Here is a 72,089-nt window from a genome sequence, read left to right on the forward strand (position 1 = left end):
GGAATACCTGAGCCAGGTAACAATTGGGAACCAGCTCAGAGAGGAAGGTAGTCCGACAGCTGCTGAGAGTCTCCATGGTCACAGCAGGAGATGGGGCCACAAAGGCATAGAGGACTGGCCAGTTATTTCCAGCTGAAGCGGAGAGAGAGGGAGAGGGAGAGAGAGATTGATTAAGCAAAGCCACAAGCAGGGTTTTTTACAGATTTGTCACAATCAAATAAATAAAATATACTTTGCCACCACTGGGCCACCAAATCTTTAGGACCTTTACAAAGCAAAAATGCATTAATTTGGACCCCACTAGTTTAGTATCTGGATTAGGGAAGATCACAGTTTATCCTGGGTACCAAAAAAGGCTTTGATTCTTATTTAAATGCAAATATACTTGAGAAGGACATAACTTAAAGCTATTATTATCATATTTTGATAACTGAGTAAATACATTAAAAGAAAAGCCAAAAATTAAAAAAAGCTGAAAGGTACTTCAAAGGCCATCACTTCGAGCCTCTCATTTTACAGAGAGGCTCTAGACATCCAGAGAAAATACTTATCTTGCCTAAGCTACAAAACAAAGGGAGCAGCAGGGAGAGATTCAGACCATGCTTCCCTCTCTCATTTGCTTATCCATTCACTCAGGAAACCAGCAGGTAGTGAGTTCACCAGCCAAACACCCGCTCACCACTCATCCCTCTGCTAAGTGCTGGATACCACTAAGATGATGGACACACACAGTTAGTCCTCTGAGTTCACAGGCTACTGGGAGAGGCTGATAGACATAAACAATTACAATACAGCCTGATAAGTGCTCTAATAGAGATATGTACAAGGGCAGCAGAAGCTTAAAGGGAAGTAGGGAGGGGACAGTAGAGGGAGTGGGGGCTGGGAAGAGGAAAGAAAAAGAGATTAGGGCCCCCAAGAATGCTTCCTAGAACAGCTGGAACTAGAACTAGAAGCTCACTCATGATGCAGTCTTTCTCCATTCAGTGCTTTTTGTCCCTGTGCCCTGCACAACCTAGAGCAGGATTTGCTGAGAGGGAGAGAGGCAACAATGTAGGTTAATATTCAGAGGCTGAAGGGAAAGGAAGGGAAGAGAGGAGAAAATGAACAGAGCCCAGAGCCCTAAAGACAGTTTCTGCCTTTTTGGTGGTTTTGCCAGGGGTCAGGTTACTAGCTCAGGGTCTGTTTGTTCCTCTTTCTCTGGTCTGGTCTTCAGGATTAACTTCACCTGACCTGGATCATGCCTTTAATCTGTGTGCTTCCTATACTATGTGCACAGCCTGTACAGAATCTGTTTGACTCAGAAAATGTTCATTTGATCAGAAAGATTATCTATTTTGGGGAAAAGAGACCAAAAAGAGGAAGAGACTTGACTTAGGGCACACACCAAGCCAGTGGCAGGCCAAAAATAGAAGCCTAGTCCTCCTGCCTCCCAGGCCAGGAAGTGCCCTTACCTCTGTCCCACACTTCTACCCTTATCCATGAATTCTGTTTCTCTAAGTAAGCTATCTGTATAACTAAAGATGATAATAATAACTAACATTTATGAGGTGCTACATTAAATTCTTCTTTATTTACTTAGATCTCACAACAACCCTATGAGGTGGGTACTATTGTCAACCACATTTTAAAGATAGTTCAACTGAGGTGCAGAAAGGTTAAGTGATTTACCTAGTTCTCCATAGCCACTACTAATAGATTTGGGATTTGAATTCAGGCAGTGTGACACCAGAGGCCATACCCTTAACCATTATACTATAGAACAGGGCTTTGCACACAGAGGATGATGGTTCATATACAAGTCTGCCTGCCTGCCTGCCTGTCTCCTGATTTCCTTTGGCAGCATCAGAACAGAATAAGCTTCTTAAAAGGCGTCTGGATACATGGCTCAGAGAGGGGCAAGTTTGGGGAGGGCAGTTGGTGGGAGATAACCACTACATCTGATAACCCTCCTACAGAAAGCCTTCACAAATTAGGCAGGTGAACTCAGGACTCTCACTTTCCCCAGTTTTCCATCTAGCCATAGCCCTTCCCCTTGGGATTTGCTCCAAGTGTATCCCAAAAGAGAATATGCCCAGAAAAGACTCAGTCTTAGCCTTTAAGTATAACTAAAATCAAAGAAAACTTTGAGATTCCCTAGTCCACCCACCCATCATTTCACAGGGTGAAACTGAGGTACAGAAAATTCAAGTGAACATGTTCATTGCAGCACTATTTATAATAGCAGGACATGGAAGCAACCTAAATGTCCATCAGCAGAGGAATGGATAAAGAAGATGTGGTACATATATACAATGGAATATTACTCAGCCATAAAAAGAATGAAATAATGCCATTTGCAGCGACACAGATGGACCAAGGGATTGTCATACTGAGTGAAGTAAGTTAGACAAAGACAAATATATGATATCGCTTATATGTGTAATCTAAGAAAATGGTACAAATGAACTTATTTACAAAACAGAAATAGAGTCACAGATGTAGAAAACAAACTTACGGTTACCAAGGGGGAAATGGGGGGAGGGATAAATTGGGAGATTGGTATTGACATATACACACTGCTATATATATAATAGATAACTAATAAGGACCTACTGTATAGCACAGGGAACTCTACTCAATACTCTGTAATGACCTATATGGGAAAAGAATCTTTAAAAAAGTGGATATATGTATATGAATAATACAACTAATTCACTATGCTGCACAGCAGAAGCTAACACAACATTACAAACCAACTATGCTCCAATAAAAATTAATTTATTATTTTTTTTAAAAAAAGAAGAAGGGCTTCCCTGGTGGTGCAGTGGTTGAGAGTCTGCCTGCCAATGCAGGGGACACAGGTTCGTACCCCGGTCTGGGAAGATCCCACATGCTGCGGAGCGGCTGGGCCTGTGAGCCATGGCCGCTGAGCCTGCGCGTCCGGAGACTGTGCTCTGCAACGGGAGAGGCCACAGCAGTGAGAGGCCCGCATATTGCAAAAAAATAAAATAAAATAAAATAAAATAAAGAAAAAGAAAAGCATGCTAGGTACACATTACATATTTATGCACCAACCACGGCTGCAGAGCTGGAAGGGATATTGGAAACCATTTAGCTGGGCCCCTCAGGCTGCAGCAGAGTAACTGAAAATGACAAAGGCCAGGGACCTACACCCAGCACATAGGTAGTAAATGAAAGAGTAGGGTCAGTCTTCCCAGAATGCAGACCAGGCCACTGTGCCTCTCTGCTTCTTTCATTGCTCTAGTGTTTGGAGGAAATCCACTGACAAAAGCGAAGGCTACAAAGCTGTATTCCCCTATGGGGTGGGGGAGGACTTAAGACTGTACACAAGAAAAATGTATTTTAAAACAACCCCATTTGTTCTGGGCATTATTTTATGAGTCTCATAAAATATGTATAATTATGTATATGTAAAATATGTAAAAATATATAAAATATGTATAATTAACAAAAGGGATATATGAGGTGAAACCTTTGTCAATGGATTTGATAAGATTCATTGGACCAAAATGACTCTTACTAAGGCAGAAGTAGAGCCATCATCATAGCACACAACAACAGGAGCCTCCTTTGCCACAAAGCAAACATGCTCCATTCATGCCATTATGGAGCACTTACCCTGCATTTTGATTATCTATTTATGTGCCTGATTACCTCATAAGATCGGGAACTTTTCCAGGATAAATACTGGGTCTTGTTAACCTTGCTATCCTGGGTACTTACTAGGTGCCTGGCATACTGCTGGTGCTCAATGAGGATCTAAATCAGGCTGTCAGCAAACCAAGGCCCACCACCTGCTCTTGTAAATAAAGTATTATTGGAATACAGTCACATTCATTAATTTACATATTTTCTATGGAGGATTTTGTGCTATGAGAGCAGAATGAGTAGTTTCAATTGAGACTGTATGGCCCTTAAAAGCCTAAAATATTTAATATTGGACCCTTTACAAAGAAAGGTTGTTGACCCCTGCTGTAAGTAATATTTTATGTGTATAGTCTTCTATATAGTTCACTTTTACATTCCTCTAGAGTGGGTATCTATGGCTCGATTTTCAGATAGTCACAATGGGACTCAGGGGAGTGAACTGATTTATATCACTCAGAAGGATTCCACACATCTGGGTAAGATTTAGCAATAGAAACGTTTTTTCATTTGCCTAGTCAAAGGCTCCTGGCCCCACAGGCAATGAGTAGCAGAGATAGGACAAGAACACTAGGCATCTGGTGTCAAGTCCAATGCCTACTCTCCTGCACCTGACTACTTCCTTAGAAGTCTTAATAGTATAATGAAAGATGATCCATCGCTAATTCTTATGTAGGTGCCATTGAATGATACAAGAATTGCTTAGGTTCACAGTTACTTATTCCCAAGCTCACTTGGAATCTGAACACAGTTCTTCTAATATCAAGCAATCTTGTAATCAGCTTTCGGCCCCATATAAGTTTTGTGAGTGTTAAGTGAGATAACGGCTAACATAATGAGAGTGATAATAACTAATGTCTTTAACACTTACTCTGAATCAAGCACTGGGCTAAGCACTTTCTTTATATGTATCATCTCATCAGTCCTCATCACACAGCTAATAAGTATTATGATCCTCATTTTATTTTATTATTTTTAAAATAAATTTATTTATTTATTTATTTTTGGCTGCTTTGGGTCTTCATTGCTGCCCACGGGCTTCCTCTACTTGCGGCGAGCGGGGGCTACTGTTCGTTGCAGTTCATGGGCTTCTTATTGCGGTGGCTTCTCTTGTTGTGGAGCATGGGCTCTAGGCGTGTGGGCTTCAGTAGTTGTGGCTCGCAGGCTCAGTAGCTGTGGCGCACAGGCTTTGCTGCTCCACGGCATGTGGGATCTTCCTGGACCAGGGCTCGAACCTGTCCCCTGCATTGGCAGGCGGATTCTTAACCACTGCACCACCAGGTAAGTCCCATGACCCCCAGTTTAAAGGCAGAAAAGAAGACTCAGAGTAGAGAGGTGGTTTGCGCAAGGCTACACTTAGAGTCAGGATTTGAACCGAGTCTGTTTGATGTCAGAGTCTGTGTTCTTTAATCATCACCCACTCTGCTCCTTTAAGTATAACACAGTGTCGGGCACATCATATCACTCAATTAGCAATTACTAGGATTATATTTTATATCAGCAGCTACCATTTATTGAATTCTTGCTATATAGCAGACATTGTACTATGCATTTTAAGTATTAACTAGTTGAACGTTCACAACCACACAGTGAGGTCGGTACTATATTATTTCCATTTTGAAATCGCGGAAGCTGAGGTGCAGGGTGACTAAGAAGCTAACAGATAGTTGGAACTACCAATGTACTTTGTACTCTAGGGGAGGGAGGGATTGAGATTCAGGCCTGGAAGAAACCTGTAAAACCACCTAGTAGTTCATGACCCCCCCCCCCCGCCACCTGCCACTCCAGACAGAGTGGTATAAAGGAAAGTGAGTGGCCTTTGGGGTTAGTGAGACCTGAGGAAATAATGCCCACTTTACTCCAAATGGTTCTGATCAGGGATGAACTGCATTCTAGATGTTTCACTTTCTGTAGAAAGACAAATAGGGCAGTTCGCTACATGGGGATGAGCCACAGGTGCTTTAAAGTCTCGTTAAGAAGAAGGAAATAATAGTGGTGATGGATTTCTTCCTTGGGACTCAACTTAGAATGCTTTTGCTCAGGAGAAGGGAACAACAGATTCCTCTACTTCTTATATTTCATTTAAAATTTTTAGCATTACAGGCACAAGACAGGTTAGAACACAGCCCTATCACTTCTTCACTGGGCATGACCTTGGGCATGTCACTTTCTCTCTCCAAGCCTCAGTTTCTACATCTGTGAAATGGGGAGAAAGGCATCCCCCTCATGAAGATGGTATGAAGATTCAAGCTGATAACACACCAAAAGTCCCCAGCATAATGTCTTATATTCAAAAGATATCAGGATGGAAACTCCACCTCTCATAAACTGGAAGTGAATTGAGAACATGGGCCATTTTCAGAAATGCCAACAGCACTTTGATACACAATCTCTGAGGTATTTCCCTGGTAAATGGCATCTTCAGCAGCTGAATTATCTTATCTTAAGGAGAAGAGACAACTGGAGTCTGAAACCATGGGAACACAAACAGCCTGACCCCTCAGCCTGAAGAATGGCTGAAAACATAAACCTACTGGGAAAACCAGAGGAAATATGGCCAAAGGTCTCCAACAGATCCATCCCTAGAAGGGAGGCAAAATTAAAAGTTTCTAGTTGCAGACGGCTGGATTGCCCATCATTTTTCAAATTCACTTAATTTAAGCAAACAAACAAAAACCCCAAAACAGTTCACCTATTTCTGCCACTCACCACCCCTTACCTCTGGCAACCACCAATATGTTCCCTGTATATAGGAGGATATATATATACATATATATCAATGTTTTCTTCTATCATCAATGTTTTCTTCTAGTATTTTTATGATTTCAGGTTTTATAGTCTTTAATGCATTTTGAATTAATTTTTCTATATGGCATAAGATAGTGGTCCAGTTTCATTATTTTGCATGTGACTGCCCAATTTCCCCAACATCATTTCTTGAAGAGACTGTCCTTTCCCCATTGTATACTCTTGGGTCTTTTGTCAAAAATTAATTGACTATATATGCACAAGTTTATTTGTGGGCTCTCTATTCTGTTCTGTCGATCCATGTATCTGTTTTTATACCAAACCATACTGTTTTAATTACTATATCTTTGTAATGAAGATTGAAATCAGGGAGTGTGATGTCTCCAGCCATTTTCTTCTTTCTCAAGAATTCTTTGACTATTCAGGATCTTTTACAGTTTCACACAAATTTTAGACTTTTTGTTCTATTTCTGTGAAATAGGACAATGGAATTTTTTATTGACGTATAATTGATTTACAATGTTGTTTCAGGTGTACAGCAAAGTGATTCAGCTATATATATATGTATGTATATATACACACACACACACACACACACACACACACACACACACACACACATATATATATTCTGTTTCAGATTCTTTTCCCTTATAGGTTATTGCAAAATATTAAGTATAGCTCTCTGTGCTATACAATAGATCCTTGTTTGTTTTCTATTTTATATATAGTAGTATGTATATGCTAATCCTAAATTCCTAATTTATTCCTCCTCCATTTCCCCTCTGGTAACCATAAGTTTGTTTTCTATGTCTATGGATCTATTTCTATTTTGTATGTAAGTTCATTTGTATCACTTCTTTTAGATTCCACATATAAGTAATATCATATGATATTTGTCTTTGGCTTAGTTGACTTAGTATGGTAATCTCTAAATCTATCCATCTTGCTGCAAATGGCATCATTTCATTCTTTTTATAGCTGAGTAATATTCCAGTGTGTATATATATATATATATATATATATATATATATATATATATATACCATCTCTTCTTTATCAATTCATCTGTAATGGAATTTTGATAAGGATTGCATTGAATTTGTATATTGCTTTGGATAGTATGGACTTTTTCACACTATTATTTCTTTGAATCCACGAGCATGAATTATCTGTCCATTTATTTCTGTCTTCTTCATTTTTCTCATTAATATCTTATAGTTTTCAATATACAGGTCTCTCACTTCCTTGGTTAAATTTATCACTAGGTGTTTTATTCTTTTTGATGCAATTGTAAATGGGATTGTTTTCTCAATTTCCCTTTTTTTTTTTTTTTTGTGGTACATGGACCTTTCACTGTTGTGGCCTCTCCCATTGCAGAGCACAGGCTCCGGACGCACAGGCTCAGTGGCCATGGCTCATGGGCCTAGCTGCTCCACGGCATGTGGGATCTTCCCGGACCGGGGCACGAACCCTTGTCACTTGCATCAGCAGGTGGACTCTCAACCACTGCACCACCAGGGAAGCCCTCATTTCCCTTTTTTGATAGTTCATTAGTAGTGTATGGAAACACACAAGATTTTTGCATATTGATATTGTATTCTGCATCTTTACTGAATTCAGTTTCTAACAGCTTTTTGATGACGTCTTTAGGATTTTTGATATATAATATCATGTTACATACAAACAGTGACAGTTTTACTTCTTCCTTTCCAATCTGGATTCCTTTTATTTGTTTTTCATATCTAATTGCTCTGCTAGGCTTTCAATACTATATTAAATAAAAGTGGTGAGAGCAGGCATACTTGTTCCTTATCATAAAGAAAAGATTACAGCTTTTCCATATTGAGTATGATATTAGCTGTGGGCTTGTCAAATATGATAAATTATGTCACTGTCAAATTATGTTGAAGTACATTCCCTCTATATCTAGTTTGTTGAGAGTTTTTTCATAAATAGATGTTGAATTTTGTCAGATGCTTTTTCTGCATATATTGAGATGATCATAGGATTTTTATCATTAATTTTGTTAATGTGGTATATCACATTGTCTTATTTGTGGATGTTGAAACATCACTGATGGAGAGGTCAGACAAGATGGCAGGATAGAAAGACTCTGAGCTCAATTCCTCTCATGAGCACACTAAAATCACAACAATCTGCAGAACAACTCTTGGTTGAAAAGACCAGAACCTACCAGAAAAGATCTTCTAGAATAAAAGACATAAAGAAGGAACCATCGTAAGATAGGTAGGAGGCAGACTCACGATATAATCAAGACTGATACCCTCAGGTAGGTCACACACAAACTGGAGAATATTGCAGAGGTTCTTGCTGAGGAGTGAGAGTTTCATTTCCCACACCAGGTTCCTCAGCCTGGAGTCCTGCACCAGGAAGGAAAAAGATAAACCCCAGAACAAGAACTAAGTGAAGTGGAGGTAGGTAATCTACCTGACAAGGAATTCAGGGTAATGACTGTAAAGGTGATTTAAAATCTAGGGAGATGGATGATGCCTAAAGCAAGAAATTAGAACTTTTTTTTAACATCTTTATTGGAGTATATCTGCTTTACAATGGTGTGTTAGTTTCTGATTTATAACAAAGTGAATCAGTTATACATATACATATATCCCCATATCTCTTCCCTCTAGTGCCTCCCTCCCTCCCACTCTCCCTATCTCACCCTTCCAGGTGGTCACAAATCACCAAGCTGATCTCCCTGTGCTATGCGGCTGCTTCCCACTAGCTATCTATTTTACGTTTGGTAGTTTACACATGTCCATGCTACTCTCTACTTTGTCCCATTTTACCCTTCACCCTCTCCATATCTTCAAGTCCATTCTCGACTAGGTCTGCGTCTTTATTCCTGTCTTGCCCCTAGGTACTTCATGAACTTTTTTGTTTGTTTTTTTACACTCCATATATATATATATATATATATATATATGTGTGTGTGTGTGTGTGTGTGTGTGTGTGTGTGTGTGTGTGTGTGTGTTAGCATATGGTATTTGTTTTTCTCTTTCTGACTTACTTCACTCTGTATGACACACTCTAGGTCCATCCACATCACTACAAATAACTCAGTCTCGTTTCTTTTCATGGCTGAGTAATATTACATTGTATATATTTGCCACATCTTCTTTCTCCATTCATCTGTTGATGAACATGTAGGTTGCTTCCATGTCCTGGCTATTGTAAACAGAGCTGCAATGAACATTGTGGTGCATGACTCTTTTTGAATTATGGTTTTCTCAGGGTATATGCCCAGTAGTTGGATTGCTGGATCGTATGGTAGTTCTATTTTTAGTTTTTTAAGGAACCTCCATAATGTTCTCCATAGTGGCTGTGTCAATTTACATTTCTGCCAACAGTGGAAGAGGGTTCCTTTTTCTCCACATCCTCTCAATTTGTATGGAAACACAAAAAACCTTGAATAGCCAAAACAATCTTGAGAAAGAAAAACAGAGTTGGAGGAATCAGGTTCCCTGACTTCAGACTATACTATAAAGCTACATTAATCAAGACAGTATGGTACTGGCACAAAAACAGAAATATAGATCAATGGAACAAGATAGAAAACCCAGAGATAAAACCATGCACAGGGCTTTCCTGGTGGCACAGTGGTTGGGTGTCTGCCTGCCAATGCAGGAGACATGGGTTCGTGCCCCAGTCCGGGAAGATCCCACATGCTGTGGAGTGGCTGGGCCCGTGAGCCATGGCCGCTGAGTCTGCGCATCTGAAGCCTGTGCTCTGCAATGGGAGAGACCACAACAGTGAGAGGCCTGTGTACCGTAAAAAAAAAAAAGAAACAACCATGCACATATGGTCACCTTATCTTTGATAAAGGAGGCAAGAATATACAGTGGAGAAAAGACAGCCTCTTCAATAAATGGTGCTGGGAAAACTGGACAGATACACGTAAAAGAATTAAATTAGAACACTCCCTAACACCATACACAAAAATAAACTCAAAAAGGATTAAAGTCCTAAATGTAAGGCCAGAAACTACCAAACTCTTACAGGAAAACATAGGCAGAACACTTATGACATAAATCACAGCAAGATTCTTTTTGACCCATCTCCTACAGAAATGGAAATAAAAACAAAAATAAGCAAATAGGACCTAATGAAACTTAAAAGCTTTTGCACAGCAAAGGAAACCATAAACAAGACCAAAAGACAAACCTCAGAATGGGAGAATAGATTTGCAAATGAAGCAACTGACAGAGGATTAACCTCCAAAATGTACAAGCAGTTCATGCAGCTCAATACAAAAAAACAAACAACCCAATCCAAAAATAGGCAGAAGACCTAAATAGACATTTCTCCAAAGAAGATATACAGATTGCCAACAAACACATGAAAGAATGCTCAACATCATTAATCATTATAGAAATGCAAATCAAAACTACAATGAGATATCCTCTCACACCAGTCAGAATGGACATCATCAAACAATCTACAAAATTAGAACTTTTTAACAAAGAGTTAAGAAGTATAAAGAACAAACAGAGATGAAGACTACAATAAGTGAAATTAAAAATACACTAAAATGAATCTATAGTAGACTACAGTCTACTAAATGGTACAGAGGAATGGATCAGTGAGCTGGAATACAGAGTAGTAGATATCAATGGTGCTGAACAGGAAAAAGAAAAAAGAATGTAAAGAAATGAGGACAGTTTAAGAGACTTCTCACACAACATCAAGCTCAATAATAGTCACATTATATGGGTCCCAGAAGGAGGAGAAATAAATGTGCTGAGAACATATTTGAAGGCACAGTAGATGAAAATGTCCATAGCCTGGGAAAGGAAACAGTCAAGTCCAGGAAGTGTAGAGAGTTCCATACAGGATTAACCCAAAGAGGAACACATCAAAATACATTGTAATTAAAATGAAAAATTTGAAGATAGAGAATATATAAAAGCAACAAGGGAAAAGCAACAAATAACATACAAGGGAACTGTCATAAATCTGTCGGCTGATTTTGCAGCAGTAACTCTGCAGGTCAGAAGTGAGTGGCACAATATATTTAAAGCAATGAAAGGGAAAAAACCTATAACCAACAATTCTCTACCCAGTAAGGCTCTCCTTCAGATTTCATGGAGAAACCAAAATCTTTACAGACAAAAGGTAAAAGCTTATAATACCATCAAACCAGCTTTACAACAAATGCTAAGGACCTTTTCTAGGTGAAAAACAAAAGGCCACAACTAGAAACAAGAAAATTACAAAAAAAGTTTTACTGTAAAAGCCAACATACAGTAAAGGTAGGAAAGCATCCACACACAAAGCTACTAGGAAGTTTAAAAGACAAAAGTGGTAAAATATTCTATATCCATAATAAGCAGTTAAGGGATACAGAAAACAATTGTATGTAAAATATGGTATCAAAAACAGTAATCATGAAAGGAGGAGAGTACAAATGCAAGGGTTTTAAAGTGCATTTGAAATTAAGAGATCTGCAACTGAAAACAATCATGTGTATATATATATATATATATACTACTACATAATACCTCATGGTAAAAACAAACCAAAAATTTAAAATAAATATACACACAAAGAAGAAATAGGAAAAGGAATTCAAGCATACCACTAAAGATTGTCATCAAATCACAAGAGAAGAGAACAAAAGAAGAGAATAAAGGACCTACAAAAACAATACAAAAACAATTAACAAAATGGTAATAAGAACATACATATCAGTAATTACCTTAAATGTAAATGTACTAAATGTTCCAATCCAAAGACACATAATGGCTTAATGGATATACAAAAATAAGACCTGTATATATGCTGCCTGCAAGACACTCACTTCAGTTCTAAAGACACAGACCAAAAATGAGGGGATGCAAAAAGTTATTCCATGTAAATGAAATAAGAAGAAAGTTGGAGTAGTCACACTTATATCAGACAAAATAAACTTCAGGATAAAGACTGTCACGAGACAAAGGACAATACACAATGATCAAGGGAACAATACAGGAAGATATAACAATTGGAAAAATATATGCACAAAACAAAGGAGCACCTAAATACATAAGGCACATATTAACGGACATAAAGGGAGAAATCAAAAGTAACACAATAAAGGGGACTTTAACACCCCACTTGTATCAATGGACAGATCATTCCAGACAGAAAATTGAAGGGGAAACACTGGCCTTAAACGACACATTAGACCAGATGGACTTAATTGATATTAATAGAGCATTCCATCTGAAAGCAGAAGAATACACATTCTTTTCAAGTTCACCTGGAACATTCTCCAAGATTGATCACATGCTGGGCCACAAAGCAAGCCTTGGTAAATTTAAGAAACCTGAAATCACATCAAGCATCTTTTCCAACCACAATGCTATGAGACTAAAAGTCAACTAAAGAAAAGAAACTGCAAAAAACACAAAACACAGAGGCTAAACAATATGCTACTAAGCAACCAATGGATCACTGAAGAAACCAAAAGGAAGCCAAAAAATACTTAGAAACAAATGAAAAAGAAAACATGATGATCTAAAAGGTACAGGACAGAAGATGGCGGAAGAGTAAGACATGGAGATCACCTTCCTCCCCACAAATACATCAGAAATACATCTACACGTGGAACAACTCCTACAGAACACCTACTGAAGGCTGGCAGAAGACCTCAGAACTCCCAAAAGGCAAGAAACTCCCCACATACCTGGGTAGGGCAAAAGAAAAAAAGAAAAAACAGAGACAAAAGAATAGGGAAGGCACCTGCATCAGTGGGAGGGAGCTGTGAAGGAGGAAAAGTTTCCACACACTAGGAAGCCCCTTCACGGGTGGAGACTGTGGGAGGCAGAGGGGGGAGCTTTGGTGCTGCAGAGGAGTGCACAGCAACAGGGGTGCAGAGGGCAAAGCGGGGAGATTCTCGCACAGAGGATCGGTGCCAACTAGCACTCACCAGCCCGAGAGGCTTGTATGCTCACCCGCTGGGGTGGGCGGGGCTGCTAGCTGAGGCTCGGGTTTCTGTTGGAGTGCAGGGAGAGGACTGGGGTTGGCAACTTGAACATAGCCTGAAAGGGTTAGTGCACCACGGCTAGCTGGGAGGGAGTCCGGGGAAAAGTCTGCACCTGCCGAAGAGGCAAGAGACTTTTTCTTCCCTCTTTGTTTCCTGGTGTGTGAGGAGAGGGGTTTAAGAGCGCTGCTTAAAGGAACTCCAGAGACGGGTGCGAGCCACAGCTAAAAGCACAGACACCAGGGACGGGGGGTGGAGGAGACACTAAGGCTGCTGTTGCCGCCACGAAGGGACCTGTGTGCGAGCACAGGTCACTATCCACACCCCTCTTCTGGGGAGCCTGTGCACCCCGCCAGTGCCAGGTTCCCAGGATCCAGGGACAACTTCCCCAAGAGACCGCACGGCGGGCCTCAGGCTGGTGCAACGTCACGCTGGCCCCTGCCACTGCAGGCCCACCCCACACACAGTGCCCCTCCTTCTCCCCCCCCAGCCTGAGTGTGCCGGAGACCCCGAATCAGCGGCTCCTTTAACCCCGTCCTGTCTGAGCAAAAAACAGATGCCCTCCAGTGATCTACATGCAGAGGCAGGGCCAAATCCAAAGCTGAGCCCCTGTGAGCTGTGAGAACAAAGAAGAGAAAGGGAAATCTCTCCCAGCAGCCTCAGAAACAGCAGATTAAAGCTCCACAATCAACTTGATGTACCCTGCATCTGTGGAATACATGAATAGACAACAAATCATCCCAAATTGAGGAGGTGGGCTTCGAGAGCAAGATCTATGATTTTTTCCCCTTTTCCTCTTTTTGTGAATATGTATGTGTATGCTTCTGTGTGAGATCTTGTCTGTATAGCTTTGCTTCCACCATATCTCCTAGGGTTCTATCCGTTCATGGTTTGTTTTTTAATTTTTTTCTTAATAATTAATTTTAATAACTTTATTATACTTTACCTTCTTTCTTTTTTCTTTCTTTCTTTTTCTTTCTTTCTTTCTTTCTTTCTTTCTTTCTTTCTTTCTTTCTTTCTTTCTTTCTTTCCTTCCTTCCTTCCTTCCTTCCTTCCTTCCTTCCTTCCTTCCTTCCTTCCCTCCTTTAGACAACGAATCATCCCAAATTGAGTAGATGGTCTCTGAGAGCAAGATATATGATTTATCCCCTTTACCTCTTTTTGTGAGGGTGTATGTGTATGCTTCTGTGTAAGATTTTTTCTGTATAGCTTTGCTTCCAACATCTGTCCTAAGGTTCTATCCGTCCCTTTATTTATTTTCCCTAAATAATTATTTTTTAATTCAATAACTTTATTATACTTTATTTTACTTTACTGTATATTCTTTCTTTCTGTCTTTTTACCTTTCTTCCCTCCTTCCTTCCTCCCTCCCTCCCTCCCTCCTGTCTTTTCTTCTTTCCTTCTTTGCTTCTTTCTTTCTTTCTTTCTTCATACTTCTACTAATTCTCTCTACATTTCTCCCTTTTATTCTGAGCTGTGTGGATGAAAGTCTCTTGGTGCTCCAGCCAGGAGTCAGGGCTCTGCCTCTGAGGTGGGAGAGCCAACTTCAGGACACTGGTCAACAAGGAACCTCCCAGCTCCACATAATATCAAATGGCAAAAATCTCCCAGAGACCTCCATCTTAACACCAGCACCCAGCTTCACTCAACGACCCGCAAACTACAGTGCTGGACACCCTATGCCAAACAACTAGCAAAACAGGAACACAACCCCACCCAATAGCAGAGAGGTTGCCTAAAATCATAATAAGGCCACACACACCCCAAAACACACCACCAGACGTGAACTGCCCACTAGAGAGACAAGATCCAGCCTCATCCACCACAACACAGGCACTAGTCCCCTCCACCAGGAAGCTTGCACAACCCACTGAACGAACCTTAGCCACTGGAGACAGACATCAAAAACAGCAGGAACTATAAACCTGCAGCCTGCAAAAAGGAGACCCCAAACACAATAAGATAAGTAAAATGAAAAGACAGAAAAACTCACAGCAGATGAAGGAGCAAGATAAAAATGCACCAGACCTAACAAATGAAGAGGAAATAGGCAGTCTACCTGAAAAAGCATTCAGAATAATGATAGTAAGGATGATCCAAAATCTTGGAAATAGAATGGACAAAATGCAAGAAACAGTTAACAAGGACCTAGAAGAAATAAAGATGAAACAAGCAATGATGAACAACACAATAAATGAAATTAAAAGTACTCTAGATGGGATCAATAGCAGAATAACTGAGGCAGAAGAACAGATAAGTGACCTGGAAGATAAAATAGTGGAAATAACTACTGCAGAGCAGAATAAAGAAAAAAGAATGAAAAGAACTGAGGATAGTCTCAATGACCTCTGGGACAACATGAAACGCACCAACATTCGAATTATAGGGGTTCCAGAGGAAGAAGAGAAAAAGAAAGGGACTGAGAAAATATTTGAAGAGATTATACTTGAAAACTTCCCTAATATGGGAAAGGAAATAATTAATCAAGTCCAGGAAGCACAGAGAGTCCCATACAGGATAAATCCACAGAGAAATATGCCAAGACACATATTAATTAAACTGTCAAAAATTAAATACAAAGAAAGTATATTAAAAGCAGCAAGGGAAAAACAACAAATAACACACAAGGGAATCCACATAAGGTTAAGAGCTGATCTCTCAGCAGAAACCCTACAAGCCAGAAGGGAGTGGCAGGACATACTGAAAGTGATGAAGGAGAAAAACCTGCAACCAAGACTACTCTACCCAGCAAGGATCTTATTCCGATTTGATGGAGAAATTAAAACCTTTACAGACAAGCAAAAGCTGAGAGAGTTCAGCACCACCAAACCAGCTTTACAACAAATGCTAAAGGAACTTCTCTAGACAAGAAACACAAGGGAAGGAAAAGACCTATAATAACAAACCCAAAACAATTTAGAAAATGGGAATAGGAATATACATATCAATAATTACCTTCAATGTAAATGGACTAAATGCTCCCACCAAAAGACAGAGATTGGCTAAATGGATGCAAAAATAAGACCCTTATATATGCTGTCTACAAGAGACCCACTTCAGACCTAGAGACACATACAGATTGAAAGTAAGGGGATGGAAAAAGATATTCCATGCAAATGGAAACCAAAAGAAAGCTGGAGTAGGAATTCTAATATCAGACAAAATAGCCTTCAAAATAAAGACTATTACAAGAGACAAAGAAGGACACTACATAATGATCAAGGGATCGATCCAAGAAGAATATATAAAAATTGTAAATGTTTATGCACCCAACATAGGAGCACCTCAATACATAAGGCAAATACTAACAGTCATAAAAGGGGAAATCGACAGTAACACATTCATAGTAGGGGACTTTAACACCCCACTTTCACCCATGGACCGATCATCCAAAATGAAAATAAATAAGGAAACACAAGCTTTAAATGATACATTAAACAAGATGGACTTAATTGATATTTATAGGACACTCCATCCAAAAAGAACAGAATACAAATTTTTCTCAAATTTACATGGAACAATCTCCAGGACAGATTATATCTTGGGTCACAAATCAAGCCTTGGTAAATTTAAGAAAATTGAACTTGTATCAAGTATCTTTACTGACCACAATGCCGTGAGACTAGATATCAATTACAGGAAAAGATCTGTAAAAATTACAATCACATGGAGGCTAAACAATACACTACTTAATAATGAAGTGATCACTGAAGATTTCAAAGAGGAAATAAAAAAATACCTAGAAACAAATGACAATGGAGACACGACGACCCAAAACCTATGGGATGCAGCAAAAGCAGTTCTAACAGGGAAGTTTATAGCAATACAAGCCCACCTTAAGAAGCAGGAAACATCTCGAATAAACAACCTAACCTTTCACCTCAAGCAGTTAGAGAAAGAAGAACAAAAATAACCCAAAGCTAGCAGAAGGAAAGAAATCATAAAAATCAGATCAGAAATAAATGAAAAAGAAATGAAGGAAACAATAGCAAAGATCAATAAAACTAAAAGCTGGTTCCTTGAAAAGATAAACAAAATAGATAAACCACTAGCCAGACTCATCAAGAAAAAAAGGGAGAAGACTCAAATCAATAGAATTAGAAATGAAAAAGAAGAAGTAACAACTGACACTGCAGAAATAAAAAAGATCATGAGAGATTACTACAAGCAACTCTATGCCAATAAAATGGACAATCTGGAAGAAATGGACAAATTCTTAGAAATGCACAACCTGCCAAGACTGAATCAGGAATAAATAGAAAATATGAACAGACCAATCACAAGTACTGAAATTGAAACTGTGATTAAACATCTTCCAACAAACAAAAGCCCAGGACCAAATGGCTTCATAGACGAATTCTATCAATCATTTAGAGAAGAGCTAACACCTATCCTTCTCAAACTCTTCCAAAATATAGCAGAGGGAGGAACACTCCCAAATTCCTTCTACGAGGCCACCATCACCTTGATACCAAAACCAGACAAGGACGTCACAAAGAAAGAAAGCTAGAAGCCAATATCACTGATGAACATAGATGCAAAAAGTCTCAACAAAATACTAGCAAACGGAATCCAACAGCACATTAAAAGGATCATACACCATGATCAAGTGAGGCTTATTCCAGGAATGCAAGGATTCTTCAATATACACAAATCTATCAATATGATAAACCATATTAAAAAATTGAAAGGGAAAAACCATATGATCATCACAATAGATGCAGAGAAAGCTTTTGACAAAATTCAACCCCATTTATCATAAAAACCCTGCAGAAAGTAGGCATAGAGGGAACTTTCCTCAACATAATGTAGGCCATATATGACAAGCCCACAGCCAACATCATCCTCAATGGTGAGAAACTGAAAGCATTTCCACTAAGATCAGGAACAACACAAGGTTGCCCACTCTCACCACTCTTATTCAACATAGTTTTGGAAGTTTTAGCCACAGCAATCAGAGAAGAAAAGGAAATAAAAGTAATCCAATTTGGAAAAGAAGAAGTAAAGCTGTCACTGTTTGCAGATGACATGATACTATACATAGAGAATCCTAAAGATGCTACCAGAAAACTACTAGATGTAATCAATGTATTTGGTAAAGTAGCAGGATACAAAAATAATGCACAGAAATCTCTGGCATTCCTATATACTAATGATGAAATATCTGAAAGTGAAATTAAGAAAACACTCCCATTTACCACTGCAAGAATAAGAATAAAATATCTAGGAATAAACCTACCTAAGGAGACAAAAGATCTGTATGCAGAAAATTATAAGACACTGATGAAAGAAATTAAAGATGATACAAATAGATGGAGAGATATACCATGTTCTTGGATTGGAAGAATCAACATTGTGAAAATGACTCTACTACTCAAAGCAATCTATAGATTCAATGCAATCCCTATCAAACTACCACTGGCATTTTTCACAGAACTAGAACAAAAAATTTCACAATTTGTATGGAAACACAAAAGACCCCGAATACCCAAAGCAATCTTGAGAAGGAAAAAAGGAGCTGGAGGAATCAGGCTCCCAGACTTCAGACTATACTACAAAACTACAGTAATCAAGACAGTATAGTACTGGCACAGAAACATAAAGATACATCAATGGAACAGGATAGAAAGCCCAGAGATAAACCCATGCACATATGGTCCCCTTATATTTGATAATTGTGGCAGGAATATACAATGGAGAAAGGACAGCCTCTTCAATAAGTGGTGCTGGGAAAACTGGACAGGTACATGTAAAATATGAGATTAGAACACTCCCTAACACCATACACAAAAATAAGCTCAAAATGGATTAAAGACCTAAATGTAAGTCCAGGAACTATCAAACTCTTAGAGGAAAACATAGGCAGAACACTCTATGACATAAATCCCAGTAAGATCCTTTCTGACCCACCTCCAAGAATAATGGAAATAAAAACAAAAATAAACAAATGGGACCTAATGAAGCTTCAAAGTTTTTGCACAGCAAAGGAGACCATAAACAAGACCAAAAGACAACCCTCAGAATGGGAGAAAATATTTGCAAATGAAGCAACTGACAAAGGATTAATCTCCAAAATTTTCAAACAGCTCATGCAACTCAATAACAAAAAAACAAACAACCCAACACAAAAATGGGCAGAAGACTTAAATAGACATTTCTCCAAAGAAGATATACAGACTGCCAACAAACACATGAAAGAATGCTCAACATCATTAATCATTATAGAAATGCAAATCAAAACTACAATGAGATATCATCTCACACCAGGCAGAATGGCCATCATCAAAAAATCTAGGTACAATAAATGCTGGAGAAGGTGTGGAGGAAAGGGAACACTCTTGCACTGCTGGTGGGAATGTGAATTGGTTCAGCCACTACAGAGAACAGTATGGAGGTTCCTTAAAAAACTACAAATAGAATTACCATATGACCCAGCAATCCCACTACTGGGATTATGCCCTGAGAAAACCAAAATTCTAAAAGAGTCATGTAACAAAATATTCATTGCAGCTCTATTTACAATAGCCCAGAGATGGAAACAGCCTAAGTGCCCATCATCAGATGAATGGATAAAGAAGATGTGGCACATATATACAATGGAATATTACTCAGCCATAAAACGAAATGAAATTGAGCTATTTGTAATGAGGTGGATAGACCTAGAGTCTGTCATACAGAGTGAAGTAAGTCATAAAGAAAAAGACAAATACCATATGCTAACACATATATATGGAATTTAAGAGAAAAATGTCATGAAGAACCTAGGGATAAGACAGGAATAAAGATGCAGACCTACTGGAAAATGGACTTGAGGATATGGGGAGGGTGAAGGGTGAGCTGTGACAGAGCGAGAGAGAGTCATGGACATATACACACTAACAAACGTAAGGTAGATAGCTAATGGGAAGCAGTTGCATGGCACAGGGAAATTGGCTCGGTGCTTTGTGACAGCCTGGAGGGGTGGGATAGGAGGGTGGGAGGGAGGGAGATGCAAGAGGGAAGAGATATGGGAATATATGTATATGTATAACTGATTCACTTTGTTATAAAGCAGAAACTAACACACCATTGTAAAGCAATTATACCCCAATAAAGATGTTAAAAAATCAAAGAGGAAATCAAAAATACCTAGAAACAAATGACAATGGAGACATGACAACCCAAAACGTATGGGATGCAGCAAAAGCAGTTCTAACAGGGCAGTTTATAGCAATACAAGCCTACCTTAAAAAACAGGAAACACCTCGACTAAACAAACTAATCTTGCACCTAAAGCAATTAGAGAAATAAGAACAAAAAAAACCCAAAGTTAGCAGAAGGAAAGAAATCATAATAATCAGATTAGAAATAAATGAAAAAGAAATGAAAGAAACGATTGCAAAGATCAATAAAACTAAAAGCTGGTTCTTTGAGAAGATAAAGAATACAGATAAACCATTAGCCAGACTCTTCAAGAAAAAATGGAAGAAGACAAAAATCAATAGAATTAGAAATGAAGAAGTAACAACTGACACTGCAGAAATACAAAAGATCTTGAGAGATTAATACAAGCAACACTATGCCAATAAAATGGACAAAGTGGAAGAAATGGACAAATTCTTAGAAATGCACAACCTGCCAAGACTGAATCAGGAAGAAATAGAAACTATGAACAGAACAATCACAAGCACTGAAATTGAAACTGTGATTAAAAATTTTCCAACAAACAAAAGTCCAGGACCAGATGGTTTCACAGACGTATTCTATGAAACATTTAGAGAAGAGTTAACACCTATATTTCTCAAACCCTTCCAAAATATAGCAGAGGTAGGACCACTCCCAAATTCACACTGTGAGGCCTCCATCACCTTGATACCAAAACCAGACAAGGATGCCACAAAGAAAGAAAACTACACGCCAGTATCACTGATGAACATAGATGCAAAAATCCTCAACAAAATACTAGCAAACAGAATCCAACAGCACATTGAAAGGATCATACACCATGATCAAGTAGGGTTTATCCCTGGAATGCATGGATTCTTCAATATATGCAAATGAATCAATGTTATGCACCATATTAACAAATTGAAGGAGAAAAACCATATGATCATCACAATAGATGCAGAGAAAGCTTTCGACAAAATTCAACACCCATTTACGATAAAAACACTGCAGAAAGTAGTCATAGACGGAACTTTGCTCAACATAATAAAGTCCATATATGACAAACCCACAGCAAACATCATCCTCAATGCTGAAAACTGAAAGCATTTCCACTAAGATCAGGAATAACACAAGGTTGCCCACTCTCACCACTCTTATTCAACATAGTTTTGGAAGTTTTAGCCACAGCAATCAGAGAAGAAAAGGAAATAAAAGGAATCCAAACAGGAAAAGAAAATTAAAACTGTCACTGTTTGCAGATGACATGATACTATACATAGAGAATCCTAAAGATGCTACCAGAAAACTACTAGAACTAATCAATGAATTTGGTAAAGTTGCAGGATACAAAATTAATGCACAGAACTCTCTGGCATTCCTACATACTAATGATGAAAAATCTGAAAGTGAAATCAAGAAAACACTCCCATTTACCATTTAAAAAAAAAGAATAAAATATCTAGGAATAAACCTACCTAAGGAGAAAAAAGACCTGTATGCAGAAAATTATAAGACACTGATGACCGAAATTAAATATGATACAAATAGATGGAGAGATATACCATGTTCTTGGATTGGAAGAATCAACATTGTGAAAACAACTCTACAACCCAAAGCAATCTATAGATTCAATGCAATCCCTATCAAACTACCAACGGCATTTTACACAGAACTCACACAAACAATTTCACAATTTGTATGGAAACACAAAAGACCCCAAATAGCAAAAGCAATCTTGAGAACGAAAAATGGATCTGGAGGAATCAGGCTCCCTGACTTCAGACTATACTACAAAGCTACAGCAATCAAGACAGTAAGGTACTGGCACAAAAACAGAAAGATAGATCAACGGAACAGGATAGAAAGCCCAGAGATATACCCATGAACATATGGTCACCTTATCTTTGATAAAGGAGGCAGGAATATACAATGGAGAAAGGACAGCCTCTTCAATAAGTGGTGCTGGGAAAAATGGACAGGTACATGTAAAAGTATGAGATTAGATCAGTCTCTAACACCATACACAAAAATAAGCTCAAAATGGATTGAAGACCTTAATGTAAGGCCAGGAACTATCAAACTCTTAGAGGAAAACATAGGCAGAACACTCTATGACATAAATCACAGCAAGATCCTTTTTGACCCACCTCCTAGAGAAACGGAAATAAAAACAAAAACAAACAAATGGGACCTAATGAAAGTTCAAAGCTTTTGCACAGCAAAGGAAACCATAAACAAGACCAAAAGACAACCCTCAGAATGGGAGAAAATATTTGCCAATGAAGCAACTGACAAAGGATTAATTTCCAAAATTTACAAGTAGCTCATGCAGCTCAATAACAAAAAAACAAATAACCCAACCCAAAATGGGCAGAAGACCTAAATAGACATTTCTTCAAAGAAGATATACAGACTGCCGACAAACACATGAAAGAATGCTCAACATCATTAATCATTAGAGAAATGCAAATCACAACTATAATGAGATATCATCTCACACCAGTCAGAATGGCCATCATCAAAAAATCTGGAAACAATAAATGCTGGAGAGGGTGTGGAGAAAAGGGAACACTCTTGCACTGCTGGTGGGAATGTGAATTGGTACAGCCACTATGGAGAACAGTATGGAGGTTCCTTAAAAACTACAAATAGAACTACCATGTGACCCAGCAATCCTACTACTGCACATATACCTTGAGAAAACCATAATTCAAAAAGAGTCATGTACTGAAATATTCATTGCAGCTCTATTTACAATAGCCCGGAGATGGAAACAACCTAAGTGCCCAACATCAGATGAATGGGTAAAGAAGATGTGGCACATATATACAATGCAATATTACTCAGCCATTAAAAGAAATGAAATTGAGCTATTTGTAATGAGGTGGATAGATCTAGAGTCTGTCATACAGAGTGAAGTAAGTCTGAAAGAGAAAGACTAACACCATATGCTAATACATATATATGGAATTTAAGAAAAAAAATGTCATGAAGTATCTAGGTGTCACACAGGAAAAAAGACACAGACCTACTAGAGACCGGACTTGAGGATATGGGGAGGGGAAGGGTCAGCTGTGACAACGTGAGAGAGGCATGGACATATATACACTACCAAACTTAAGGTAGATAGCTAGTGGGAAGCAGCCGCATAGCACAGGGAGATCAGCTCTGTGCTTTGTGACCGCCTGGAGGGGTGGGATAGGGAGAGTGGGAGGGAGGGAGATGCAAGAGGGAAGAGGTATGGGAACATAGGTATATGTATAACTGATTCACTTTGTTATAAAGCAGAAACTAACACACCACTGGAAAGCAATTATACCCCAATAAAGATGTTTAAAAAAAAAAAGGAAAAGTACTGACATATATCTCTCATGAACTTAAATACAAAAACCCTTAAAAATTTTACCAAATTAAATCCAAAAATGTATAAAAAGGAAAATACACCAGAACCAAGTGGAATTTATTCAAAATATGTAAGGCTAGTTCAACATTTGAAAATCAATTAATGTAATCCATAAATTCAACAGGCTAAAAAACAGAAATCATATGATCATATCAATATGTAGAAAAAGCATTTGACGAAATCCAACCCTTAATCATGAAAAAATATTCTTAGTAAACTGGGAATAGAGGGGAATTTCCTCAACTTGATAAAGAAAAACTACCAAAAACCTGCAGCAAACATCATACTTAATGGTGAGAATCCAGATGCTTTCTCAATAAGATAAAGAACAAGACAAGGATATCCACTCTCACAACTCCTATTCAACATCACAATGTAAGTCCTAGCTAATTCAATAAGATGACAAAAAAGTTAATCAGATTCACAAGTATAATTAATTTTTGTTTTCAGAGAACATGATTATCAGTGTAGAAAGTCCCAAAGAATTGGGAAAAAAAGTCTGAAACTTAAAAAGAGAATACATCAATGGTGCAAGTTAAAAGGTTAATATAAAAATGCAATTGCTGTCTTATATACCATCAATGAACAATTGGAATTTGAAATAAAAAACACAATACCATTTAGATAAAAACAAATAAATATATAAATCTAAGCAAATAGGCATGAGGTCTACATGAGAAAAACTATAAATATCTAATTAAAGAAGAGATATTCCATTCACATGGGTAGAAAGACTCAAAACTGAGAAGGTGTTACTTCCTCCCAAATTTGTGTATAGATTCAAAAACATCCCACTCAAAATCTCAGCAAGTTATTTCATGAATACTGACAAACTGATTCTCAAGTTTATATACAACAACAAAAGACCCTGTAGATTTAACTCAAATTTGAAGAACAAAGTTGGAGAACTGACACTATCTGACCTCAAGAATTACTATAAAGACACAGAAAGTAAGACCATGTGGTACCAGTGAAAGAACAGATGATTAAATCAATGGAACAGGATAAAGATGCTAGAGATAGACCCATACAAGCATAGTCAATTTAACTTTGACAAAGAAGCAAGGCAATTAAATGGAAAAGGGACACTTTTTTTTACTTTTTCAAAAATGGTGCTGGAACAACTAAACATTCACATGCAGAAAAAAATGAATTTACACACAGATCTTGTACTTTCACAAAAATTAACATACAATAGATCACAGGCATAAAGATGAAAGGCAAAACTATAAAACTCCTAGAAGATATAATCAGAAATATTATGTGATCATGAGTTGTCAATGACTTTTTAGATAGAAAACTAAAAACACAATCCATGAAAAAAGTAATTCATAAGTAGGACTTTATTAAAATAAATAAACATCTGCTCAGTGAAAGACACTGTTAACAGAATTAAAAGACAAGACACAGACTGGAAGGAAATATGCATTTTTCTCAACAAAAACATAAAAAATACACCTACATGTGGAACGATTCTCACTGATAACTAAATGAAACCTGAACAGGCTCTAACTGCTATATCTCCAGCCCTACCTCCTAACTAGGTAATAGGTGCCAGCACACCTTAAGGATAGATGTGACTGGTGTCCACACAAATTCAGCACAGCCACAAAAGGCCTTGGACACATGAAGTCTGCATAAGGATACTCCCACATAAAAACACCCTATTAAGACCATAATAGATAGCTGTTTCACATATATTCATAGAGCAGAGAAAGTCAAGTTGAATGAAAAGGCAGAGGAAAGATACTCAATTGAAAAAGCAAGAGAAAACACTTGAAAATAAATAATAAAATAAGAATAAACAATTTACCAGATAAATAATATAAAAGAGTGGTAATAAAAATGTCAACTGAATTGGGGGAAATATTGATCATTTTAACAAGAAACTAGAAAATATGAAAATGACCAAATCCAAAATAAATAATTAAGTATCTGAAATAAAAAACACACTAGAAGGGATGAATACTAGACTAAGTGATACAGTAGAACACATAGGTATTCTGGAAGATAGAATAATGGAAGTCATCCAATGAGAAAAGCAGAAAGAAATCAAAAGAAAAATGAAAGCAATCTATGAAATCTCTGGGAGAATAATAAGTGTGCCAACATTAGCATCACAGGTGTTCCAGAAGGAAAAGAGGGAGAGAAGGGGATCAAAAAATATTTGAAGAAATTATGGCCAAAAAGTTCCCAAACTTGAAGAATGAAAGAGATATCAAGGTACAAGAAGCATAGAGGGTCCCAAACAAGATGAACCCAAATATACCCACACCAATAAATAGAATATTTTAATGGCAAAAGTAAAATATGAAGAAAGAATTCTAAATGGGGTAAGAAAAAAACCAAAGAGTCATATACAAGAGAATCTCCATAAGGGTATCAACTGACTTCTCTGTAGAAACTCTTCAGGAGAGAAGGGAGTGACATGATATATTGAAGATATTGAAAGGGAAAAACCTGAAATTTAGGATACTCTACCCAACTAGATTATCATTTAGAATAGAAGGAAGAAGAAAGTTTCAGACAAACAGAAACTAAAAGAGTACATCAATAATAAGCTTACCCTAAAAGAAATGTTGAAGAGCCTTCTCTAAATGGAAAAATAGTAAGGATTTATAGGAAATGGAAAATCATACGAAGAAATGCAAATTTATAGTAAGGAATGAAGATTATTTAAATAAGCTAGTATGCGTATGAACAGACAAAAATGTAAAAGCAACTATAACTAGAATAAACAGTTAAGTGTGAAGATGTAAAATATGATATTACAAAACAAAATGTGGGGAAGGGGAGTAAAAAATGTAAATCTTTTAGACTGTGTTTAAACTTAAATGAATAACAGTTTAAAACAAGTAGATATAATTACAGGTCAACATTTATACCACATAGTAACAACAAATCAAAAACGTACAATATATACACACACAAAAAGTCACTCAAACATACTACAAAACAAAATCTTCAAACAACAATGGTGGAAACAAAAAGAAAAAGAAATGAACAGATAAGAACTACAAAAACAACCAGAAAACAAGTAAGAAAATGGCAGTAGATAGATAACTATCAATAATTACCATAAAAAAATGAGGCCACAACTAGAAAAAAGAAAGTCACAAATGGGAAAGCTCACTGGTAAAAGCAAACATACAGTCAAAGTAGGAAATCATCCACAAACACATATGATACCAAAACCAGCAACAATGAGGAGAGGAGAGTACCAATGCAGAAAATGGGATTTGCATCTGAAATTAAGAGACCAGCAAATTAAAGCAACATTGTGTATATATATATATATATATATATATATATATATATATATATATAGAGAGAGAGAGAGAGAGAGAGAGAGAGAGAGAGAGAGAGAGAGAGAGAGAGAGAGAAGAGAGAGAGACTGCTATATCAAAATCTCAAAGAGTAAGACACAGAGATCACCTTCCTCCTCACAGATACATCAGAAATACACGTGGAACTGCTCCTATAGAATACCCACTGAATGCTGGCAGGAGACCTCAGACCTCCCAAAAGGCAAGAAACTCCCCACAAACCTGGGTAGGGCAAAAGAAAAAATAAAAAACAGAGACAAAAGAATACGGTCGGGGCCTGCATCAGAGGGAGGGAGCCGTGAAGGAGGAAAGGTTCCACACACTAGGAAGCCCCTTCCTGGGCAGAGACTGTGGGTGGGGGAGGGGGGAAGCTTCAGAGCCACAGAGGAGAGTGCAGCAACAGGGGTGCAGAGGGCAAAGTGGAGACATTCCTGCACAGAGGATCAGTGCCAACCCGCACTCACCAGCCCAGGAGGCTTGTCTGCTCACCCGCTGGGGCAGGCGGAGGCTTGGAGCTGAGGCTCTGGCTTCAGTAGAAGCACAGGGAGAGGACTGGAGTTGGTGACGTGAACACAGCCTGAAGGAGTTAGTGCACCATGGCTAGCTGGGAGGGAGTCTGGGGAAAAGTCTGGACCTGCAGAAGAGGCAAAAGACTTTTTCTTTCCTCTTTGTTTCCTAGTGCGCAAGGAGAGGGCATTAAGAGCGCTGCTTAAAGGAGCTCCAGAAATGGGCACGAGACATGGTTAACAGCACGGACCCCAGAAATGGGCATGTGACGCTAAGGCTGCTGCTGCCACCACCAAGAAGCCTGTGTGCAAGAACAGGTCACTATCCACACTGTCCCTCTCCAGATCCTGTGCAGCCTGCCACTGCCAGGGTCCTGTGATCGAGGGACAACTTTCCCGGGAGAACGCATGGCATGCTTCAGGCATGGCAACGTCATGCTGGCCTCTGCTGCCGCAGGCTCACCCTGCATCCGTACCCCTCCCTCCCACCCAGCCTGAGTGAGCCAGAACCCCCGAATCAGCTGCTCCTTTAACCCTGTCCTGTCTGAGGGAAGAACAGATGCCCTCAGGTGACCTACACGCAGAGGCAGGGAAAAATCCAAAGCTGAACCCCGGGAGTTCTGCAAACAAAGAAGAGAAAGGGAAATTTCTCCCAGCAGCTTCAGGAGCAGCGGATTAAATCTCCACAATCAACTTGATGTACCCTGCATCTGTGGAATACCTGAATAGACAACGAATCATCCCAAATTGAGGAGGTGGACTTTGAGAGCAAGATATATTATATTTTCGCCTTTTCCTCTTTTAGTGAGTGTGTAGTATGTGTATGCTTCTGTGTGAGGTTTTGTCTGTAAAGCTTTGCTTTCACCATTTGTCCTAGTGTTCTGTCCGTCAGGTTTTTTTTTCTACTTTTTAAAATAAATTTTTTCTTAATAATTATTTTTTATTTTAATAAATTTATTTTATTTTATCCTACTTTATTTTATTTTATCCCCTTTCTTTCTTTCTTTCTTCCTTCCTTCCTTCCTTCCTTCCTTTCTTCCTTCCTTCCTTCCTTTCTTTCTTTCTTTCTTTCTTTCTTTCTTTCTTTCTTTCTTTCTTTCTTTCTTTCTTTCTTTCTTTCTTTCTTTCTTTCTTTCTTTCTTTCTTCTTTCTTTCTTTCTTTCTTTCTACTTTTCTCCCTTTTATTCCATGCCATGGGGATGATGGGCTCCTGGTGCTCGAGTGAGGCTTCAGGGTTGTGCCTCTGAGGTGGGAGAGCCAACTTCAGGACACTGTTCCACAAGAGACCTCCCAGTTTGACATAATATCAAACAGCAAAAATCACCAGGAGATCTCCATCTCAACACCAAGATCCAGATTCACTCAGCGTCCAGCAAGCTACAGTGCTGGAAACCCTATGCTAAACAACTAGCAAGACAGGATCACAATCCCACCCATTAGCAGAGAGGCTGCCTAAAATCATAATAAGGCCACACACACCCCAAAACACACCACCAGACGTGGACCTGCCCAGCAGAATGACAAGATCTAGCCTCATCCACCAGAACACAGGCACTAGTCCCCTCCAGCAGGAAACCTACACAACCCACTGACCCAACTTTAGCCACTGGGGACAGACACCAAAAACAACAGGAACTACAAACCGACAGCCTGCAAAAAGGAGACCCCAAACACAGCAAGATAAGCAAAATGAGAAGACAGAAAATCACACAGCAGATGAAGGAGCAAGGTAAAAACCCACCAGACCTAACAAATGAAGAGGAAATAGGCAGTCTACCTGAAAAAGAATTCAGAATAATGATAGAAAAGATGATCCAAAATCGTGGAAATAGAATAGAGAAAATGAAAGAAACATTTAACAAGCAATGAAAAGAACTAAAGAGGAAACCAGCAACAATGAACAACACAATAAATGAAATTAAAAATACTGTAGAAAGGATCAATGGCAGAATAACTGAAGCAGAAGAACAGATAAGTGATCTGGAAGATAAAAGGTTGGAAATAACTACTGCAGAGCAGAATAAAGAAAAAAGATGGAAAAAAACTGAGGACAGTCTCAGAAACGCCTGGGACTACATGAAACGCACCAACATTTGAATTATAGGGGTGCCAGAAGAAGCAGAGAAAAAGAAAGGGACTGAGTAAATATTTGAAGAGATTATAGTTGAAAACTTCACTAATATGGGAAAGAAAATAGTTAATCAACTCCAGGAAGCACAGAGAGTCCCATACAGAAGAAATCCAAGGAGAAACATGTCAAGACACATGTTAATCAGACTATCAAAAATTAGATACAAAGAAAACATATTAAAAGCAGCAAGTGAAAAATAACACACAAAGGAATCCCCATAAGATTAACAGCTGATCTTTCAGCAGAAACTCTTCATGCCAGAAGGGAATTTGCAGGACATATTTAAAGTGATGAAGGAGAAAAATCTACAACCAAGATTACTCTACCCAGTAAGGATCTCATTCAGATTTGATGGAGAACTTAAAACCTTTACTGACAAGCAAAAGCTGAGAGAGTTCAGCACCACCAAACCAGCTTTACAACAGATGCTAAAGGAACTTCTCTAGGCAAGAAACACAAGAGAAGGTAAAGATCTACAATAACAAACCCGAAACAATTAAGAAAATGGGAATAGGAACACACATATCGATAATTACCTTAAATGTAAATGGATTAAATGCTCCCACCAAAAGACAAAGACTGGCTGAATGGATACAAAAACAAGACCTGTATATATGCTGTCTACAAGAGGCCCACAGAAGACCTAGGGACACATACAGACTGAAAGTGAGGGCATGGAAAAAGATACTCCATGGAAATCCAAAGAAAGTTGGAGCAGCAATTCCCATATCAGACAAAATAGACTTTAAAATAAAGACTATTACAAGAGACAAAGAAGTACACTACAAAATGCTCAAGGGATAGATGCAAGAAGAAGATATAACAATTGTAAATATTTATGAAACCAACATAGGAGCACCTCAATACATAACGGCAAATATTAACAGCCATAAAAGGGGAAATCGACAGCAACACATTCATAGTAGGGGACTTTAAAACCCCACTTTCACCAATGGACAGATCATCCAAAATGAAAATAAATAAGGAAACACAAGCTTTAAATGATACATTAAAGAAGATGGACTTAATTGATATTTATAGGACACTCCATCCAAAAACAACGGAATACACATTTTTCTCAAGTGCTCATGGAGCATTCTCCAGGTTAGATCATATCTTGGGTCACAAGTCAAGCCTTGGTAAATTTAAGAAAATTGAAATCATATCAAGTATCTTTTCTGACCACAATGCTATGAGACTAGATATCAATTACAGGAAAAGATCTGTAAAAAATAAAAACACTGGGAGGCTAAACAATAAACTACTTAATAACCAAATTATAACTGAAGAAATCAAAGATGAAAAAAAAATTACCTAGAAACAAATGACAATGGAGACAGGATGATGCAAAATCTATGGGAGGCAGCAAAAGCAGTTCTAAGAGGGAAGTTCACAGCAATTTAACCCTACCTCAAGTAACAAGAAACATCTCAGATAAACAACCTAAATTATACCTAAAGCAATTAGAGAAAGAAGAGCAAAGAATCCCCAAAGTTAGCAGAAGGAAAGAAATCATAAATATTAAATCAGAAATAAATGGAAAAGAAATGAAGAAAACAATAGAAAAGATCTATAAAACTAAAAGCTGGTTCTTTGAGAAGATAAACAAAATAGATAAACAATTAACAAGACTCATCAAGAAGAAAAGAGAGAAGACTCAGTTCAACAGAATTAGAAGTGAAAAAGCAGAAGTAACAAGTGACACTGCATAAATGCAAACAATCATGAGAGATTACTACAAGAAACTATATGCCAATAAAATGGAAAACCTGGAAGAAATGGACAAATTCTTAGAAATGCACTACTTTCTGTGACTGAAGCAGGAAGAAATAGAAAATATAAACAGACCATTCAGAAGCACTGAAATTGAAACTGTGATTAAACGTCTTCCAACAAACAAAAGTCCAGGACCAGAAGGTTTCACAGGCAAATTCTATTCAACATTTAGAGAAGAGCTAACACCTATCCTTCTCAAACTCTTCCAAAATATAACAGAGGGAGGAACACTCCCAAAATCATTCTACGAGGCTACCATCACCCTTATACCGAAACCAGTTAAATATGTCACAAAGAAAGAAAACTACAGGCCAGTATCACTGATGAAGAGAGATGCAAAAATCCTCAACAAACACTAGCAAACAGAATCCAACAACACATTAAAAGGAACATACATGATCAAGTGGGGTTTAGCCCAGGAATGCAAAGATTTTCCAAAATACACATATCATTCAATGTGATACACCATATTAATAAATTGAAGGAGAAAAACCATATGATCATCTCAATGGATGCAGGAAGAGCTTTTGACAAAATTCAAAACCGATTTATGATAAAAACCTTCCAGAACATTGGCATAGAGGGAACCTACCTCAACATAATAAAGGACATATTTGACAAACCCACAGCCAACATCGTTCTTAGTGGTGAAAAACTGAAACCATTTCCTCTAAGATCAGGAACAAGACAAGGTTGTCCACTCTTACCACTATTATTCAACATAGTTTTGGAAGTTTTAGCCACAGCAACCAGAGAAGTAAAAGAAATAAAAGGAATGCACATTAAAAAAGAAGTAAAGCTGTCACTGTTTGCAGATGCCATGATACTATACATAGAGAATACTAAAGATGCTACCAGAAAACTACTAGAACTAATCAATGAAGTTGGTAAAGTAGCGGCATGCAAAATTACTGTGCAGAAATCTCTTGCATTCTTCTACACTAATGATGTATCTTCTGAAATAGAAATTAAGGAAACACTCCCATTTACCACTGCAACAAAAATAATAAAATACTTAGGAATAAATCTACCCAAAGTGACAAAAGACCTGTATGAAGAAAACTATAAGACAGTGATGAAAGAAATTAAAAATGATACAAGCACATGGAGAGATATACCATGTTCTTGGATTAGAAGAATCAACATTGTGAAAATGACTATACTGCCGATAGCAATCTGCAGATTCAATGCAATCCCTATTAAGCTACCAATGGCTTTTTACAAAGACCTAGAACAAGAAATTTCACAATTTGTATGTTAACCCAAAAGTATAGCCAAGGCAATCTTGAGAAATAAAAACAGAGCTGGACGAGTCAGGCTCCCAGACTTCAGACTACACTACAAAGCCACAGTAATCAAGACAGTATGGTACTGGCACAGAAACAGAAATATAGATCAATGAAACAGGATAGAAAGCCCAGAGATAAACCCACACACACATGGTCACCTTATCTTTGATAAAGGAGGCAAGAATATACAATGGAGAAAAGGCCGCCTGTTCAATAAGTGCTGCTGGGAAACCTGGACAGCTACATGTAGAAGAATTAAATTAGAACATTCCCTAACACCATACACAAAAATAAACTCAAAATGGATTAAAGACCTAAATATAAGGCCAGACACTCTAAAACTCTTAGAGAAACACATAGGCAGAACACTGTACAGTATAAATCACAGCAAGATCCTTTTTGACCCACGTCCTAGAGAAGTGGAAATAAAAACCAAAATAAACAAATGGGACCTAATGAAACTTAAAACTTTTTCACAGCAAAGGAAACCATAAACCAGATGAAAAGACAACCCTCACAATGGGAGAAAATATTTGCAAATGAAGCAACTGAAAAAGGATTGATCTCCAAAATATACAAGCAGCTCATGCAGCTCAATATCAGAAAAACTAACAACTCAATCCAAAATGGGTGGAAGACCTAGAGACATTTCTCCAAAGAAGATATACAGATTGCCAACTAACACATGAAGGGATGCTCAACATCACTAATCATTAGAGAAATGTAAATCAAACTACAGTGAAATATCACCTCTCACCAGTCAAAATGGCCATCATCAAAAAATCTACAAACAGTAAATGCTGGAGAGGGTTTGGAGAAAAGTGTACCCTCTTGCGCTGTTGGTGGGAATGTAAATTGATACAGCCACTATGGAGAATATTATGGAGGTCCCTTAAAGAACTATAAATAGAACTACCATATAACCCAGCAATCTCACTACTGGGACTATACCCTGAGAAAACCATAATTCAAAAAGAAACATGTACCACAGTGTTCATTGCAGCACTATTTACAATAGCCAGGACATAGAAGCAACCTAAGTGTCCATTGACAGATGAATGGATAGAGAAGATGTGGCACATATATAAAATGGATTATTACTCAGCCCTAAGAAGAAATGAAATTGCATTATTTGTAGTGACATGAATGGACATAGAGTCTGTCATAAAGAGTAAAGTAAGTCAGAAAGAGAAAAACAAATACCATATGCTAACACATATATATGGAATCTTAAAAAAAATTGGTTATGAAAAACTTAGGAGCAGGACAAGAATAAAGGCAAAGATGTAGAGAATGGACTTGAGGACATGGGGAGGGTGAAGTGTAAGCTGGGTTGAAGTGGGAGAGAGGCACTGACATATATACACTACCAAATATAAAATAGATAGCTAGTGGGAAACAGCCCAAAGCACAGCAAGATCAGCTCAGTGCTTTGTGACAACCTAGAGGGGTGGGATAGGGATGGTGGGAGGGACACGCAAGAGGTATGGATATGGGGATATACGTATACGTATAGCTGATTCACTTTGATACACAGCCGAAATTAACACAACATTTTAAAGCAATTATACTCCAATAAAGATGTCAAAAAAATAAAAAAAGAGAGAGCCTTTGATTGTTGCTCCTAAATATGTCCTCTGCCTTAACTTTCTGGTTTCATTTATCTCTGGACTTATAGCTACAGAAATAATCTTCAACTTCTGGAATGTGAAAGCTCAAAAGCCTTTGGAGATCCTGTACTTTGTAATCCTTATCTTACAGGTATGGAAGGTGAGGCCACCGTCCAGAGAAGCCCCCCTCAGTGCCTTGCCTGAGTACCCATGGTAAGTTCTCCTTAGGAGAACAGTAAGTGTTTTTGACTGAGTTCATTTAAGGGAATAGAAACACTACCATTCCCAGTGGTCCACAGCAGCAGTGCATTCAAAGCTAAAAAAAAAAAAAAAAAAAGATTAACAAAAGTCCCAAAAACATAGTTCAGATTTTTCCACACAGCAAATGTATAGCCAAGTCCTTTCAGATTAGAGTGTTATGTTATTTCTACCTTAATCTCCACCTCTCCACTCCTATGACATTGAAAATTAGCCATGCACACTTAGCCACTTAGAAAGTGATGCACATGCCCAGGCAAGATATATGTTCAGAAAAGTCCCAGGAAACCCTACACTTTCACTTTGGGTTGATCCATAGGCTCAGAGCAAACCTAGCTAAGAGGTATAGGAATACCCCAGCAGAGAGCCAACTGCAAAGACCAGAGCAGGTGATTGTTCTCTTCTTTTTGTTTAGGGTGAAGAGTTATTTGTTTCTTTCAGCTTCTGGTACTAAGGGAAATCTGTGAAAACATTAGCTGAACATGACTTATACAAGAGGTGAACTCATTGATCACACATGACAAAGAATAGTCTTTACAGAGAATAACAAAATTAATTTGGAAAAGTCTCAAAACAAATGGCCTACTATAACCTTCAAGAATAAAAAAAAAGGAAGCTCTGGGAAAGAGAAGAATCTGATTTCCATAATTACCACATTATAATGGTCAAATGTCCAGTTTTCAACAGCAGAAGAAAATCACAAGTCACACAGGGAAACAGGAAAACATGGTTAATTGAGAGGAACAAAATAACTTGACAGAAATCATGCCTGAGGAAGCCCATACATCAGATTTAGTAGAAAAAATACTTTAAAACTATTGTCTTAAATATACTCAAAGAGCTAAAGGAAAACATAAATAAAGAACTGCAGGAAATCAGGAAAATGATAAATTAACAAAATAATAATATGAAAAAAGATAAAAATTATAAAAAGAAATTAAATTCTGGAACTGAAAAGTACAATAACTGAAATGAAAAATTCACCAAAGGGGATCAAGAGAAAGTTTGTCCACGAAGAAGAAAGAATCAGCAAACGTAAAGATATGATAAGACAAATAATCTAATCTGAGGAGCAGAAAGAAAAACAAATGAAAAAAGTAAACACAGACTAAAGGACTTGTGGGACACCATCAATCAAGCCAACATATACCTTATGGGAATCCTAGAAGAAGAAAGAGGGAAAGGGGAAGAAGGAATATTTGAAATAATGTGTGCATGAAAAGTGCCAAATTTGATGAAAGACATGAATCTACAAGAAGCTCAACAAACTCCAGAGAGACACAAAGAGCCACAAAGAGACTGTTGAAAACCAAGACAAAGGAGAAGCAACTTGTCATGAACAAAGGATCCTCAATACAAATATCAATCAATTTCTCAAAAGAAATATTGCAGGAAAAAGGCAATGGTTGATATATTCAAAGCACTGGCAGACAAAAAATACCTGTCAAACTAAAATTCTATTTCCAGCAAAACTGTCCTTTAAAATGAAGAAATTAAGACATTCTCAGATAAACAAAATCTGAGGGATATCATAAGCACCAGACTTCCCTTACAAGAAATGCTTAAGAGAATGAATCTTTTAGGCTGAAATGAAAGAACACTAAACCATATTAATCCAAAGTCATATGAAAGATATAACAATCTCTGGTAAAGGTAAATAGGCAAATATAAAAACTAATATCGTAGTAATTTGGTTTGTAACTCCATTTTATATCTTCTACAGAATTAAAGACACAATTGTATAAAATAATTTTAGATCTATGTTTTTGGGAACATACTTATAAAGACACGATTAATCACATTGATAGCATAAAAGATGCAGAGCTGTAAAAGAGTAGAGTTTTTGTGATTGAAAATATGTTGGTGACAATTCATATTAGATTATTATAACTTTAGGATATTATATATAATCCCAATGATAACCACAAGGAAAATACCTATAGAATACACACAAAAGGAAATGAGAAGGAATCAGGGCATGTCACTACAAAATTCATTTAAACACAAAATCATACAGCAATGAGGGTCAAAAAGCTACAAGAAAATCAGAGAACAAATAACAAATTGCAGAAGTAAGTCTTTCCTTTTCAGTAGTTACATCAAATGTAAATGGATTAAACTCTCCAATCAAAGGCAAAGATTGGCAGAATAGATTTAAAAACATGGCACAACTACATGCTATCTAAAAGAAACTCATTCTAGAATTTAAAGACACAAATGAACTGAAAGGAAGAGAATGGTAAAAGATACTCCATACAAATAATAACCAAAACAGAGATGGACTGGCCATACTAATATCAGACAAAATATACTTTGTTATAGACTGAATTGTGCCCTTTCCAACCAAATTCATGTGTTGAAACCCTAAACCCCGATATTTGGAGACAGGGCCTGTAAGAATATTAAAAAGTTTAAGTGAGGTCATAGGGTGGAGCCTTAATATGGCAGGGCTAGTGTCCTCATAAGAAGAGGAAGAAACAGCAGAGACCACACTCTCTCTTGATGTGCAGACAGACTAAAGGCCATGGAGGACGCAACAAGAGGGCAGTCATCTACAAGCCAGAAAAAGAGTTCTCACCAGAATCCAATCCTAATGACTTCTTGACCTTGGACTTCTAGACTCAAGAACTGTGAGAAAATTAATTTTTCTTCCTTAAGAACACCAGCCTATGGTATTTTGTTATGGTAGCCCGAGCTGAATAATAGAGACTTTAACTAAAAAACTGCTACAAGAGAAAAAGAAGAACATTTCATATTAATTAAAAGGGTCAATTTCCCACAAGTATGTAACTATAAATGCATATGTGTCAAACATCAAAGCTCCCAAAATATATGAAGCAAATCATTAACAGAAATAAAGAGAGAAAAAAGTTTTACATTAAGAGTTAGAGTTCAATACTTCAGTTTTATTAATGGATAGAGCAACCAGACAGATGATCAAAAGCAAGTAGATGATTGAACAACACTTGAAATCAACTAGACATAGTAGACATATAGATAATATTCTACCCAATGACAGCAGAATACGTACTCAACTGGACATTCTCCAAGACAGACAATGATAGTAGTCCACAAAACAAATCTTAAAGGGACTAAAAAGTTTTAAAATATTGAAACTATACAAATTGTCTCTTCCGATCACAATAGAAGGAAACTAGAAAACAATAACAGAATAAAACTGGAAATTAACAAATATGTGGAAATTAAGCAATACACACAAGCAATCAGTTGGTCAAAGAGGAAATCACAAAGGAAATTAGAAAATACCTTGAGACAAATGAAAAAGAAAACACAACATACCAAAATTTATGGGAAACAGAAAGTACTAAGAGAGAAATTTATAGCTGTAATGCATATACTAAAAAAGATGTCAAATCAATAATCAAACTATACACATAAAGGAACTGGAAAAAGGAAAGCAAAATGAAATCAAAGCTAGCAGGAGAAAGGAAATAATAAAGACTAGAGCAGAGATGAACAAAAGAGAAAATAGAAAATATGGAAAATCAAAAAAGTTAGTTCTTTGAAAAATCAACAAAATTGACAAATATTTAGCTATATTGACTAATAAAAATAGGAGAGGAGGAGGAGATCAAGATGACAGAGCAGAAGGATGCAGAGGTCACCTCCCCCCATGAACATATCAAAAACTCATCAATATATGCAGCAATTCTCACTGAAATTAAACTGGAGACTGGCAGACTCTTATACAACAAAGGCTGTAAGAAAGACCCACACAAAGTCATGTAGGAAGAAAACAGAAGTAATGATGTCAGGACCTGCACCACTGAGATGGGCACAGAAGAGAAAGGGGATTACATGAACTTGGAGATCCTCCCTGGGGAGTTAACAGTTTGAACCACATATTGGGCACCCCAAACCTGGGGTCCACATTGGGTGGATGAGTCCCCTTAGCTGTTTTGAAAACCAGTGAGCCTGACAGAAGAGATGTAAGAAACCTAGATTCTGCTCATGAAGAGTGTGTACACACTTGCTTACTCCAGAAACAAGGCAGAGTAAGTAGATTAAAATTGCCCAGGACTCTGGCCTTGTTCCCTCAACTGCCCAAGCATGCACCCCAGCCCAAGCCCAGTGCCTGCTGCCACTCCACTTACTCCATGGCACAACTAAACTCTAGGAAATAACTGCCACAGCTAGGAAAAGTGCATAGTTGTAGGGGTCAAATCCAGCTCAGACCTGCCATGGCAACTGGACAAGGCAAAGGCAGCCATTACTGGAGTTCTTGGAGGCAGAAGATTGGGAGTGGTCTGGAATTCTGCTGCCAAGACTGCCTTAGAACATGCCCTGATCAATGCCATGTGCTGGCTCCAGCGCCCTTTGCTCCATCACTGCTCCCTTCTAGGGCATAAGTTCCAGTGCTGGGAGGAGGGAGATCACACATTTAGAAGGAACAGAACTAGCTTAAACCCAACTCTCAAGGCTTCTGCTCCAGCAACTTGGGCCCCAATCCCACTCCCAATAGGATGGTGTTTATCACTGAGCAAAGGAGAAGACCCAGCTAACACCTGGTTCTGGCTCTAGCAACTCCATCTCCAGACCCACCTCCTACAAATGTGATAGGTGTCAGAACAACCTGGGGGAAGACATGACTCATGCTCACATTAAATCCAGTTCAGATTTTATAGGATGCTGTCACAAAAGTACAATCTTTCAAGACTGGGATAGGTAACTGTTTCATCTAATTTCGTAGAGTCATAGAAAATTAAGCAAAATAAGACAGAATAATATGTTTTGAACGAAAGAACAGGAAGAAAAACTGAAAAAAAAATGAAACAGAGATAAATAATTTGCCAGATAAAGAGCTCAAAGCATTAGTAATAAAAACTGATTACTGAATTAGGGAAAAAAGAAGAGATGAACACAGTGAAAATTTTAACAAGAAAATAAAAAATATGAAAAAGATAACAGAATAATGCATTAACTAAAATGAAACATACACTAGTAGGAATAAACAGCAGATTAGGTGATACAGAAGAAAACATAAGTGATTTGGAAGACAGAATAATATAAATCACCCAATCAGAACAGCAACAAATAATAATTTAAAAAGAAAAATTTAAGGGACTTCTAGAACCACATCAAACCTACAAATGTTCTCATTATAGGGGTCTGAGAAGGAGGAGAGAGAAATGGGTTGAAAATACACTTGATAAAACTATGACTGATAACTTACTGAACCTAAATTAAAAAAAAAAAGAAAAGAAACAAAACAGATATCCATGTACAGGAAGAACAGAGGATCCCAAGCAATGTGAACTCAAAGAGACATTGTTTGGGATCCTCTGTTCTGCTTTTGCTGCAAAAGCTGTTTTAAGAGAGAAGTTTATACCTATACAAACTTTCTTTGAGAAATGAGGAAAACTTGAAATAAATCACTTAACCGACTGCCTAAAAAAATGGAAAGAAGAAGAAACAAAGCCAAAAGTAAGCAGAAGGAAGGAATATTAAAGATCAGAAAGGAAATAAATAAAATAGAGATCAAAAAAGTAATGGGAAAAATTGATAAGTCCTTATCCAGGTTCACAAAGGAGAAAAGAGAAATGACCCAAATTTTAAAAAATAAGAAATGAAAGAGAAGAAATAGCAACAGATATCACAATGATACCAAAAATAATGAGAATGCTATGAACAGTATTATGCCAAAGAATTGGACAACCTAGAAGAAATGGACATATTTCTAGAAACATAAGAACTGCCAAGACTGAATCAAGAAGAGAGTGAACATTTGATCAGACCAATCACTAGTAGGGAAATTGAATTTGTAATAAAAAATTTCCCAGCTCACAAAAGTGTGGGAATAGATGGCTTCACAGGGGAATTCTACCAAACTTATAAAGAAGAAATAACACCTAACCTTCACAAACTATTCCAAAATTTGAAGAGGATGGAAAAATCCCTTATTTATTCTACAAGGCCACCATTATCTTGATACCAAAACCAAAAGCAATATAAAAAAATTACAGGCAAATACATATCTTTGATGAATATAGATGCAAAAATCCTCAACAAAGTACTAGCAAACCTAACCCAAGAATACATAAAAAGTAGCATACGCCATAATCAACTTAGAAATATTCCAAGGTCACAAGGATTGTTAGACATCTGCAAATCAATCAATGTGATACACCACGATTATAAACATTGATGCAGAAAAAGATTTGACAAAATTTAACATCCATTCATGATAAATTTTTTTGTTGTCTCCTCCCATGGGCATACCAAAATTACAACTATTTATAGGGCAACTATTGATGAGAATGACTGGACGACTAACAGAAAACGTCTTCTACAAGTAAAGATATAAGGAAGGAACCATAGCAAGACAGGTGGGAGGGGTGAAGATAAAGTGTAGTCAAGGCCAATACACCTGGGTGGGCAACCCACAAATGGAAGGATAATTGCAAATGCAAAGGTCCTCCACAAGAGAACCTATTGGGCTCCACAGCCTGGGGGTCCTACACCAGGAAGATGAGCCTCAGAACATTTGGCTTTGAAGGCCAGCAGGGCTTACTTTCAGGAGAGCCAGAGAGCTGTGGCAAACAGATTCCACTCTTAAAGGGGGTACACAAAGTCTTGCATGCTCCATGACCAAGAGCAGAAGCAGTGATTTGAAAGAAGCCTGGGTCAGACCCACATGCTGAACTTGGAGAGCCTCCCAGACAGGGAGGAAACAACTGGAGCTCACCATTGGGCACAGACATTGACAGCAGTTATTCTGGGGGTTTGTTGCACCACAAGGACACTGGTGCTGGCAAGCACCATTTTGGGATCCTCCCTCAAGCTTAAGTGCCAGAACCCAGCCCCATTAACCAGTGCAGTACTAGCCCTAGCCCCAGAACCTCCTGAGGCCCTGAAGAAAGACATCCAGGGACCTAGCTCCAACCACCAGTGAGCCAAAATTAGCTGCACAAAACAAAAATCTATAATAAATACACACTCAAAAAAGAATCCAAATATAACAATAAAGATAGTCATCAAAACACAAGAGAACAAAATAAGAAAGAAAAACGACGGAAACAACCCAAAAAATTAACAAAGTGGCAATAAGTACATACCTATCAATAATTACTCTAAATGTAAATGGGATAAATGCTCCAATCAATAGACATAGACTGGCTGAATGGCTATACAAACAAGACGCATATATATGCTGCCTACAAGAGACTTACTTTAGATCTAAGAACACACACAGACCAAAAGTGAGGAGATAGAAAAAAGTAGTCCATGCCAATGGAAACTAAAAGAAAGCCAGGGTAGTAATATTTATATCAGACAAAATGTACTTTAAAACAAAATGTGTAACAAGAGACAAAAGAGGAAATAACATAATAATTAAGAAGTTATAATAATTGCAAATATAATGCACTCAACATAGGGACACCTAACTACATAAAGCAAATATTAACAGATATAAAGGGAGAAATTGACAGTACAAAATAATGGTAGGGGACTTCAACACCACCCTTACATCAATGGACAGTTCACAGAGAGAAAATCAATAAGGAAACACTGGTCTTAAACAATAATAACAGAGAACTTAATAGATATCTACAGAACATTCCACCCAAAAGCAGTGGAATACAAATTATTTTCAAATGCACATGGAACATTCTCCAGGATAGATCATACATAAGCCCACAAAAGAGATCTCAAAAATTTTAATAAGATTGAAATCATACCAAGCATATTTTCTGACAACTGCACTATGAGACTACAAATCAACTTTGAGAAAAAACTGCAAAAAAAACCAAAAACAGGTGGAGGCCAAATAATATGCTACTGAATAACAAATGGATCATTGAAGAAATCAAGGAAGAAATTTTAAAAATACCTAAAGACAAGTGAAAACAAAAATACAACAATCCACAATCTATGGGATGCAGCAAGAGCAGTTCTAAGAGGGAAGTTTATGGTGAAACAAGCCTACTTAAGGAAACAAGACAAATCTCAAATAAATTACCTAACTTTACACTTAAAGCAAGTAGAAAAAGAAAAACAAACAAAACAAAGTTAGTTAAGGGAAATAAATCATAAACATCAGACCATAAATAACTAAAATAGAGACAAAAGTAGAAAAGATCAGTAACACTCAGAGCTGGTTCTTTGAAAAGAGAACCAAAATTGAGAAATCTTCACACAGACTCATCAAAAGAAAAAAAAAAGAGAGTTCAGATCAATAAAATCAGAAATGAAATGAAAAATGAGAAATTACAACCGACACTACAGAAATACAAAGGAACAGAAGAGATTACTACAAATAATGATACAGCAACAAAATGGAAAATGTAGAGGAAATGAACAAATTCTTGAAATGTACAATTTCTCAAGACTGAATGGAATGAGGAAGAAATATAAAACATGAAAGAACAAATTACCATTAATGAAATTGAATCAGCAATAAAACAACTCCCAAAGTACAAGACCAGATGGTTTCACAGCTAAATTCTCCAAACGTTTAGAAAGGAGCTAACACTTATACTTTTAAAATTATTCCCCCCCAAATGTAGAAGGAATGCTTCTGAACTCATTCTACAAGGTAAGTGTCACCCCCAATACTAAAACTGGATAAAAATATCACACACACAAAAAAAATACAGGCCAATATCACTAGTGTACATGAATACTAAAATCTTCAATAAGATATTAGCAAATCAAATTCAACAATATATTAAAAGGATCATATACCATGATCAAGTGGGATTCAACCCAGGGATACAAGGATGGTTTGATATCCATAAATCTATCAATATGATACACCACATTAACAAATTGAAGAATAAAAATCATATGATCATCTCTATAGATGCAGAAAAAGCTTTTGACAATATTCAACATTCATTTATAATAAAAACTCTCAAAAACTTGGGCATAGATGGAACATATATCAACATAATAAAGGCTGTATATGACAAACCCAGAGCTAACATCATACTCAACACTGAAAAGCTGAAATCATTTCCTCTAAATTCAGGAGCAAGACAAGGATGTGCACTCTTGCAAATTTTACTCAATATAGCATTGTTAAGTACTAGCCACAGCCATCAGACAAGGAAAAAAATAAATGAAGCCAAATTGGAAAGGAAGAAGTTAAACTGTCACTGTTTTCAGATGACATTGTACCACACATAAAAATTCCAAAGGCACCATCAAAAACTACTAGATCTCACCAATGAATTCAGTAGAACTGCAGGATACAAAATTAATATACAGAAATCTGTTACATTTCTACACACTAACAATGAACTATCAGAAAGAGAATTTAAGGAAACAATCCCATTTACCACTGCATCAAAAATAATAAAATAACTACGAATAAACCTATCTGAGGAGGTAAGAGATGTTTACTCAGTAAACTATAAGACACTGATGAAAGAAATTGAAGATGACACAGACGGAAAGATATACCATGTTAATGGATTGGAAGAATTAATATTGTTAATATGACCGTACTACCTAAGGCAATGCAATCCCTTTCAAAATACCAATGGTATTTTTCACAGAACTAAAAAAATCATTCTAAAATTTGTATGGAAACACAAAGGACCCCAAATAGCCAAAACAATCTTGAGGAAAAAGAACAAAGTTGGAGGTATCATGATCTCTGATTTCAAGCTTTACAACAACGCTACAGTAATCAAAAGAGTATAGTATGGGCACAAAAACAGATACGTTGATAAAAGGAACATAATAAAGAACCCAGAAAGGAACTCATACTTATATGGGCAATTAATCTAAGAGAAAGGAGGCAAGAATATGCAATGGAGAAAAGATAACCTCTTCAATAAATTGTGTTGGGAAAACTGTACAGCTACATGCCAAAACAAAACAAACTGGACTACTTTTCCACAGCATGCACAAAAATAAATTAAAATGGATTAATAACTTAAATATAAGACCTGAATTCACAACATTTCTAGAAGAATACATAGGCAACACACTCTTTGACATGGATCTTATCAATTTTTGTTTTTTGGGTATGTCTCTTCCATCAAGGGAAACAAAACAAAAAATAAAGAAATTGGCTTATATCACACTAGAAAGCTTTTGCACAGTGAAGGCAACTTTCAACAAGACAAAACGGGCCCCTTACTGAATAGAAGAACAGTTTTTAAATGATGTATCCAATAAGGGGTTAATATTCAAAATATACAAAGAACTCTTACAACTCAAAATCAAACAAACAAACAAACAGATTAAACAATGGGAAGATGATCAGAATAGATATTTTTCCAAAGAAGATGTACAGATGGCCAACAGGCACATGAAAAATTGCTCAACATCACTAATCACCAGGGAAATGCAAATCAAAACCACAAGGTATCACCTCACACATTTCAGAAAGGGTTACTATCAAAAAGACAACAAAAAACAAGTGTTGGCAAGGATGTGGAGAAAAGGGAACCCTTGTACACTGTTAGCAGGAATGTAAATTGGTGCAGCCACTATAGAAAACAGTATTGAATAGCTGGAAAATATAGTAGTTCTGTTTTGATTTGGTATGTCAATTCTATGGAATATTACTGAGCCATAGAAAAGAGTGAAATCTTGCCACTTTTGACAGCATGGATGGACCTAGAGGGTATTATGCTAAGTGAAATAAGTCAGAGAAAGCAAGTACTGTATGATTCCACCTATGTGTGAAATCTCAAAACAAAACAAATGAACAAACATAAAACAGAAACAGAGTTATAGATACAGAAAACAAACGTGTGGTTGCAAGAGTGAAAGGGGGTTGTAGGAGGAAAGAAATAGGTGACAGACATTAAAAGGTACAAACTTCTAGATGTAAAATAAATGAGTCATGGGTATAAAATGTATAGTGTGGGGAATATAGTAAATACTTATGTAATATCTTAGTATGGTGACAGATTGTAAGTAGAATTTTTGTGGTCATCATTTTGAAATATATAGATATATCAACTAACTATGTTGTGTAACAGGAGCTAAATAGTGTTCCAGGTCAACTATACTTCCAAAAACAAACAAACAGATAAGCTCATAGAAAAATAGATTATATATGTGACTACCAGAAGCAAGGGGTAGGGAGAGGGGGAATTGGATGAAGGCAGTCAAAATGTTCAAACTTCTAATTATAAGACAAATAATACTAGGGATGTAATATAGAACATAAGAAACATAATTAACACTTCTTTATGTTATATATGAAAGTGGTTAAGAGAGTAAATCCTAAGCGTTCTATCACAAGGAAAATTTTTTTTCTATTTATTTAATTTTGTATCAATATGAGATGATGGATGTTCACTGAATCTATTATGATAAACACTTCATTATATATGTAAGTCAAATCATTATTCTGTACACCTTAAACATTTTTTGAAATTGAAGTATAATTGATTTACAATGTTGTGTTAGTTTCAGGTGTACAGAAAAGTGATTCAGTTGTACATATATATATATATATTATACATATATATAAAAATATATATGTACACACATATATATATATTATTTTCCAGATTCTTTTCCATTATACATTATTACAAGATATTAAATATAGTTCCCTGTGCTATACAGTAGGTCCTTGGTGTTTATCTATTTTATACATAGTAGTGTGTATATGTTAATCTCAAACTCCTAATTTACTCCTCCTCAACCCCTTTCCTCTTTGGTAACCATAAATTTGTTTCCTATGTCTGTGAGTCTATTTCTGTTTTGTAAATAAGTTCATTTGTATCATATTTTTATATTCCATATATAAGTGATATGATATTTGTCTTTGTCTGAATTACTTCACTTAATATGATAATCTCTAGTTCCTTGCATATTGCTACAAATGGGATTAATTCATCATTATTTCATTCTTTTTTATGTCTCAGTAATATTCCATTGTGTGTGTGTGTGTGTGTGTGTGTGTGTGTGTGTGTGTGTATACCACATCTTATTTATACATTCATCTGTTGATGGACATTTTGGTTGCTTCCATGTTTCCATGTCCCAGTTATTTTAAATAGCTGCTATGAACATTGGGGTGGATGTATCTTTTCAAATTAGAATTTTCATCTTTTCTGGATATATGCCCAAGAGTGGGATTGCTGGATCATATAGTAACTCTATTTTCAGTTTTTTAAGGATGCTCCATACTCTTCTGTATAGTGCCTGCACCAATTTACATTCCCACCAACAGTGTAGGAGGGTTCCCTTTTCTCCACACCCTCTCCAGCATTTATTATTTGTAGACATTTTGATGATAGCCATTCTGTCTGGTGTGAGGTGATACCTCACAGTAGTTTTGATTTACATTTTTCTAATAATTAGCAATGTTGAGCATCTTTTCATAAGCCTGGTAGCCACCTGTTTGTCTTCTTTGGAGAAATGTCTATTTAGGTCTTCTGTCCATTTTTTGATTTGGTTGTTTGTTTTTTATGTTGAGTAGTATGAGCTGTTTGTATATTTTGGAAATTAATCCCTTGTTGGTCATATCATTTGCAAATATTTTCTCCCATTTCATAGGTTGTCTTTTCATCTTGTTTATGGTTTCCTTTACTGTGCAGAAGCTTTTAAGTTTAATTAGGTCCCATTTGTTTATTTTTGCTATTATTTCCATTACATCAGGAGACAGATCCAAAAAATGATTGCTGCGATTTATGTCAAAGAGTGTTCTGCTTATGTTTTCCTCTAGGAGTTTTATAGTATCCAGTCTTACATTTAGGTCTTTATTCCATTTTGAGTTTATTTTTGTGTATGGTGTTAGAGAATGTTCTAATGCCATTCTTTTACATGTAGCTGACCAGTTTTCCCACCACCACTTATTGAAGAGACAGTCTTTTCTCCCTTGTACAGTCTTGCCTCCTTTGTCATAGATTAATTGACCACCTTAAACTTGTATAGTGGAGTATGTCAATTATATCTCAGTAAACCTGGAAGAATAATATGTATTGAAATTTTAAAAGAATAAATACTCAGAAATAAATTACACAAGGAGGTAAATGATTGTTCACTTAAAACTACAAAGCAGTACTGAAAAATTAAACAAAACATAAATAAATGGAAAAGTCTGTATTCATGGATTGGAGGATTTTATGTTGTTAAGATGATAGTACTACCCAAACTGAACAACTGATTTAGTGTCACCCCTACCAAAATCTCAATGGCTACTTTTGCAGAAATAGAAATACTTATCTTAATATTTATATATCACAGGACTTTGAATAGGCAAAGCAATCTTGAAAAGAACAAAGTTGGAGGATTCGCATTTCCTGGTTTCAAAACTTATTATAAAGATACAAGAATCAAAACAGTGTGGTAGTGGTATAAGGACAAACACATAGACAAATGAAATAGAACAGAAAGCCCAGAAAGAAACTGTTGCATGTATGGTCAACTGCTTTTGAACAAGGGTGCCAAGACCATTTTATGGTGGAAATGACAGTTTTTTCAACCAGTGGTGCTTGGAAAACTGGATGTCCAGATGTGAAAAAATGAAATTGGGCCCTTATCTCACACCATATACAAAAAGTTCATCTAAAAGTGTTAAAGACTTAAATTTACACGTTAAAATTATGGAACTCTTAGAAGAATATACTGAGGAAATCTTCATGGCATTGAATTTGGTTAGTATTTTTTGAATATTACACCAAAAGCACAGGTAACAAAAGAGAAAAATGGATAAATTGGAGTTCATCAAAATAAAAACTTCTGTGCATGAAAAGACACTAATAAAAGAGTGAAAAGATAATGCATAGCATGGGAGAAAATATTTGCAAATCATATATCTGATAAGGGATTAATATCCAGAATATATCAAGAACTCCTATGCATCAACAACAAAAACAACAAATGACAAACCTCCCAAAAAATAACTATTTTAAAATGGTCAAAGGACTGCAAGAGACATTTTTCCAAAGAAGATATACAAATGGCTACTAAGCACATGAAGATGATCAACAGCACTATTTGTTAGGGAAATTCAAATCAAAATCACAACGAGATACCACTTCTCACCCGTTACTATGTTTAAATTTAAAAAAAAAATACAGAAAATAGAAAGTGTTCATGAGGATGTGGGGAAATTGGAACTTTCATGCACTGTTGGGAATGTAAAATGGTGCAGGTACTGTGGAAAACAGTTTGGTGATTCCTCAAAAAGTTAAACATAGAACTACTACTTCTAGGTGTATACTCAAAAGAATGGAAATCAAAGACTCAAATGAATATTTGTACATGAATGTTTACAACAGCATTGTTCACAATAAGCAAAAGGTGAAAAAACATCCCAAATGCCCATTAACAGATGAATGGATAAAAAGGTAGTATATCCATAAGATGGAATATCAATCAGCCTTAAAAAGGAATGAAATTCTGCTACATGCTACAACAGTGGATGAACCTTGAAAACATTATGCTAAATAAAATGGGTCAGACACAGTAGGACACATATGATATGATTCTACTTACGTGAAGTACCTCAACTAGGCAAATTCATAGAGAAAGATGATAAGCTAGAGGTTACCAGAGGATTGGAGACAGGAAGAGGGAGTTATTAAAATGGGTACAGAGTTTACATTGGGTATGATGAAAAATTTTGGAAGTGTATGTTGGTGACTGTTGCATAACACTGCAAATGTACTTAATGCCACTGAAAATGGTTAATTTTATGTTATGGATATTTTACCACAATAAAAAAGTCTATGCCATAAAAAAGTATAATGAATAGACTTGAGTTCTTTAAAGGATTTCTAATTAGGAAGGAGAAGGTCTCTGGGGTTGGGATCAGTCCTTCTATATTACTTCCTGATGCTCAAAGCCACTTCTTCACAGGAGTAAAAACATGGATCAGTGGCTGGAAAAGAGTAGGGGCACAAAGTAAGTCTGGCATTGCCATGAAGAACACTTTTCCCTTTTTATTTTTTTGAATTTTATTTTATTTATTTTTTATACAGCAGGTTCTTATTAGTTAGCCATTTTATACATATTAGTGTATATATGTCAATCCCAACCTGCGAATTCATCACAGCACACACCCCCGCCCCACCACTTTCCCCCCTTGGTGTCCATGAGTTTGTTCTCTACATCTGTGTCTCAATTTCTGCCCTGCAAACCCGTTCATCTGTACCATTTTTCTAGGTTCCACATACATGCATTAATATACGATATTTGTTTTTCTCTTTCTGACTTACTTCACTCTGTATGACCATCTCTAGACTCATCCACGTCTCTACAAATGACCCAGTTTCATTCCTTTTTATGGCTGAGTAATATTCCATTGTATATATGTACCACATCTTCTTTTTCCATTTGTCTGTTGATGGACATTTAGGTTGCTTCCATGACCTGGCTACTGTACATAGTGCTACAATGAACATTGGAGTGCATGTGTCTTTTGAATTGTGATCTTCTCTGGGTAATGCCCAGTAGTGGGATTGTTGGGTCATATGGTAATTCTATTTTAAGTTTTTTAAGGAACCTCCCTACTGTCCTCCATAGTGGTTGTATCAATTTACATTCCCACCAACAGTGCAAGAGGGTTCCCTTTCCTCCACAACCTCTCCAGCACTTGCTGTTTGTAGATTTTCTGATGATGCCCATTCTAACTGGTGTGAGGTGATACCTCATTGTAGTTTTGATTTGCATTTCTCTAATAATTAGTGATATTGAGTGGTTTTTCATATGCTTCTTGGCCATCTGTATGTCTTCTTTGGAGAAATGTTTATTTAGGTCTTCTGCCCATTTTTGGATTAGGTTATTTGTTTTTTTTTAATATTGAGCTGCATGAGCTGTTTATATATTTTGGAGATTAATCCTTTGCCCATTGATTCATTTGCAAATATTTCCTCCCATTCTGAGGGTTGTCTTTTCATCTTGTTTATAGTTTCCTTTGTTTTGCAAAAACTTTTAAGTTTCATTAGGTCCCATTCATTTATTTTTGTTTTTATTTCCATTACTCTAGGAGGTGGCTCTAAAAAGATCTTGCTGTGATTTATGTCATAGAGTGTTCTTCCTATGTTTTCATCTAAGAGTTTTATAGTGTCTGGTCTTACATTTAGGTCTCTAATCCATTCTGAGTTTATTTTTGTGGATGGTGGTAGGGAGTGTTCTAATTTCATTCTTTTACATGTGCCTGTCCAGTTTTCCCAGCACCACTTATTGGAGAGACTGACTTTTCTCCATTGTAAACCCTTGCCTCCTTTGTCATAGATTAGTTGACCATAGGTGCATGGGTTTATCTCTGGGCTTTCTATCCTGTTCCATTGATCTATATCTCTGTTATTTTGGCAGTACTATATTGTTTTGATTAGTGTATATTTCCAGTATAGTCTGAATTCAGGGAGTCTGATTCCTCCAGCTCCGGTTTTTTTGTTTTTTGTTTTTTTTTTTCCCCTCAAGACTGCTTTGGCTATTCAGGGTTTTTTGTGTCTACATACAAATTTTAAGACTTTTTGTTCTAGTTCTGTAAAAAATGCCATTGGTAATTTGATAGGGATTGCATTGAATCTGTAGATTGCTTTGGGTAGGATAGTCATTTTCACAATGTTAACTCTTCTAATCCAAGAACATGGTATATCTCTCCATCTATTTGTACCATCTTTAATTTCTTTCATCAGTGTCTTATAGTTTTCTGCATACAGGTCTTTTGTCTCCCGAGGTAGGTTTATTCCTAGGTATTTTATTCTTTTTGTTGCAATGGTAAATGGGAGTGTTTACTAATTTCTCCTTCAGATTCCTCATCATTAGTGTATAGGAAAGCAAGAGATTTCTGTGCATTAATTTTTTATCCTGCAACTTTACCAAATTCATTGATTAGCTCCAGTAGTTTTCTGGTGGCATCTTTAGGATTCTCTATGTATAGTATTATGTCATCTGCAAACAGTAATAGCTTTACTTCTTCTTTTCTGATTTGGATTCCTTTTATTTCCTTTTATTCTCTGATTGCTGTGGCTAAAACTTCCAAAACTATGTTGAATAAGAGTGATGAGAGTGGGCAACCTTGTCTTGTTCCTGATCTTAGTGAAATGGTTTCAGTTTTACAACATTGAGAATGATGTTTGCTGTGGGTTTTTCATATATGCCTTTATTATGTTGAGGTAGGTTCCCTCTATGCCAACTTTCTGGAGAGTTTTTATCATCTATCAGTGTTGAATTTTATCAAAAGCTTTTTCTGCATCTATTGAGTTGATCATATGGATTTTATTCTTCAATTTGTTAATATGGTGTATCACATTGATTGATTTCTGTATCTTGAAGAATCCTTGCATTGGTGGGATAAATCCCACTTGATCATGGTGCATGATACTTTTAATGTGTTGTTGGATTCTGTTTGCTAGTAATTTGTTGAGGATTTTTGCACCAATATTCATCAGTGATATTGGTCTGTAATTTTCTTTTTATGTAGTATCTTTGTCTGGTTTTGGTATCAGGGTGATGGTGGCCTCGTAGAATGAGTTTGGGAGTGTTCCTTCCTCTGAAAACTTTTGGAAGAATTTGAGAAAGATGAGTCTAGCTGTTCTCTAAATGTTTGATAGAATTCACTTGTGAAGCCATCTGGTCCTGGACTTTTGTTTCTTGGAAGATTTTTAATCAGTTTCAAATTCATTACTTGTGATTGGTCTGTTCATATTTTCTATTTCTTCCTGGTTCAGTCTTGGAAGGTTATACCTTTCTAAGAATTTGTCCATTTCTTCCAGGTTGTCCATTTTATTGGCATAAATTTGCTTGTAATAGTCTCTTAGGATGTATTGTATTTCTGCAGTGTCTGTTGTAACTACTTCTTTTTCATTTCTAATTTTATTGATTTGAGTCCTCTCCCTCTTTTTCTTGATGAGACTGGCTAAAGGTGTATCAATTTTGTTTGTCTTCTCAAAGAACCAGCTTTTAGTTTTATTGATCTTTGTTATTGTTTTCTTTGTTTCTATTTCATTTATTTCTGCTCTGATCTTTATGATTTCTTTCCTTCTACTAACTTTGGGTTTTGTTTGTTATTCTTTCTCTAGTTACTTTAGGTGTCAGTTTAGATTGTTTATTTGAGATTTTTCTTGTTTCTTGGGGTAGGCTTGTATAGCTATAATGTTCCCTCTTAGAACTGCTTTTGGTCCATCCCATAGGTTTGGGATCATCGTGTTTTCATTGTCATTTGTCTCTAGGTATTTTTTGACTTTTTTTTGAACAGAGGGATATGTGGTAAAGCAAATGTAGTTAAATATTAATGGTGGACTCTGAGTAGTGGACATATGGGTGTTCACTATACAATCTTTCAACTTTTCTGTATGTTTGTAAACGTCCATAATGAAATGTTGTGGGGGAGGGGCAGAATTTTAAAGCATTAGTGTTTTGGCACAACAAATTTCTAAGAATCTACCTTACAAGAATAGATGCTCACATGTATATGGGTAATAAATAACCAAGGAGGTACACTGCCGCCCTGTGTGTCATAGGGAAGAATTGGAAACCCTTAGCTGTCCATCAAGAAGGAAAGTTTAAATACATTATGGTATACCTATACTATGAAATATGCAGCTGTTTTAAAAAATGAGGTGGATCTATATACTGCCACGAAGAGATTTCCAAAATATATTGTGAAGTAGAAAAATGCAAATTACAGACTCAACTGTAAAGTGTGATCTATTTAAATTTAAAAGAAAAACTATTAGGTTGATATGGAGGTTGACTGGATGTATATAGTTTTGGACACATAGAAAAAAGGACTAGAAGAATACACAGAAATCTGTGAACTATATTTAGCTTTTCCTTCTGTATACCTTTATACAGTTTGAATTGTTTGTGATATAACAGTATATTACTTATTTCCCCCATATTTTATTTATCTGCTTGCCATTCATTCATTTATCTATTCATTTATTTATGATCTATTTATGATCATTCATTTATCTATTCATTAATCTATCTATGCATCTTATTTTTGATGCATTTCAAAGTAAGTTGCAGAATTACTCTTATGTTTTAAAATGCAATAAAAGACAATTAAAGATATTATCAGCATTGATTATAGACACTTAGAAGTTAAGTAAATTGGGGATAGGGTGGTTTATGTTGGATATTAGGAAACAGAAGATGAAGATGGCTCTGAAGTTCATTGGGTAAACACAAGGCAAAGAGCCCAAAAGCTGCCCTCTGTAGGTAGAAAAAGAAAAAAAATGAAGTTCAACGTGCCAAGTGTTAAGGGCAGAGAAATGGTCACTGGAAATCTGAGAAAGAAGTATTGGTAGAAGAAGGAAAGGAAGGGAAGATAAAAAGGGATTTGAGAAAGGCAATATCCAAAGAATTCAGCTCAATGACACTCTTTCTGACCTTCCTCTACCAAGGATAGGGAGCCCCACTCTCCAATATAAAGACATTTTTTTTTGTAAGCTCTCAGTTCAAAATAAATCCCAGCTTTATTACTTAAATTCTCTCTGGATTCATCCATGGAGGATCCAAATCATATACCTTTCCTTGATCTTTAAAGCTAGAAGTCCCTAAAGAATCACTGAGGCCAACCTCCCCAACTTCCATACTCACAGTGGAAAAACTGAGGCTCAGAGAGGGAAAGGACTTGATAAAACTTGATAAAACCTCCCAAGAGGGAGGTACTGCCATTCCTTGAGTTTCTGAGCAGAATGAAGATTAGGCAAGGCATAGTTTGTTACAGGAGGCTCTACTCAGTGTCACGGCTGTTTGCTCACTGGCACTGCCCAGCTCAAAAACCAGGCATGGCTGCTATTGCCTTTCCAGGAGCAGGTCCAAAATGCCCGGGTCTAGGGTTCAAGGGCTCCCTTTGCAACCTCAATATCTATTTCACTTTTTTGGCTCAGGAGTCACACTAGCCATTAGCTGTCTACTGAATATCCAGCACTTCCTTGTCTCCATGAAGGCACACATGTTTTTCATGTGCCCAGGAAAGCTTTGTCCCAGCCTCTGCTGTCTTCGTCTGTTATTGTAAACCCTACCCAGAGCACTTAAAGGCCCACCACTAATACCTCTTGAGCACCCACCCAAAACAGAAGTTCTTATCTAATATCAGAAAGCCTTAAAGTTGCAGGCCTCAGGAGGTGGGATGACCTGGCCTAGGTGACCAGCCAAGATTAGAATCTAAGTCTCCAAAATTTCTAATCTAGTGTATTTTTATGGCTTCACATGGCTTCTGCCTTTTCTGTACTCCTCCCCGCAAAGCACCTTTCTGCCTTATAATATGGTCTACGGTCCTTGTATCCACCTTTCCCACAACGAACTTGAAACTCCCTAAGGGCAGGAGCCTATTTCATCCATTCCTCTCTGCCCTCCTCTCCAGTTGCTCAGCACAGTGAACCACACCAGCAGATGCTCTGTATTTTTGCATAACAGGCCAGAACAATTGCCTTGGCAGTGACTAGAAAACAATGCAGTTGTCATAGGACAATCCAAGCACCATCAAAGGAGGCCCTGAGTTTTTACTCTTTGGAGACCTTGGCTATTTGGAAACACTGCAGCCACTGAAACATATCTTAGTTGAATGGACATTAGAGTCACACCTCAGCCAATGAAAGAAAGGAGAGATATTTTAGTTTCCTTGCAGGGGTCCATCTTCAAGATGTTATGGAGTTCCAATTCTACACTCCTATAATACAAGTGTGCAATGAACTAAAGTCTAGTTTTTTGGTTTTAATTTTTATTTTTACTGGTCATTTTTTCAGGTAACCCAGTGAAGTCTAATTATCTGACTTTCCAGATGAGGGACTTGAGGTCCAGAAAGATGCTGGGATTTCTTTAAAGTCACAACATTAGTGGGTGATAGAATCTCCCAATTCCTTGTACAAGTCTTTTTCAACTCCAGCAAATGAACAAGTGGTTGACACCAACCTCATCTTAACCTGGAAACAGAAAAAAACTGCAGCCTAGATGAGCACAGAGACCCCACTACCTCCCAGCATTCCATTTTATCATTGGACATATCCAAACCTTGCTAAGCGTTAAGTGGGATAATTTATGTAAGGTACTTAGTAAAATGCCTGATACTCAATAAAAACACTCCTCCCTCCCTATTAGAAAGGGGTTCCTTACAGTAAGCTTAATTCTGCCTCCTTCCTGGTGGTTTCCACTCTGTTGAATTCTGACCCACCCTGTGTTCTCCTTTCTGGGGCCATACAAGACAAACGATCCTTTTCCACATGACAGCTTTTAAGGCATTTGAAGAGAGCACCCTTAGCCTGCTTCCATTCCCTCACCATGATTCACTGCGACTACCCTCCACCCACCCAGATTTCATCTTCCTGCAAATAAGGGGCCTAACGTTGGCCTCATTATCCACAAAATCATGACATTTTTCACCAGAGGCTGTCACTCGGTCTCTGCCTGGGAAGTTGAGCCAACAGAAGTGCACTTACCCTGTGGCCTCAAGCCCATTTACCCTTACACCACAAGCAAAGGGTGAACCAGGCACAACACCCCAAGGCAGTGAAGTGTTGGGGCCCTCGGGGGAGCCAACAGCTTTACACTGCCATTGGTAGCTTCCCCAACGCCTATCCTTGGCTCCTTACCTCCCCCATCTCTCTTCCCCATTTCCCCATCACATCTCCACAGGAGAACTCTTCAGGAGTGGATAAAGTTCTACCCTACATCCCTAAATCTATAAGCTCAATTGTTGACCCATGCAAACTGACTGTTGGGCCTTGAGTTGAGCCAGGCGGGCACTCCTGCTCAGCTTCCTATCCTGGCATGCCCCAGTGGTCCCTGCAGGCTCCCCAGGTAGCTCTTGTCTCGGACACTTTCCCCAAGCTGGTGGCAAAGTTAGGCCTTTGCCCTGGCAGTGCAAGGCACTAGTTCTGCAGGGAGCCTACAGCAGGAGCTATCTTGCAAGCATCAAATGGTGGAAGCGCTCCGTCAGATGACTGTACCTACTAGTGGGTGGATCCTCACCTAGGCTGCGCTCCTTCGGCCACAGTCAGGCCCCGGGAGGCAGGCTGGATGGAGGGTCCCTGTCCCTAGTAACCAGCAGTTGGACGGACCCACTGACAAGCAGCCGGGCTAGCGGGAAGGCGGCGGCTGGCACAGAGGCAGCTTTGCAGAGGGTGCCACTGCGGCAGAGCACTGCTGGCCGCCACCTCGCCAACCCAAATGAGAGAACCAACCGCCCGGTTGCTCTGACCACCCCTGGCCCCCCACTGCGGCTCGCCAGGTGGCCGCAGTCGCCCTCAGCTTGTTACAGACGCACCGGAGAGCTCTGGCGTAGGTGCACGAGGCGCCAGCTAAGGGGAAAGGAGGCCTGCATTCAACCAAGCCTCTCCAGCCGCTGCCCCTAGCCACCTACTGGGTGTCGGGGCGGCGGGTTGTTCGGGTCACAGTTGGTGGAAGATGGCGCCTTAGAGGCTAGCAAAGTGGGTGGGGGCGGGAGGGGAGGGGTCCCAACTCTGAAGTTCAGATTGGAACTCTGCTGCCTGCACAGAGAAGGCTGGCTGAAGGCCAACGCACACTCCCTCCTAGAAGCGGACTTGGGTGACCTAGCTACTCAGGGGGGTGCAGGCGGAGGTGCCCGAGTTAGGGTGCGCAGCGGTTCAAACCCGCTGTTCGCTAATGCCACCCTTTTCCCAGGCCTGCTACCTGCTCGTGTCGAGCAGACCGGCTTGGTCCGCCAAGCTCTGACTTGTAACCCAAACATTTCATTAGCCTAATTGCTGACCTTCCTGGAGCCAAAGGCCAGGAGGGCGGGGTAAGAGTTCCTCTCCTTTGCGGGCTTCTCTGAGGGGCCACCTGCACCCTCCACCAGAGTGCCCTGCGGAGCACCAAACCCTGGCCTCGAGCCCCCAGTCTCACGTCCCTGGGAGGCCCGGCCTACTTGTGAGGAAAGGGGAGGGTGGGGTGCAAGGGCACGCCGGACTGTCAACAACATTTTCCTGGATCCATTCAATCCACTCGTTGAAATTTCCTGGCGATTGCAACAGCCCCAGGAGGGCAGATTCCCTGCCTGTTAATCACAGTGTGCATTTTTAAACCCCCTCCCCCCATCTTTTTGAAAATAAGCTCACTTGCTTCCAGCCGACAAGCTCCCCATCTCAAGTGCGTGGGCAGGAGGACTTAAATGTTGCTTTCCTTCAGCTCTCACCAGATGTGTACTAGAACATGAAGGAGCATTGCCTCTTGGAGATCCCACCTCCTGGCTGAGGAACACTACCCTGGATCCCTTGCTTGCTAGGTGGAAGGGACTGACTTCAGAATTTTTCAGGAGAGCTTAATGGACACACCTCTGTTTTTAAATAGAGAAATTAGGCTAATCAAACTGACAATTATACTAATAAATCTGTATAACATGCCAGAGGGGGGAAAAACTCACATGAATCATTTTAGCACTCTAAAAACATCAGTGTGCAACGGAGGGAATTGTGTGAGGCAGCACTCCCCTGGAAAAGATTTCCTCAAAATTCTGCCAGTAGGCAGAAAATCAACCATCCTTGACAAATGAATGGACGGAACAGGTTTATCCTGTAACTTTGCCACAGAGATGTCAAGAGGGTCTTGACTTCCAGGATAGCCTGTCAACTCCATACAGAAGCCAGATCTGGGGTTTCCCTTATATCTCACTCCACCTACTCCTTTCCTACCTGTCACTGCCTCCTCTTGCTCCTGGTCTTCCTACCAGTGTGTGTAGTAGCTGATGGGAGTCTGAGAGGACTTCGCCACCTCCAAACTGAGAGGAAAACCTTGAACAAGCACTTTACCATCTTGGAGCTTCAATATTCTTCATCTATTAAATGATCCTAATAAGAGGACCTCCTTTAAAGTATTTCAGAAAGGATTCAATGGGTTGATCTACGCCTGGCCCATAATCAGAGCTCTGTGTTTCCCTTCCCCTTCCAAAATGAAATATAGTGAGTCCCAGATTGCCCTTTTTTCCCATTGTCATACATGATCCATTACCCTTGATGAAGGTGAAACCAGATCACCAACAGTTAACCATCATCTGAGGGAAAGGACCTAGCCTCCTGCTTTAAAAGCAGGCCCCTTTACCCTTTCCACAGGGCCTGTCTTATTTTCCTTTTTTTTTGGCTGCGCCTTGCTGGGTCTTGGTTCTGACCAGGGATTGAACCCATGTCCCCTGCAGTGGAAGTGCAGAGTCTTAACCACTGGACCCTCAGGGGAGTCCCTAGAGCAGAGGACACCAACCCCCGGGCCTCAGACTGATAGAGACCCATGGCCTGTTAGGAATGGGGCTGCACAGCAGGAAGTGAGCAGTGGGCAATCCAGCAAAGCTTCATCTGCCACTCCCCATCACTCCCTATCACTTGCCTTACCACCGGAACCATCGCTAACATTACTGTCTGAATCATGCCCCCACCCCCAGTCCATGGAAAAATTGTCTTCCATGAAACCAGTCCTTGGTGCCAAAATGGTTGGGGACTGCTGTCCTACAGGGTCTGTCTTCATGAGCTCAGATCAGAAGCTTTCAAAACAGAGGCCAACTCTTTCTACATGCTATATATGAGTAGGCACGCTTTTGAAAATATAAACAAGAATACATTTGTGTGTGTGTGTGGTACACGGGCCTCTCACTGTTGTGGCCTCTCCCATTGCGGAGCACAGGCTCCGGATGTGCAGGCTCAGCAGCCATGGTTCACAGACCCAGCCGCTCCGCAGCATGTGGGATCTTCCCAGACCAGGGCATGAATCCGTGTCCCCTGCATTGGCAGGCGGACTCTCAACTACTGCACCACCAGGGAAGCCCCAAGAATACATGTTTGATTGCCATAATTATTCCTCTTCATCATACTCACTGTGATATTAACAATAATAATAATGTCTGTGCTGGGTAACAGCCTCTGCAATGGGGAAGGAGCCAGAGACAGATGCAGGAGGATTACATTTTTTCTGAGATAGGTCCTTCTATATTCTGTCCATGTAAAAACATAATCCCAGAACTTTTGATCACAAGGGACAGCTCAAGAGGTTATCTCATCTAGTTGCATGTCTCCCAAGAGTCCCTCACCATAAGAATTACTCCTGTGTTTCAGGTTTCCCAGAGAAAAACAGCCATTCAAGAAGTAAAATATATTCACTAGATACCTATGCTAGTAAGCAACCTGGCTAGGACCCATGAATGACACATATATGGACAAGGCCCAGATCCTTCTCTCAATCAATCCTTGTCAATCCAAGAGATAAGTAAGCACACAACAGCTCCCACAGCTAGCATCTTCTGCTTCTCCTTGTCCAAGAGACTATAGAAAATTGGACTAACATTTTGCAAGCAAATTGCCACTACACACTTTTCCTATCAAAAGTCAAGTAGATTTAATATCCCCATGGATGGTTAATGCTCGACAGGAATCCACTGGATATGGACTTTCTGGCTATATTTGATAGAGTGGACTAATGTTTCTAATTAGCTGTTAAGCATAGTGCTGAACAGGACTTGGTCTTGTTTTTTAACTCCATATGAGCTAATTGTTGATAACAAGAGAAAAACCCTTGCCCTAGACCTTACCTCTCATTCTTCTAGCTTCTCCTCATGTCCATACTTGTGTCTTATGCCTTCCATTAGCCTTAAAATAGACTGAATAATGACTTCACAAAGATATCTATATCTTAATCCCTAGGATTTTTTAAATGTTACCTGTTTTCTGCCCAGGGTTTTGTGAAGGGCTCAATCTGTGGCTCTGGTGCTGCCTGTGCCTCCAGCTGGGCCAAGGCCCCAGGGCAGTAGGCAGTGGGCCAGGCATGAAGGTGAAGGGAGCTCCTGGTTTCAGCAGGCAGTTTCATGAAGAGGACTGATTTTTACTCCCTGTATTTATAACCCTCAGTCATCGGATCAGAAACTGAACCCCACTAGTCCTCTCAGACCGCTGTCTGCCTGGCATTTCTCATCTTCCTGTGGTTCCTTAGAACACTTCAGGTCACATGGCCACTTCGATTTGGTCAAATTTCTCTTTGGAACAAAACAGTGAAGAGTGTAAAAGCTCAGGGTTTCCATGGTGTCTGGCACTCCAGTATCTTCAGCAGGGCATCGTTCTTCTCAGCACAAACACGAGGTTCTCTGCCCAGCTCAGTATGGACACAGGGGAGAAGAGAAGGAGAAGATGATCTGATGCTGCAGGAGTTGATTTCAGGTCTGTATGCTGTTTCCTCCAGCTGACTATTTAAAATTACATCCACTTACCAATAATGCCTGGGATTTTCCTGAAGAGTCCCTTTTAGGAAGGTTGAAAGATATATTCTTGCTACTAGAGGTATAGTTACACTAAAAAATAGAGCAGAGAGACTTTCAAGGTAGCAGAGAAATAACATGTGGAGATCACCCTCCTCCCCACAAATACATCAGAAATACATCTACATGTGGAACAACTCCTACAGAACACCTACTGAACACTGACAGAAGACCTCAGACTTCCCAAAAATATACATGTTTTTTTCCCTTTTTCTCTTTTTGTGAGTGTGTACATGTATGCTTCTTTGTGTGATTTTGTCTTTAGAGCTTTGATTTTACCATTTGTCCTAGGGTTCTGTCTGTCTGATTTGTTTTTGTTTTTGTTTTGTACAGTTTTTGGTGCTTATTATTGGTGGATTTACTTTTGGTTTGGATGCTTTTTTCTCTCTTTCTTCTTTATATTACTTTTTAATTTTTAAATTTTTTTAAATTTTCATAATTTTATTTTAGTTTTTCTTTCTTTCTTCCTTTTTTTAGCCATTTTTGTCTGAGCTGTGTGGCTGACAGGGTCTTCCTGCTCTGGCCGGTTATCAGGCCTGTGCCTCTGAGGTGGGAGAGCAAAGTTCAGGACATTGGTCCACCAGAGACCTCCCAGCTCCACATAACATCAAATGGCAAAAGCTCTCCCAGAGATCTCCATCTCAACGCAAAGATCCAGCTCCACTCAACGACCAGCAAGCTACAGTACTGGACACCCTATGCCAAACAACTAGCAAGGCAGGAACACAACCTCACCCATTAGCAGAGAGGTTGCCTAAATCATAATAAGGTCACAGACACTCCAAAACACACCGCCGAACATGGTCCTGTCCACCAGAAAGACAAGATCCAGCCTCATCCACCAGAACACAGGCACCAGTCCCCTCCAACAGGAAGCCTACACAACCCACTAAACCAAACTTAGTCACAGGGGGCAGACATCAAAAACATTGAGAACTACAAACTTGCAGCCTGAGAAAAGGAGACCCCAAACACAGTAAGATAAGCAAAATGTGAAGAGAGAGAAACACACAGAATATGAAGGAGCAAGGTAAAAACTGAACACTAAGATCTGGCTCCACCCAACAGCCAGCAACCTCCAGAGCTGGATGCCTAATGCAAAACAACTAGCAAGAGAGGAACACAAACACACCCAGGCTGCCTAAAGTCATGCTAAGCTCACACACACACCAACAGATGCAGCCTTGCCCATCAGAGGGACAAGATCCAGCTCCACCCGCCAGAGTAATGGTTCCAGTCCCTCCATCAGGAAGCATACACAAGCCACTGGACCAACTTCACCCACTGGAGACAGACAAAAGAAGTAAGAGGAACTATGAACATGAAACCTGTGGAAAGGACACCCCAAACACAATAAGTAAGCTAAACAAAATGAGAAGACAGAAAAATATGTAACAGACGAAGGAGCAAGGTAAAAACCCACAAGACCAAGCAAGTGAAGAGGAGGCAGGCAGTCTACCAGAAAAGAATTCAGAGTAATGATAGTAAAGATATATAAAATCTCAGAAATACAATGGAGAAAATAGAAGAAATGTTTAACAAGAACCTAGAAGGAGTAAAGAACAAAGAAATAGTGATGAAGAACACAATAACTGAAATTAAAAATATTCTAGAAGGAATCAATAGAAGAATAACTGTGGCAGACTAATGGATAATTGAGCTGGAATATAAAATGATGGAAATAACTGTCACAGAGCAGAATAAAGAAAAAAGAATGAAAAGAAATGAGGGCAGTCTCAGAGACTTCTGGGAAAACATTAAACACACAAACATTTGAATTATAGGGGTCCCAGAAAAAGAAGAGAAAGAAAAAAGGTCTGAGAAAATATTTGAAGACATTATAGTCAAAAAGTTTCCTGATATGGGAAAGGAAAGAGCCAATCAAATCCAGGAAGCACAGGGAGCCCAACACAGAAAAACCCAAGTGGAAACACGCCAAGACACATATTAATCAAACTATCAAAACTTAAATACAAGGAAAAAATATTAAAAGCAGCAAGGGAAAAGCAACAAAAAACATACAAGGGAATCCTCATAAAGTTATCAGCTGATTTTACAGCAGAAACTCTGCAGGCCAGAAGGATATACTTAAAATGATGAAAGTGAAAAACTTACAACCAAGATTACTCTACCCAGCAAGGATCTCATTCAGATTTGACAGAGAAATCAAAAGCTTTACAGACAAGCAAAACCTAAGAGAATTCACACAATCAAACCAGCTCTACAACAAATGCTATAGGAACTTCTCTAAGCGGGAAACAAAAGAGAAGAAAAGAACCTATAAAACCAAACACCAATTGAGAAAATCGTAATAGGAACATACATATTGATAATTACCTTAATTGTGAATGGATTAAATGCTCCAACCAAAAGACAAAGAATGGTTGAATGGATACCAAAACAAGACCCGTATATATGTTATCTACAAAAAACCCACTTCAGACCTAGGGACACATAGAGACTGAAAGTGAGAGAATGGAAAAAGATATTCCATGCAAATGGAAATCTGGAGTACCAATACTCATATTAGACAAAATAGACTTTAAAATAAAGACTTTTACAAGAGGCAAAGAAGGACACTACATAATGATCAACGGATCAATCCAAGAAGAAGATATAACAATTGTAAATATTTATGCACCCAACATAGGAGCACCTCAATACATAAGGCAAATGCTAACAGCCATAAAATGGGAAATCAACAATAACACAATAATAGTATGGGATTTTAACACCCCAATTTCACCAATGGACAGATCATCCAAAATGAAAATAACTAAGGAAACACAAGCTTTAAATGATACACTAGACCAGATGGACCTAATTGATATTTATAGGACATTCCAACCAGAAACAACAGAATACACATTTTTCCCAAGTGCACATGGAACATTCTCCAGGACAGATCACATCTTGGGTCAAAAATGAAGCCTCAGTAAATTCAAGAAAATTGAAATGATATCAAGTATATTTTCCAACCACAAAGCTATGGGATTAGAAATGAATTACAGGAAAAAAAAACTGTAAAAAAATACAACCACATGTAGGTTAACAACATGCTCCTAAATAACCAAGAGAACACTGAAGAAATTAAAGATGATATCAAAAAATACCTAGAAACAAATGAAAATTAAAACGACCCAAAACCTATGGGATGCAGCAAAAGCAGTTCTAAAAGGGAAGTTTATAGCAATACAATCTTACCTCAAGAAACAAGAAACATCTCAAATAAACAGCCTAACCTTACACCTAAAGCAATTAAAGAAAGAACATTTAAAAAACCCAAAGTTAGCAGAAGGAAAGAAATCATAAAAATTAAATCAAGGGCTTCCCTTGTGGTGCAGTGGTTGAGAATCTGCCTGCCGATGCAGGGTACACGGGTTCGTGCCCCAGTACGGGAAGATCCAACATGCCACAGAGTGGCTGGGCCCATGAACCATGGCCGCTGAGCCTGCATGTCCAGAGCCTGTGCTCCACAACAGGGGAGGCCACAACAGTGAGAGGCCCGTGTACCGCAAAAAATCAAAAACAAAAACAAAACAAAAAAAACAAAAACAAAACAGACAAAAAAACCATACATCTTTAAGTAGAAAAAAAAGCTGTATTTATAAAAAAAAAACTAAATCAGAAATAAATGAAATGAAGGAAAGAATGTCAAAGATTAATAAAACTAAAAGCTGTTTCTTTGAGAAGATAAACAAAATTGATAAACCTTTAGCCAGACTCATCAGAAAAAAAAAGGGAGAAGACTCAAATCAACAGAATTAGAAATGAAAAAGGAGAGGTAAAATCTGACACGGCAGAAATACAAAGAATCATGAGAAACTACAAGCAACTATATGCCAATAAAATGGACAACGTGGAAGAAATAGAAAAATTCTTAGAAAAGCACAACCCTCCAATAGTGAATCAGGAAGAAATAGAAAACATGAATAGACCAATCACAAGCACTGGAATTGAAACTGTGATTTACATTCTTCCAACAAACAAAAGCGCAGGGCCAGATGGCTTCACAGGTGAATTCTATCAAATATTTAGAGAAGAGCTAACACCTATCCTTCTCAAACTCATCCAAAATATAGCAGAAGGAGGAATACACCAAAACTAATTCTACAAGGCCATCATCACCCTGGTACCAAAACCAGACAAAGATGTCACAAAAAGAGGAAACTACAGGCCAATATCACAGATGAAAATAGATGCAAAAAACCTCAACAAAATGTTAGCAAACAGAATCAAACAGCACATTGAAAGGATCATACACCATGATCAAGTGGTGCTTATCCTAGGAATTCAAGGATTCTTCAACATAAACAAATTAATCAATGTGATACACCATATTAGAAAATTGAAGGAAAAAACATGACAATTTAAACAGAGGCAGAAAAATTTTGACAAAATTCAAAACCCATTTATGATAAAAATCTCTCCAGAAAGTGGTCATAGAAGGAACTTACCTCAACATAATTAAGGCCAGATATGACAAATCTACAGCCAACATCATTCTGACTGGTGAAAAACTGAAACCATTTCTTCTAATATCAGGAACAGGACAATTTGCCCACTCTTGCCACTATTATTCAAAATAGTTTTGGAACATTTAGCCATGGCAATCAGAGAAGAAATAGAAATAAAAGGCATCCAAATTGGAAAAGATGAAGTAAAACTATCACTGTTTGTAGATGACATGATAATATACATAGAAAATCATAAAGATGCCACTAGAAAACTACTAGAGCTAATCAATGAATTTGGTAAAGTAACAGGATAGAAAATTAATGCACAGAAATCTCTTGCATTCTTATACACTAACAATGAAAAATCAAAAGGAGAATTTAAGGAAACTCTCCCATTTACCATCACATCATAAAGAATAAAATACCTAGGAATAAACCTACCTAACTAGGAAAAAGACCTGTATGCAGAAAACTATAAGACACTAATGAAAGAAATTAAAGATGATACAAACAGATGTAGAGACATACCATGTTCTTGGATTGAAGGAATCAACATAGTGAAAATGACTATACTCCCCAAAGCAATCTACAGATTCAGTGCAAACCCTATCAAATTACCAATGGCATTTTTCACAGAACAAGACCAAAAAATTTACAATTTCTGTGGAAACATTAAAGACCCCAAGTAGCCAAAGCAATCTTGAGAAAGAAAAACGGAGCTGGAGGGAGGGATCATGTTCCCTGACTTCACACTAAACTACAAAGCTACCATAATCAAGAAAGTATGATAGTGGCACAAAGACAGAACTATAGTTCAATGGAGCAGGATTGAAACCCAGAAATAAACCCACACACATATGGTCAACTTATCTTGGACAGAGGAGGCAAGTATATACAATGGAGAAACAACAGTGCCCTCAATATGTGGTGCTGGGAAAACTGGACAGCTACATGTAGAAGAATGAAATTACAACACTCCCTAACACCGTACACACATACACAACAAAAAACAACAGCAACAACCACACTCAAAGTGGATTAAAGACGTACATGTAAGGCCAGACACTATAAAACTCTTAGAGGAAAACATAGACAGAACACTCTATGACATAAATCACAGCAAGAACCTTTTTGAGTCGCCTCCTAGAGAAATGGAAATAAAAGCAAAAATAAAGAAATGCAGCCTAATGAAACTTAAAATCTTTTGCACAGCAAAGGAAACCATAAACAAGACACAAAGACAACCCTCAGAATGGGAGAAAATATTTGCAAACGAAGAAACTGAGAAAGGATTAATCTCCAAAATATACAAGCAGCTCATGCAGATAAATATCCAAAAAACAAATAACATAAACCAAAAATGGCCAGAATACCTAAATAGACATTTCTCTAAAGAAGACATATAGATGGCCAACAAACACATGAAAAGATGCTCAACATCGCTAATCATTAGAGAAATGCAAATCAAAACCACAATCAGGTATCACCTCACACTGGTCAGAAGGACCACTATCAACAAGTCTACAAACAATGAATGCTGGAGAGGGTGTGGAGAAAAGGATCCCCTCCTACACTGTTGGTGGGAATGTAAATTGGTACAACCACTATGGAAAACAGTATGGAGGTTTCTTAAAACACTAAAAATAAAACTACCATATAATCCACAATCCCACTACTGGGCACATACCCTGAGAGAACCATAATTCAAAACATATATGTACCACAATCTTCATTGCAGCACTATCTACAATAGACAGGTCATGGAAACAACCTAAATGTCCATCGACAGAGGAATGGATAAAGAAGATGTGGCACATATATACAATGGAATATTACTCAGTTATAAAAAAGAAAGAAATTGAGTTATTTGTAGTGAGGTGGATGGACCTAGAGTCTGTCATACAGAGTGAAGTAAGTCAGAAAGAAAAACAAATATCATATTCTAAATCATATATATGGAATCTAGAAAAATGGTACTGATGAGCCTAGTTGTAGGGAAGGAATAATGATGCAGACATTGAGAACAGACTTGGGGACACTGGGAGGGAAGGGGAGGCTGGGACGTGGTGAGAGAGTTGCATTGATATATATACACTACCAAATTTAAAATAGATAGCTAGTGGGAAGCAGCTACATAGCACAGAGAGATCAGCTTGGTGCTTTGTGACCACCTAGAGGGGTGAGATAGGGAGAGTTGGAGGGATGGGATTTGGTGATATATGTATGCATAGAGCTGATTCACTTTGTTATACAGCAGAAACTAACACAACATTGTAAAGCAATTATACTCCAATAAAGGTGTGTTAAAACAAAAAAAAAAAAAGAAAAGAAAAAGAGCCCTTGGTTTCAATGATATTTTCTATTATTTTTTGTCACTAGTTTATTTATTTCTGCTCTGATCTTTATTGTTTTCTATATTCTGATGGTTTGGGATTTTGTTACCTCTTCTTTTTCTAATTATTTTAGATGGGAGTTTAGGTTTGTTATTTGAGATTTTTCTTGTTTGTTGCAGAAACCCTGTATTGCTTTAACATCCCTCTTAACATCCCTATTTGCTGCATCCCATTGATCTTAAAAAATTGTTGATTTATTCACATTTGTATCAAGGTATTCTCTGATTTCCTCTTTGATTTTACAATGGGCCCATTTTATTTTGAGTAGTATGTTTTTTAGTCTCCATGTGTTTGTGTCTTACTCTTTTTATTCTCTTAATTAATTTCCTTTTTCATACAGTTGTGTTTGAATGAATGCTTGATATAATTTCTATCGTCTTAAATTTGTTGAGACTCATTTCGTGGCCTTGCTTGTGATCTGTCCTGGAGAACGTTTTACATGCGCTTGAAAAGAATTTGAATTCTGCTGTTTTGGGGTGGAATGTTCTGTAGATAACTATTAAGTTCAGCTGGTACATTTAAGCTCACTGTTTTCTTATTGATTTTTTTGTCTGGATGATATGTCCATTGATGTAAGTGAAGTGTGAAACTACACTACTATTTTTGTATTATTGCCAATTTCTCCCTTTATGTCTGTTAGTATTTGCTTTATATGTTCATGTGCTCCTGTATTGGGTGCATATATGTTAACAAATGATATATCCTCTTTTTGCATTCATCTCTTTATCATTATATAACACCCTCTTTGTCTTTTTTTATAGCCTTTGTTTTAAAGGCTATTTTCTCTGATGTGAGTATTGCTACCACAGCATTCATATCATTTTTTTTTACATCTTTATCGGAGTATAATTGATTTACAATGGTGTGTTAGTTTCTGCTGTATAACAAAGTGAATAAGTTATACATATACATATGTTCCCATATTTCTTCCCTCTTGCATCTCCCTCCCTCCCACCCTCCCTATCCCACCCCTCTAGGTGGTCACAAAGCACCAAGCTGATCTCCCTGTGCTATGCCACTGCTTCCCACCAGCTACCTATTTTATATTTGGTAGTGTATATATGTCCATGCCACTCTCTCATTTTGTCACATCTTACCCTTCTCCCTCCTCATATCCTCAAGTCCATTCTCTAGTAGGACTGTGTTTTTATGCCTGTCTTACCACTAGGTTCTTCATGACACTTTTTTCCTTAAATTCCATATATATGTGTTAGCATACGGTATTTGTCTTTTTCTTTCTGACTTACTTCACTCTGTATTACAGATTCTAGGTCCATCCACCTCATTACAAGTAGTTCAATTTCGTCTCATTTTATGGCTGAGTAATATTCCAGTGTATATATGTGCCACATCTTCTATATCCATTCATCAGATGATGGACACTTAGGGTGTTTCCATCTCTGGGCTATTGTAAATAGAGCTGGAATGAACAGTTTGGTACATGACTCTTTTAGAATTATGGCTTCCTCAGGGTATGTGCCCAGCAGTGGGATTGCTGGGTCATGTGATATTTCTATTTGTAGTTTTTTAAAAACCTCCATACTGTTCCCCATAGTGGCTGTCCCAAATCACATTCCCACCAGCAGTGTAAGAGTGTTCCCTTTTCTCCACCCCCTCTCCAGCATTTATTGTTTCTAGATTTTTGGATGATGGCCATTCTCACTGGTGTGAGATGATATCACATTGTAGTTTTGATTTGCATTTCTCTAATGATTAAAGATGTTGAGCATTCTTTCATGTGTTTGTTGGCTATCTGTATATTTCTTTGGAGAAATGTCTATTTAGGTCTTCTGCCGATTTTTGGATTTGATTGTTTGTTTTTTGGTTATTGAGCAGCAGGAACTGCTTATAAATTTTGGAGATTAAACCTTTGTCAGTTGCTTCATTTGAAAATATTTTCTCCCATTCTGAGGGTTGCCTTTTGGTCTTGATAATGGTTTCCTTTTCTTTGCAAAAGCTTTGAAGTTTCATTAGGTCCCATTTGTTTATTTTTGTTTTATTTCCATTTCTCTAGGAGGTGGGTCAAAAAAGATCTTGCTGTGATTTATGTCATAGAGTGTTCTGCCTATGTTTTCCTCTAAGAGTTTGATAGTTTCTGGCCTTACATTTAGGTCTTTAATCCATTTTGAGCTTATTTTTGTGTATGGTGTTAGGAAGTGATCTAATCTAATACTTTTACATGTACCTGTCCAGTTTTCCCAGCACCACTTATTGAAAAGGCTGTCTTTTCTCCACTGTATATTCTTGCCTCCTTTATCAAAGATAAGGTGACCATATGTGCTTGGGTTTACCTCTGGGCTTTCTATCCTGTTCCATTGATCTATCTTTCTGTTTTTGTGCCAGTACCATACTGTCTTGATTAGTGTAGCTTTGTAGTATAGTCTGAAGTCAGGGAGCCTGATTCCTCCTGCTCTGTTTTTCGTTCTCAAGATTGCTTTGGCTATTCGAGGTCTTTTGTGTTTCCATACAAGTTGTGAAATTTTTTCTTCTAGTTCTGTGAAAAACGCGAGTGATAGTTTCATAGAGATTGTATTGAATCTGTAGATTGCTTTGGGTAGTAGAGTCATTTTCACAATGTTGATTCTTCCAATCCAAGAACATGGTATATCTCTTCGTCTCTTCATATCATCTTTAATTTCTTTCATCAGTGTCTTATAATTTTCTGCATACAGGTCTTTTGTCTCCTTAGGTAGGTTTATTCCTAGATATTTTATTCTTATTGTTGCAATGGTAAATGGAAGTGTTTTCTTAATTTCACTTTCAGATATTTCATCATTATTGTATAAGAATGCCAGAGATTTCTGTGCATTAATTTTGTGTCCTGCTACTTTACCAAATTCATTGATTAGCTCTAGTAGTTTTCTGGTAGCATCTTTAGGACTCTCTCTATATAATATCATGTCATCTGAAAACAGTGATAGCTTTACTTCTTCTTTTCCGATTTGGATTTCTCTTATTTTCTTTTCTTCTCTGATTGCTGTGGCTAAAACTTCCAAAAGTGTGTTGAATAAGAGTGGTGACAGCAGGCAACCTTGTCTTGTTCCTGATCTCAGTGGAAATGCTTTCAGCTTTTAACCACTGAGGATGTTGTTGGCTGTGGGTTTGTCATATATGGCCTTTATTATGTTGAGGAATGTTCCCTCTATGCCTAGTTTCTGCAGGGTTTTTATCATAAATGGGTGTTGAAATTTGTCAAAACTTTTCCGTGCATCTATTGAGATGATCATATGGTTTTTCTCCTTTAATTTGTTAATATGGTGTATCATGTTGATTGATTTGCGTATATTGCAGAATCCTTGCATTCCTGGAATAAACCCCACTTGATCATGGTGTGTGATCCCCTTAATGTGCTGTTGGATTCTGCTTGCCAGTATTTTGTTGAGGATTTTTGCTTCAATGTTCATCAGTGATATTGGATTGTAGTTTTCTTTGTTTGTGGCATTCGTGTCTGGTTTTGGTGTCAAAGTGATGGTAGCCTCGTAGAATGAGTTTGGGAGTGTTCCTCCCTCTGGTATATTTTGGACGAGTTTGGGAAGGATAGGTGTTAGTTCTTCTCTAAATGTTTGATAGAATTCTGTGAAGCCATCTGGTCCTGGGCTTTTGTTTGTTGGAAGACTTTTAATCACGGTTTCAAATTCAGGGCTTGTGTCTGGTCTTTTCATATTTTCTATTTCTTCCTGATTCAGTCTTGGCAGGTTGTGCATTTCGAAGGGTTTGTCCATTTCTTCCAGGTGGTCCATATTATTGGCATAGAGTTGCTTGTAGTAATCTCTCATGATCTTTTTTGTTTCTGCAGAGTCAGTTGTTCCTTCTTCCTTCTCATTTCTAATTCTATTGATTTGAGTGTTCTCCCTTTTTTTCTTGATGAGTCTGGCTAATGGTTTATGAATTTTGTTTATCTTCTCAAAAACCAGCTTTTAGTTTTATTGATCTTTGCTATCATTCACTTCATTTCTTTTTCATTTATTTCTGATCTGATCTTTATGATTTCTTTCCTTCTGCTAACTTTGGGGTTTTTTTGTTCTTTTTTCTCTAAATGCTTTAGGTGCAAGGTTAGCTTGTTTATTCACGATGTTTCCTGTTTCTTAAAGTGGGCTTGTATTGCTATAAACTTCCCTATTAAAACTGCTTTTGCTGCATCCCATAGGTTTTGGGTCATCATATCTCCATTGTCATTTGTTTCTACGTTTTTTTGATTTCTTCTTTGATTTCTTCAGTCATCACTTCGTTATTAAGTCGTGCATTGTCTAGCCTCCATGTGTTTGTATTT

Source organism: Leucopleurus acutus, assembly GCF_964270905.1.
Source record: "Leucopleurus acutus genome assembly, chromosome: X".
NCBI lineage: Eukaryota > Metazoa > Chordata > Mammalia > Artiodactyla > Delphinidae > Leucopleurus > Leucopleurus acutus.